Source organism: Myxocyprinus asiaticus, chromosome 2 (genome assembly GCF_019703515.2).
Source record: "Myxocyprinus asiaticus isolate MX2 ecotype Aquarium Trade chromosome 2, UBuf_Myxa_2, whole genome shotgun sequence".
NCBI classification, from domain to species: Eukaryota; Metazoa; Chordata; class Actinopteri; order Cypriniformes; family Catostomidae; genus Myxocyprinus; species Myxocyprinus asiaticus.
The window spans coordinates 46,135,317-46,207,405 of NC_059345.1; the positions used below are offsets into that span (position 1 = coordinate 46,135,317).

The following is a 72,089-nucleotide window of genomic DNA, read 5'->3' on the forward strand; positions in this document are numbered from 1 at the left end:
TCCGCAGAGTGGCAGCAGGTGTGGGGGCGTTCCCTGGTTGCTCGGCTGATGGACTCAAGGATAAAGATTGGTTCCTGCCAGTGCTGTGGCTCCCCCCTTGCTTCCAGTACTTCTTGGGGGCTCATTTGAGTATTATTTTGATGCTTTTAAACCTTATTTTCTTTTTTTATGCTAATTTGAGTATTGCCTCTTTTTCATGTTGCCCGCCAAGAGCCAGGCATGTGTAACATATGGGGGCTCATCCGGGATTTTGAGTTTGAAGTGCTGGGAGTGAGGGGAAGCATTGATTGTCTCTGCGTTTTGGGCAGACGAATACAACGTAGAAATCCAGTGGTAAGCGTGGTGGTGCTGAGTGCGTTTTTTTTTTTTAATCAGTTAGATGCAGGGAAGCTCCTTTGATAAGATCTTTCTCCCTTTGCATAATGCAACACAAATAGCCTTACTGCGATTGATTGATTGCTGGATGTGCGTAGGTGAATGTAGTTACTGGGGCCATTCGTTTTGTTTGTTTTGGCTCGCGTTGGTGTTGTTTGGTAAGTTTCGGAAAATTTTATTAATTTGTAACAGAGAAGTATAATTCTGGCTTTTGTTTTCTCAAAATGGACTCACTGAGTGAATTTTTTCGGCTCCATCGGAAGAATTAATAGGTGGCTTAACGAAAGACCAATTACGTAAAGTTGTTGAACTTTAAAATTGAGATCCCAAAAGGTTTGAAGCTGGCACAGCATAGACAAAGGGTTAAATAGCACCTCACTGAATTGGAAATGATTTCTTTAAATCCTTTAGCTGCGTCTACGCCTTGTGGGCTCACTGTTATGTCTCCAACAACTAATGTCGGCTTAACTTTTGAACAAATAAAAGAACTGCTGGAAATGCAAATGCAGCAACAGCATTTGGAGGTTAAAGAGCGAGAGAATGAACGGCACTTAGAGTTTGAAAAATTAAAGCAACATGAACGAGAGAACGAATTGGAGGCAGAAAAACTTGCCAAAGAAAAATAATGTTTAAAACTGCTGTTTGAAGGTAGAGTTCAGAGTGGGGATTTTTTAGATCCGGTTGTTATGGGTGTGATAAAAATGTTGCCAAAATTCAATGAAAGGGACTCAGATGTGTTTTTTTCATTATTTGAAAACATTGCAGGTAATTGGCACTGGGGTGACTCTAAGCGCACTTTGTTACTACAGAGTGTGATTACTTGGAAAGCCCAGGAAGCATTTATTTAGTTATTCGCGACTGATAGGAAAAATTACAAGGTGGTAAAAGAAGCGGTTTTAAAAGTGTACGAATTAGTCCATGAAGCTTATAGACCGGTTCAGGAGTTGGAAGAAGGGAGACAAGCAAATGCATGTAGATGTGGCCAGGGAGTTGAATGTTTTTTACATTTACATTTACATTTACATTTATTCATTTGGCAGACGCTTTTATCCAAAGCGACTTACAAAAGAGGAAAACATAAGCAAATCATCTTAGGAGACAGTGGTATGAAAAGTGCTGTATTACAAAGTATCACTAGCATCATAATAGTATTCAAAACAGAATAAAGTGCAACAGGAATTTATTTATTTATTTATTTTTTAATGACTGGTTAAGTGCTTATGGAACAGATGTGTTTTTAGTCGTTTTTTGAAGACAGAGAGTGAGTCAGCTTCACGGATGGAGTTGGGAAGGCTGTTCCACCAACATGGTACGATGAAGCTGAAAGTCCGGGAAAGTGTTTTGGTGCCTCTTTGTGTTGGTACAACAAGGCGACGTTCCTTAGCCGACCGCAGGCTTCTAGTGGGTGCGTAGCTCTGCATAAATGATTTTAGGTATGCTGGAGCAGACCCAGTGACTGTTCTGTATGCCAGCATCAGAGCCTTGAATTTGATACGTGCATCAACCGGCAGCCAGTGGAGAGAGACAAGGAGTGGTGTAACATGTGCTGTCTTTGGTTCATTAAAAACCAGACATGCTGCTGCATTCTGGATCATTTGTAGGGGTCTAATTGCACATGCCGGGAGGCCTGCACTAAGAGCATTACAGTAATCCAGTCTGGTTATGACAAGTGACTGGACAAGCAGTTGTGTGGCATGTTCAGAAAGGAAGGGTCTTATCTTCCTGATATTGTAGAGTGTAAATCTACATGATCTTGCGGTCTTTGAGATGTGGTCTGTGAAATTTAGTCTGTTGTCGATGGTTACCCCTAGATTTCTGACCGATTTGGAAGGCGTTACTGTAGTTGCACCGGTTTTTTTAACCATTGCTGTAGTCCTTTGAGGTGAAAATGTTTGAGGATTTGTGTGATATTGGAACAATTTAAAAACATCGGCATTAAGAGGATCTACCAATATCCCTTTGTTAAATCCAGTGTTGAATAAAAGCGAGCCGCGTAGTTCGTCAATACAAGGCATTGCAAATGAATCAAATTTTGACACCGCGTTGACTTTCTTATAATCCACACAGAACCGGACCGAGCCATCGCTCTTAGGCACCAGATCCACCATGCTGGCACAATCACTCAATCTTTTATTACCCCCATATCAAGCATGGCTTTTAATTCTTCCAGTACTATCTGTCTCTTGTGTTCGGGTAGACGGTAGGGACGACTACGTACCACTACCTCGGTAGTTGTCGCGATGTGATGTTCTATGAGATTAGTGTGGCTGGGGAGAGGCGAGAACACATTCGAAAAATCCTTTTGCAACCGGGCAACCTCCGTACATTGTGACGGCGAGAGGCTTTTAGATTCACCTCCAGTCTGAGCTCCTCCCTCTCCGGAACTACCATCGTCAAGGATACGGGGACCGGCTCTCTCCATGGTTTTAGTAGGTTGAGGTGGTAAATCTGACGTGCCCTGCCCCTATCCATATGCACTACCTCATAGTCGACTTCCCCAACTCGCCGTGTGACCTCAAAGGGCCCTTGCCACTATGCAAGTAATTTCGAGCTCGATGTGGGCAGCAATACAAGTACTTATCTCCCTGTGCAAACTCCTGTAGCCAAGTTCCCCAGTTATACAGCCGGAACTGACGTCCTTGCGGCTGTAGCAAATTCTCCTGTAATAGTCGCCCCAGTGTGTGAAGTTTTGCTCTCAGGTCAAGAACCTATTGAATTTCATTGTTGCTCTGTGTAGGTCTCTCCTCCCAGTTTTCCTTCATGATGTCTAACACACCACAGGGTTTACACCCATATAAAAATTCAAGGCTTGCGGGTTCGAGCCACTTATCCCAGTTCCGAGTATCTTCGTGCACAAACTTACGAATCATAATCTTTAAGGTCCTGTTAAATCAATCGACCAAGCCGTTCATTTGTGGATAGTACACCCTTGTCCGAATCAATTTAATACCCAATAATTCATACAGCTTGCATAGTGTACGTGACATAAAAGTAGTGCCCTGATCAGTGAGGTTTTCTTTCGGAATCCCAACTTGGGAGATAATTCTGAAGAGTGCCTCCGCAACACTATGTGCAGAGATGTTGCGCAGAGGCACTGCTTCTGGATATCGCATTGCATAATCCACCAGGACTAATGCAAAGCGATGCCTGCATGCTGTCCATTCTAATGGCCCGATGAGGTCCATGCCAATTCGTTCGAAGTGGACCTCAATCAACGGGAGGGGGCGCAATGACGCTTTTGGAGCAGCCGGCGGATTCACCAGCTTGATCATACCCTCGCCTCCACAGTTACTTTTCAAAAAAGTAGTGGGTGGAGTGTTGTTTCCAGTGGTGGTCTATTCTGATCACAACCCCCTCACCTTTTTTCATTGTACAACATGCATCAAATGGCTACTGATATACATAAATGAATATGACCAAAACGATAAGCGTTAACAATTAGCTGTATTTAGAAAAATGAATAAAACATGTCATTCACTACAGAAACCGTACACTCCTCTGCCATGTTAAAAGTTTAGGACTCCTCCCATCTTGGAAACTCTGGTATCAAAATTATCTCAGAGTTTCCCAGTCATAATTACGACTTGAGGGGTCATTCATGTGCAACTTCCAAGTGGGAAACTCGTATTTACGATAATTCCGATGGAAATTGAAGGCAGCATAAGCGCGAGAGAGCGCTTTTACCAAACTTTACCAGACTTGTCAGTCATCTATGAAGTTAAAAAAAGCAGCAAAACTCGAGAGCATGTAGATTTGAATTTGAGAACTTGTACGATAAATATTTGTATGTATAAGTTGAAATTTACACTCACAGCCTCAATGTGAAAACTTGTAATGTAAAAATCTGAAGTTGAATGTTGCCATATTCACTCACAGACAATAATTGTCACAAATGTGTAAAATGACACTGTGATGAGGAGAAGGGCATGTCTGGGTCGTGATGGAGCACGGCCGGTGCTGAATCAGCTGATCAGTGGGAGAGCGAGATAAGGGGTAGCTGGAGACGCCGGTTCGAGAGAGTGAGACGTACGTGGCCGCATTGCATGTGTGTCTGTGTCCTTATTTTTTATGTTGTTCTAAGTTAATTTATACATTAAATGTTTATGTTGATTGTTCAGCTGGTTCCCGCCCATCCTTTAACTGTCACAGTGGTGCCAAAACCTGGGAAGGAGGAGGGATGCGCTGTCGCGGAGTCCTCGCCGCTACCATCCGCCAGGGGCTCACCCCGCCTCCTGTGAACCTGGCCGGGCCGTGATGGAGCATGGCCGGCACTGAATCAGCTGATCAGCGGGAGAGAGAGATGCACGCGGCCTTGCATGTGTGTCTGTGTCCTTATCTTTTATGTTGTTTTAAGTTCATTTATATGATTAAAGTTTATGTTTACTGTTTTAGCCGGTTCCTGCCTCCTCCTTGCCCGTCCGTATACTGTTACAGACACTGACATTAATACAATGACAGACACAAACTTGTATTAGATATTTACTTTTATACTTAAATTCAGTTTCACAGTACAACCATAAGTCTGCACTTACAACCTCTCAAATCTGGCACTGCAACTTAAAATTTTCATGCCTTGACTTCTGCAACAACTTCTGCAATAAACCTGTAGCAAAACTCACTTGTGCACTTGTAAATCTAAATGCAAGAGAGCAGATAGCTGGGGTTGGGTGGGGCCAATGAAGTCTTGACCAATCACAAGAGATGGTCCAATTTTCTGCCGGACCAATTTCGGACCAGTAGTCATCCATGATTTTATTAAACAGAAAATTCCAAATGTTGTCAGTTATTTAAAACTAGCAACATTAATCCATCTTAATATATATGCACCTTCTCTCTCTCTGTGTACACTTGCGGCTTAGAAAGAGAGCAAGTGAGCTCTTTTCACCATACTTGCGTCAGAAGTTGGCTGTTGTCCTAAATACCGCGACTCCAAAAATTATATATGTGTTATGTAGAAAATGCTGGAAAAGGGGATGGCAGTTACTGTCACTTTTAATTATAGCATAACAACAACACAAGATAAAGTCTCTTTATTTACTCTTTATTCTCTCTCCATCAGAAGACATCAGCAGCTTTTTATGTTAACTCTTCAACAACTACCAGCCCATTGAGCCCAAGAGGCAGCAGAGAAATATCACAAAAGGCAGGAGGCAAAGTAATTTTAAAAATGAGAGTTTATAGAATAATTTTAGTTGCGTGTTTGTAAATGCTCATTCTGACTTCTTCTGACCAACACTAGTTTGACAAGTGTTAATATACCAAGCAAAGACCTTGAAATGGAGACAGTTCTTTACTTGTGAAGACAATAAAGTACACAACATTAGATTAAACATAAATAATAATGGATAGCAAGCGCAAGAAGCAATATAAAAGGAAAGTAATAAGTTAAATTGAATATATAAAATGAACACAAAGAAATAGTAAATTTATGAATAATATGACATAATTAAAGAAACAAATGAAGTACAACAAAGATGCATGTTTGCTCTCTTGAAGTCACACACACTCAGGATGGCATTAAAAAACTCAGATTAGATCATTAGATCCATCAACCATCACTGCCGCATTGCGTATGAATGTGCACAACAATATGTATAAATTAACGCCATTAACGCATGCATAATGTATCATACATGTTTGCTGGGTTACTTTCAAAGGTAAGCGACTTCCTGGTAAAAAGGTCATGAGTTAAAATTTTTAATTACTGAAAACGCTATTGGCTATATCAAGATATCAAATGTACATAGACAAATGGAATTCATATGTGCACACACACCTGGTATTGGAAGATACTGTAAGTCTAGACTAGTAAGACTAGTACTTGGTACGTGTAACTCTTAAAAAATTGGTATCAGTGCACCTCTAGAAAATGCTGAAATCGAATTCTCACTGAACTCTAACCAGATATGGATCTAGTTATGATAACAATCCTTCCTTCCTGTTTTACAGAAGGAAACTAATAAAAAGAAATCAGACATGACAAAGTAATCAGTAGAAAGAATGGCATGAATGCAGCAAGAGGAAAAGCTTATTAGGTTCTTTTAAGAGCAAAGATTCCATGAAACCTGGGGGTTGTTCCAATACTGTATATCACTGTGATATAAAGTATTGGAACAACCCCCATAGCCAGGGCTTTCAGCTCTTTGCTGAGATATGACCCTGTCAATATGTTGGTTTATATGGATCACCTAATTTTTTTATGTACTGTCTTTCCTATCTGTGCATAAATTTTCTGTCCACTGTTCCTCACCCCCAGAACAACAGGCCACACCACTTACCTGTGGAATTCTCAGTCTCTCTGTGCTCATCAACACCTCATTGTTGAGCCTGTCAGTTTTAGAAAAATAGAAAGAGGGACGAATCTCCTTCTGTGAAGCCCATTGCAGCTAAACTCACTGTTTCCTCAAGGATGTGCCATTGATTATTAGAATGGATTCCATGGATGGCTGGAATTGGTGAGAATTTTTTTTTTTGTTATCAAATTTGGCAACTGACAATGACTACCCAGGTTGTAGACTATTAAAGTAAAAGCAAGAGGCCCCACTTCAGAAGGGAGGGAGAGAGAGACAATGATTGAGAATTTGTAATATCAAGGGTCAGCTCTCCTCTCTCCAGCCCCTCACTCTTTATCCCAACTGGGCAGACTCTCCCCCATCTCTAGCTCTTGTTTTCCCAGCACGGCCTCCAGAAAGTTTCCACCCAGTGGGGCGGTGCGTCCTGCAGCGTGGGTCACAGGGTTTGCACTTTGGACTTTTCCCCAACCCTCTCAATTTACACACTCACAAACACTGCTCTCAGCCTCAAGGATGAAATAAAGACAACTTCACTATCAGCACATGAATTCTAAATTATAAATGATGAATTCACATTCATGTAGCTCAACTGGTAGAGCATGGCACCAAGGTCATGGGTTTGATACTCAAGGAGCACACATACTGGTAATTTGATAAAATGGTCTGCAAAATGCATACATTTAAATGTAATTCCACCAACATGTTTGAGTAACCGGAAATATGTGACTAAGCCCAGGTATGTGTATGTGTGCCTTTGATGTAAGAGAGATAACAGTGATGGCAGAGGAAGGGAATGCAAAAAAGGGGGATGTCAGTAATAAGAATGGCAGCCAGAGAATGCATCTGCTGCAGAGCATGTTTGCAGGTTTTGCATGCATACACGACACTTGTCGTGTATTTACACACATGCCTAAATGTACGTACATTCACATACTGTACATACATAATAATTTTACATATTACATAAATATGTAGTGTTCAGAACAATATATGGAGCCCCAACTTCTTCCTTGTGTTTAGAGATTTGACCAGTAAGATCCAAAGTCCAGGAGAGGGCTGGAAAATACAGCCTGTTCCGAGTATACATTAAACTGTGTATGAGGAACTTAAAGGAGCACAATGTGTACATTACACCAACAGGAAATGGGCCTCTCACACCTAACGTAATGGCAGATCTGTACCTCACTGTAAAACTGTGCAAGAAATGGCAATAAAAAAGATAACAAGATTAGAAACCAAGAATATTATTTTACTGTGTAAATGGATTTTGTATATTACCTAACTGTTGCTGTAATGTTATTCTGTGGTAACTGTCTTTTATCATACTATTAAAATAAATAGTTGCATAGCAAATACAGTATTGTAAATTGTAAGTGGTATTTTTTGTATTAAAATTTTGAGCTATCGCTGTTCCACTTTCAAAGCTTGCCTCTGGGAAGATAAATATTGCCATTCCGATAACATCTATTGAAAAATGAGGGTCTTTTAGTGATGCTGAGGGTTTCTCAACAATCTGATTTCTGTTACAGTCTAGCTGTGCTTTGATTTGAGGGGTTACAGCATGACTGCTCTGATGCCATTGTTCAGATTAAATGAACACGGCGTGCTGGTGGCCAGTTATGGGTGGGTTACAAGTTGGGCTCAGTGTGAGCTGGAGTTTGTGTGTGTGTGTGTGTGTGTGAGAGAGAGTGAGAATAGTGTAACAGGACACACTAGAGTAGAGTACTATTGCACTGAGTTGGGGCCACTTGCTGCCCTGCTGAGGGGTTGAAAGAGGGGAAGTATCAGGGAGCTGCCTGGCTGAGGAGAGGGTCCTCACGTGTATAAAAGAGAGAGAGAGAGAGAGAGAGAGAGAGAGAGAGAGAGAGAGAGAGAGAGAGAGAGAGAGAGAAACAGAATGAGTAAGAGAGAGCAAGAGAGCTCTAAAATGAATTAATATGGATGAGAGAGCTAAAAGAAAGAAGCTAGCTAAAAGAAACAGAAATGGAGAAAATAAATAAAATGTTACTTCAGCACACTGAAATAAGTGATTGCCTGCAATTGTTACCTCAAGGATCTATTTTTACTTAATCTAACCCATAAGGATTAGTTCCTTTGGTGTAACCTGATTTGTCAGGTTGATTTAGTTGATTAATGGCTAGTTAATAAAGATGTTACCACATGAAGCACATTTGTTAGGTTACCTGACAAGACACCTTTTTACAGTGCATATACACAAGTGTAATGATGTGTGAAAATCTTGGTACAAATCACTACAGTCATATAAAGACAGGAGAATGCAAAATAAACACAACATACAGTACACAAAATACACACTATGCACACTATAAACATACTGTATTACACAATATATACAGTATGTCCAATATAAACATAATATGGAATGTTAATATAATGCACAATATACATAATGTACACATCCTACAGTGTTTTCAAAATATACATGCGCTTTAAACAATTTAAATAGGAGGAAGCTTTTCTGTATATTCTGTACTTTCCCTAAGAGACTTTAAAAGAGATAGGAAAATGGATGATGGTTAAACAGGGCCACATTCATTGAAGCCTCTTCCAAAGGACACACAGGAGACTTATTTGTCTGACAAAGGGTCCTAATCAAAGTCACTATAAAAATGGTTGAAAAAAACATCTCTCCCTCTCAGATTTATAACATTAATTTTGGCATCATCCATCAGCAAATTCAAGGACAGTCTGTCCAGGCTAGCACTGACCCCATCCCATTGTGTAAAAAAGCTTCATAAATCCTGCAGCAGCAAACCAGCAGCAGGTGATTACTTTATTAGATATTGGGATTCTAATAGCACTACAGCTGATGTATCTCTCAGCATACTAGTACTAAAAACATGTGACTTTGTGAACAACCTAATGGTTACTGTGATCCTATTGTCCTGTTTGAATCTCCAGGACTTGATCTAAATTTGGGCCTCCCCACCTCTGACCCTGAGCAAAGTGCTGAGACTGCGGCTGTTTTACATAAACACAACATAAACTAGTCTGTCTGTCATGGGTGGGCCTGAAGTCCTCATCACGAGCACCATGGAGCTTTACTCTGTCCTTAAATACTACCCTTTTACAAGCCTGACTAATTGCCAGTGCAGTCTGAAAGCTAACTCTTATGACACTATAGGCTGTTTCATGCTTCCTACTGCACATGTTCTTCAAAATTCAGTCTTTACATTATATAAGTCCAAGTCCACACTAAAGGCTAATTTATACTTACTGGGCAAACAAGCTTCTTTTAGTTCACTGAAAAATTATGATGAAATCACATGATGTTCTTCATTTAGAATTGTGCATGCCAGCTTTATAATTTAAATGTATAATAAAAAATGTATACCTTTAAAATACACCTTTTTAAATTATGCTCAACACAAACATGGCCACGACAAATGCATAGAAAAATTTAGCGTTTATGGAATCAGATCAGGTAACCTGTTGCCAAAAGTGGAAAGTGCCCTGTGAGACATTCAATAAGGAAAAGAAGTGAACAAATTTTATAACGATGCTGCATGTAGTACAAATGCAGGATTCGTTCTCCTAGGGTACTTAAGTTCGTTTAGCAGAAAAAAGTTTGGCTTCTTCCATGGAAGGCCACTTCCACACTTATATGTTTTCCTTTGAAACACACTTTTTCGCATCTCATCTACTCTAGAATTCTGTTTTCCTCCACCAAACATGGAGCATTTCAAAAAAACTCTTCATTACAGCATACTTTGGACAATGATGACGTTAGGAATCTGAAAACTGAGTTTCAAATGACAATGGATTATTAGAGTTGTGGCTTAAATTAGGTGTAATAAGTTTACGGTTGAAAAATTGGGCCTAGTCCACACTAATAAATTTTTGTTCAAAAATGCATTCATTTTGCTATGTTTACACCTCTCACCCACACTAGAATGCCGTTTTCCTACACTGAAAACAAAGTGTTTCAAAAACAGTTTCCATTGTGGCATTATTGCATAAAATTATTTAACTGAAAATGCCGTTTTCAAACGAAAGTGGATTTGGCCTCATTTTTCCATTTTCTATCATCGTTTTCCAAAAAAACATGGTACTAAAGAGCTTTTTCTATTAAGAAAATTGCAATTCATGTGTGAATAAGAGGCGTAAACATATCAAAATGTGTTTTTTCAACTGAAAACATATTAGTGGACGTGGCGTAAGAGTCTGTGTAGAATTCTCATTGACCCTTGAACGACTCTTATTTTAACATAAATCCTCACGGAGCTCACTAACGAAACAGTACCAAAAGGTACCATTGTATTATCCTAAGTTTTTTTGGACATGTTCCGTGGTAATTCCATGGTTTTCTTTGAAGTATCTTAGATTACCATATAAACACCATGGTATATGAAAACCAAATATCAAAGTACCATGGTATTATCATCTAAGACCATCACTTTGTTGCTGTAGTACTGCCACAGGATTTTTTATAAGGGCCCCAGCATGTTTAGGGACATTTTGCTCATACTGCACTGGATTAATCCATCCCAGCCTCACCAGACCCCAGGAGAGATGGAGAGACATAGCGCAGCATTGGCAGTTGGCCAAGCAAATATCCAAAATACCAGCAATCTCCCCACCCTCCTCCAGTGCAATACCCCTAACTCTCTCCTTTGCTTTTCTCTTTATGTGTGCATGTTTATAGACATACTGTACTTATGTAGTATATATCAATATTAATATATGGATAGACATGTTGATTCATTTGAGCTTTTATTGAATGCCATGGAAAAATGGGTTCACAGAAAATGGATAGAACAAAAAAATCACTTGTGCTGTGTCAGTGCTCAAAATTGGCCCATTGATTTTCACATAACAAGGCTGACCACACAAACATGGCCACCTCATCTATTGTTCACCCCTCCTCCTGTGAGTCAGATAATGCACCAAAATCCCACTCACATGGCAGATAAGACACCGGAGAATGAATGTAGTATGCATGTGAATAAATGCAGTGATAGTATAGCAGGGCGTTTATGAGAGGCTCTGTGTCGCCTCTGAATGGTTCTGGGCTTCTGTCATCCATATCAATGATGAAGTGCTGCCCTGTTCATCAGTTCGGCCAGAATCCAAAGGAAATGGATTCTTGACATGGATATCTAGGTTCGGGACAGCTTCATGTGAGGATGTAAAGTACTTTCAGGTAACTACCTGAAGAACATTATGCAAAGCCTGTGGAGATCTCGGTGGAAATGAATAATGCATAGTAATATAAAGACAGTAATAGACTACATGTAATCTGGGTTACATAATAAGATTACAAATCCAGGTACTTAGATTACATTACATTAAAAGAGTTTAAACTGGCACTTAAATACTCTTAAAATTAGATTTTCATAAATTTTTTTTATCATAATAGACAACCTAAAAGCGTAACCTTAAGGACTATGTTACTGAATACAATTTTTGTTGTGCAATTTGTAATCAGTACCAGATTACATTTTGGAAGTAATCTACCCAAAACTGAACATGCGTAGATGTCAACCTGTTGTGTCTTAAAGCATAGCACATTATAGTTCATAGATGTTCTCAGGGATATTCCAAATTGTTCATTTCTATTAATTCATTTGCCAGACACTTTTATCCAAAGCGACTTATAGCGCATTCAAGTTATAAAGTTTATGGGTATATGTGTTCCCTAGAAATCAAACCTTGAAGTTGCTACCGCAATGCACTACCAGTTGAAAAACAGGAACATTTAGACAGTGTTGTTAAGATAATAATTGCACAAAGAACGTGAGTGGCAGCCTTTTAAATAGTATGCACAGTGAGGGAAAGAGCATTAGGTGGGGAACTGTTGCAAAGATAACGCATTAATCTAATTGAAACCACATTGACATGTTTGTAATGGTTTGCTCCACTTGACGCTTTGGCCATGTTGATACAGCTGCATGGCACACTGGACTCCAGGACTGAACTTCCTTCTCCTCTTCACATTTTGGATCTATGGCTCTCTGGTGTTCCTTATCTTCTTCCACCCCAAAGGAAAATCCTATTGTTCAGAGGTTGTCATTTTTAGCTCAGGAGACCTAATGGAGCTCTTACATGTAGCTCTCAATGTCTCATTTAAGCATCAATATTGTCTCAAGAAACAAATCGGTCAATCACTGACATATAGAAAATATAGAGTAAAATATAGAGCTATTCAGTTGCAGTGGATAGCATTAGTTAAATTAGTCTTGGAAGAATTTAGAGAGAAATGTCTAAGTCTAAACGTCTAAGAAAAGAGAGACTTGAGCAAAACTAACTGGAAAAAAAAAAGATGCTAAAGAGTTTATGATTTTTTTGTACCTATATGTTTACAGCTGCTACTGAGGGACAAAGATTCAGTCCATTTTAATGTTCATCCATATTACAGCAGGCTTTATGTTGTGGAAAAAGGCAATCCTATAAAAAACACATAACCATGTGAAACTGAACTTCCGTATGTTTATTAGTCTAGCAGAACCAGCAAGCTGAGCCAATATTGGTGAGGTGGTAAAAGTGAATTTCCTATTTACAGCAGGTAATAAGCCTGACTAAAAATCTAATTTAGCTACTGAGAGAACCAAGGTCATGAACTTTTACAAAAACAGTCATTGCGGTACAAAGGGAACAATGAATATGGATACCAAACAGGTAAGTTGTATTGCAAAAAGAGGCTTCGGTTCGATTTGCTAGATGAATAGGGAAAGACTTGATATACTTTCAATGTCACATTCGGTCCAGAATGGGTAAATCTCCTTTGGGCAATTTCCATTCGGTTTAAAAAGCTGCTGGCAGAACACAACAATCCTTCAGCATTCATAAACACGGCCTAGATAGAGAGGACTATCCTCACGTGTCACAGAAAAGTTTCATAACTCGTCATCTATTTATAAGTTAGTGAGATGAGAATGTTATTAACATTTTAAAGAATCAGCTTCTGTGAAAACAATGAAGTAGTAACTGATCAAAATGGACTGGTTCCTTATTAACATTGTCCTGCTTGACAGATCAATTTAAAGAGAGCCTGCAGCTATGAATTATTCACTCTTCGATGGAATGTGCATGCAAACAAAAAATTAAGGGGATGGGTGCCCTCCACTGGATTTGGGCTTTAAAACACACATGAATGTACAGAGAGGAGTGGTATTCCTGGATAAACTAAGAGGGCTTTCAAAGAGGATACAAGATTTAAGGATGGTTGAAAATAGAACAAGTTTATGTGCTACTTATTGTGTCTTTTCCTCCGTCTAGACTCCCCATGAGGAAAACCTAGCTATTCTCTTCAAACCACAGAATGCACTCTGCTTTTAGACAGGCCATAGAAACACAGCACTCCACCCTACAGCAGGAAATAACTCTGTAATCTACTCAAACAAACAACAGCAGCTCACCACAGAAAGACCTTAGGACAGCAGGGACACGTATAGTAAAAATGATATGACATAAACAGTAGTTCTCCAGCTACTATGTAAAAATGTCACACAGTTATATCATACTACAATGTAAGCTGGGCACATCATCTGATTACTGGCAGAGGGAACGACCCAAAAAGAAAACCATATAACAGCTAAATTGCTGGTGCGGACATTTATGAATTGTTTTGCCAGGCTGCGTTTATTTTTATTCAGGCAGCTGACTGCCAAAACTGGTCATGCTATGTGCCTAAATGTAACATTTAGCCGGGCTGCACAGATGAGCCTTGTCACCATAGTTCATGACCGTGACTTCATAACAACAGACTTGTTTTACATTATAATACTTAAACCACTGCACTGGTGACACAAGGGAGACATTCAATCTGCTGTTTAACCATATTCATCCATGTGAGCAGAGTACTCAAACCCCACACAAAAGCTTTGAAGATACACAGTTTATTCAGTATGCAGCATCAGTTCTGGTGTGATCTAAGTGCAACACCATCAATCAATATAAGTATAAACAAACTTGAGCACCCCTTTGATGCAAAAATTGAACTGAAATACGTTTTGTGGCTTCAGCAGGGCAACACTTTGATAAAGGAATGAAAAAACAGATGGGGAAGATTGCTCTACAGCTGAAAAGTAGCAGAGGTCTGTGACATGGCGTTATAGATGAATGTGTTGTTGAAAGGTACAAACTGGTGTGTGATGATTTTAATGGCTTCTTGAGCTGCTGATCCTACAACAAGAGGGGACAATTAAGAGCTCAATTTGCATAGATTCGTATGATTTGTTTTTATACTATAAAATCCACAAAGTATAGATGGTCATTATATTCACCTCCTGTATAACCATGTTATCACTCACCTCCCATAAAAGCTGCGATTGTGTGTGGCTCAGCAGCTCCATAACGGCAGCTGGAAGATATGACAATAACATTTACACTTTTACCATATAATTATAAACTGGGGACCCTGTGTTTTTTTATTGTCAATATCATTAAAAAATATTTAGCACAAATATTAAACAAATACATATTGCTTCAAACCAAAAAGGCCTAAATGTGGGCTTAAACTTACAACTCATAGATGTAGTCATCTTTCACATTGACACTTAGACTGTACTCCTGTAGAAGACTGTTTACACACTGCTTGAGTTTATTAATGTCTTCTTCCACCTGGTAATTATAGACACCTGGGAAAAACAGCAAAAGTACAGTTTACAATAATATAGTACAGTGACAGATTTACTGTACTACACTACATACTGTCGATTTAATGCGTTAATTTCTTGCGATTAATTATATAAAAATTAATAGGTAAAACATTTTTTATCCGCAATTAATCATGCCCTCGATGTGTATGTAAATTCTATAATTAGCAATGTTCCAACCACCTTGATGTGGCAGTAGGGGGCAGTCAGCTCCAGCTGTGCAGGCAGCACAGCCTTCCACAGGCGCGCTTTTACACTTTTACATTACAGGGATCTCAAGACACATTTTTCAACATTTCAAACATTAATCTTAACACAGCATTGTAAAACATAGTGCTTATGACTAGAGACACTAAAAACTGGTGAAACCAAAAGCGAGCCGCATCAAAAGCGTCTGTCTGACGCATGAGTACATAACCCGACAATTAAACATAGCTCAGACAGAAGTAGGCCAATATTAGGGTTATGTTTAATGAAATGGAAATAAAATAAACAATATTTTGAATTTTAAGCCACTTTTTTGTAGATATTCTTAATTTATCTGCTGCCACAATATATGTATATGTTGTAATGTGTTTGAATGATGTGAATTAAGTGTATGTAAGGGATAATCCATGGCTAGGTGTGTGTTCAATTATTTTAAATGCACGACGTGGAGGTGAAGAACCACCCGACGCAAAGTGCAGTTAAAACCGTTTAACGCTCACCTAGCCGTGGATTATCCTGCTTATACCATGGTCATTTGCCAGAATTGATTAGTTACAGCTGACATACATTTTTTGCAGTGCAAATTTTGACAGGAAGAACACAAAATAACAGTTAATTTGATCTAAGGGCCGTTAGATCTGCAGCTCCGCCTGTTCTTAATCCGACGTAGAGAAAAAGTAGGGCGACCACACAATTGGCCAAAACTGTGAATTTAAATGCACAATCCAAAAATAGTAATATCCACAAAATGTAGAGGGATTGGCACTCCAGAGAAAATGTACTATTTCATTTTTATTCATTGTCATTTCCACATAAATGTGGAAAAACTGACGTTATAAATGTGGTATTGACAGTAAAAGTAGCACTTATGGTATGGGAGGGAGCTCTTAGTGGCTATAGGTGGCACTTCAGCACATAACATACACAACACATTACAGTTTAAATTGTCTTGCATCGCCTTGCCGGAAAGCGAAAGATGCATTTAATAAGTCCGGATTTCCTTCTCTCACCCTCCATGCAAAACAAGCTGAATTCCATTATATTAGCTATGTTGATGAAAGTGGTTAGGAAATGTTTTCAGCTGCTATAGCTCACTCTGCTTGCTCTGTAATGTTATATTGCTAAGGTTACAAACAGCGCATTAATATCAAACGGTGATTAAAACTGACTGGAACTACCTGTGCATTCAACGATTTGAACGGCATGCATTCCAGCCAATCAGAATCAAGTTGCTGTTTTTCAATAATTCAATGGGCCGGAGTCAATTATTCCGCTTATACCACGATTACCATATCTTAAGACATTGTTCAGGGTTTTATATAAAGACATTTTCTGGTTTTCGTCTGTAAAACACTCTTGTGAGTGGAACTACTTTCTTCCACCACGGATTCCGCGTTATTGTTTTGATACAGCACAAGCCTCCGTTGCTAGTTCGAAGACGTCACTTTAGAACTAGCAACAAAGGATTGCGCTGCTTTACTGGAGCACTTACTGGAGTAACAAGGTAGTGCGTTTGTGTGTGTGCGTGCATGAGCGAAAGCGAGAGGAAGAAAACAGAGAGATTGCGTGTTGGATTACCTGTATTTGGGCTCTCGTCAGCAGAAACACTGCTTCAAATCGCCAAGATGTAAAGGTAAGTATCCTTCTCAGTGTCACCATTCTTGTATATATCTTTTCTGTTGCTACAAACTGTTTTATTAAGTCGCGGTGCTCCGTTGGCATCAAGGCTCTGTGCCCGGCTTGCAAGAATGCGTATTTATGTATGTGTGTGTCCGTGTGTGTGTGTATCTGTGTGGGTAAGAGGAGGAGCGCAATAGTGTGTTCCACATATATTAAAAGTTGTTTTGGATTATATAGAAATTGTTGTATTGACAGTTTACACCAAGGCTCTGTTTGTTGGTCGCAACTCGAGTCTCTATAAGTGTGTGTGTGTGTCAGCGTATGTGAGTGTGGGTGAGACGAGAGAGAGCTCTGTTAGTTGGTTGCGACTGGAGTCTCTATGTGTGTGTGTGTGTGTTCGTATGCATGCGTGTCATTGTGTGTGTGAGAGTCACTAAGAGACGAGAGCGAAAGAGAGCGCAAGGGCGCTGTTCAACTGAAATTGAAATAAATTTAGGATATTATAGGCATTGTTTGTCATTCTTATCCAGTGTTCATAGCCAGTGTCTTTGTTTTATGTGGTTATTTTGCTGTGGTAGCCTGTACAGCTATTTGAAATATGCGGTCAAGACCTGGAACTTCTTAATGGCCATTGGTATACAAAATAATAACTGCACACCTTAGAACGTTCGTCAACTAATCAGAATCAAGCATTCAACAGCCCCGTGGTATAAACTGTATTATATAATTATTTTATATATTTTTGAGAAACTTAATTTCATTAATTAATCGGCAAATGCAATTGAATTAAAAATTGTAATCGATTGACAGCCCTATTATTTTATATATATATATATATATATATATATATATATATATATATAATAATAATAGGGCTGTCAATCGATTAATATTTTTAATTCAATTGGAATTGCATATATATATATATATACACACACACACACTCACCAGACACTTATTAGGTACATCTGTACATCTACATATTCATGAGATTATCTAATCAGCCAATCATGTGGCAGCAGTATAATGTATAAAATCAAGCAGATATGGGTCAGGAGCTTCATTTAATGTTCACATCAAACATCAGAATGGGGAAAAATGTGATCTCAGTGATTTGGACTGTGGCATGAGTGTTGGTGCCAGAGGGGTGGGTTTGAGTATTTTCACATGCAACAGTCTCTAGAGTGTATAGAGAATGGTGCGGAAAAAAACAAAACCAGTGAGCGGCTGTTCGGTGGACGAAAATGCCTTGTTGATAAGAGAGGTCAACAGAGAATGGCCAGACTGGTTCGAGCTGACGGGAAAGGCTACGGTAACTCAGATAACCACTGTATACAACTGTAGTGAGCAGAATAGCATTTTTGAATGCACAACATGTCTAACCTTGAGGCGGATGGGCTACAACAGCAGAAAACACGTTGGGTTCCACTTCTTTCAGCCAAGAACAGAAAACTGAGGCTGGGCCTACCATTTGTGTACATCAGCAGAAATCCAGATTTGTCAGACCAGGCAATGTTTTTCCAATCGTCTACTGTCCAGTTTGGTGAGCCTGTGCCCACTACAGCCTCAGTTTCCTGTTCTAAGCTGACAGTAGTGAGACCCTGAGATTTTTTTTGCTGCTATAGCCCATCCGCCTCAATGTTCGATGTGTTGTGTGTTCAGAAATGCTTTTCTGCATAGCACTGTTGTAACGCATTTTTATTTGGGTTCCTGTCACCTTCCTGTCAGCTTGGACCCGTCTGGTCATTAACAAGCTTCTTTTGCCCACAGAACTGTGGTCGCTGGATGTTTTTCGCACCATTCTCTTTACACTCTAGAGACTGTTGTGCATGAAAATCCGAGGAGATCAGCAGTTACAGAAATACTCATACCAGCCCGTCTGGCACCAACAATCAGATCACATTTTTTACCCATTCTGATGGTTGATGTGAACATTAACTGAGCTCCTGACCCATATCTGCATGATTTGATCCATTATACTGCTGCCACACGATTGGTTGATTAGATAATCAGCATGAATAAGTAGATGTACAGGTGTACCTAATAAATTGGCTGGTGAGTGTATATATACACTGATCAACCACAACATTAAAACCACTTACAGGTGAAGTGAATAACATTTATTAACTCATTACAATGGCACCTGTCAAGGGGTGGGATATATTAGGCAGCAAGTGAACAGTCAGTTCTTGAATTTCATGTGTTGGAAGCAGGAAAAATGGGCAAGCGTAAGGATCTGAGCGACTTTGACAAGGGCCAAATTGTGATGGCTAGACGACTGGGTCAGAGCATTTTAAAAACAGCAGGTCTTGTGGGGTGTTCCCAGAATGCAGTGGTTAGAACCTACCAAAAGTGGTCCAAGGAAGGACAACCAGTGAACCGGTGACAGGGTCATGGGCACCCAAGGCTCATTGATGCGCGTGGGGTGCGAAGGCTAGCCCATCTGGTCTGATCCCACAGAAGAGCTACTGTAGCACAAATTGCTGAAAAACGAAATTCTGGCCATGATAGAAAGGTGTCAGAACACACGGTGCATCGCAGCTTGCTGCGTAGCCGCAGACCTGTCAGAGTGCCCATGCTGACCCCTGTCCACTGCTGAAAGCACCTACAATGTGCATGTAAGCGTCAGAACTGGACCAATGGAAGAAGGTGGCCTGGTCTGATGAATCACGTATTCTTTAAGATCATGTGGATGGCCAGGTGCGTCATTTACCTTGGGAAGTGACGGCAGCAGGATGCACTATGGGAAGAAGGCAGGCCAGCAGAGGCAGTGTGATGCTCTGGGCAATGTTCTGCTGGGAAACCTTGGGTCCTGGCATTCATGTGGATGTTACTTTGACATGTACCACCTACCCAAGATTGTTGCAGACCACGTACATCCCTTCATGGCAACAGTATTCCCTGATGGGCAGTGGCCTCTTTCAGCAGGATAATGCGCCCTGCCACACTCCAAAAATTGTTCGGGAATGGTTTGAGGAACATGACAAAGAATCCAAGGTGTTGGCTTGGCCTCCAAATTCCCCAGATCTCAATCTGATTGAGCATCTATGGGATGTGCTGGACCAACAAGTCCGATCCATGGAGGCCCCACCTTGCAACTTACAGGACTTAAAGGATCTGCTGCTAACATCTTGGTGCCAGACACCACAGGACACCTTCAGAGGTCTTGTGGAGTCCATGCCTTGACAGGTCAGAGCTGTTTTGGCGGCACGAGGGGGACCTACACGATATTAGGCAGGTGGTTTGAATGTTGTGGCTGATTAGTGTTTGTGTATACATATATATACACAGTGCATCCGGAAAGTATTCACAGCGATTCACTTTTTCCACATTTTGTTATGTTATAGCCTTATTCCAAAATGGATTAAATTCATTATTTTCCTCAAAATTCTACAAACAATACCCCATAATGAAAACGTGAAAGAAGTTTGTTTGAAATCTTTGCAAATTTACCAAATCTCTGGAGAGATCATTTTCAGATCTCTCCAGAGATGTTCAATCGGGTTCAAGTCTGGGCTCTGGCTGGGCAACTCAAGGACATTCACAGAGTTGTCCCGGAGCCACTCCTTTGTTATCTTGGCTGTGTGCTTAGGGTCGTTGTCCTGTTGGAAGATGAACCTTCACCCGAGTCTGAGGTCCAGAGTGCTCTGAAGCAGGTTTTCATCAAGGATGTCTCTGTACATTGCTGCATTCATCTTTCCCTCGATCCTGACTAGTCTCCCAGTTCCTGCCGCTGAAAAACATCCCCACAGCATGATGCTGCCACCACCATGCTTCACTGTAGGGATGGTATTGGCGAGGTGATGAGTGGTGCCTGGTTTCCTCCAGACATGATGCTTGCTATTCAGGCCAAAGAGTTCAATCTCTGTTTCTCATGGCCTTTTACTGAGGAGTGGCTTCCGTCTGGCCACTCTACCATACAGGCCTGATTGGTGGAGTGCTGCAGAGATGGTTGTTCTTCTGGAAGGTTCTCCTCTCTCCACAGAGAAATGCTGGAGCTCTGTCAGAGTGACCATCAGGTTCTTGGTCACCTCTCTGACTAAGGGCCTTCTCCCCCGATTGCTCAGTTTGGCCAGGCGGCCAGCTCTAGGGAGAGTTCTGGTGGTTCCAAACTTCTTCCATTTACGGATGATGGAGGCCACTGTGCTCATTGGGACCTTCAATGCTGCAGACATTTTTCTGTACCCTTCCCCAGATCTGTGCCTCGATACAATCCTGTCTCGGAGGTCTACAGACAATTCCATGGACTTCATGGCTTGGTTTGTGCTCTGACATACACTGTTAACTGTGGGACCTTATATAGACAGGTGTGTGCCTTTCCAAATCATGTCCAATGAACTGAATTTACCACAGTTGGGCTCCAAGTTGTAGAAACATCTCAAGGATGATCAGTGGAAACAGGATGCACCTGAGCTCAATTTTGAGTGTCATGGCAAAGGCTGTGAATACTTCTGTACACGTGATTTTTTTTTTTTTCGTTTTTTATTTTTAATAAATTTGCAAAGATTTCAAACAAACTTCTTTCACGTTGTCATTATGGGGTATTGTTTGTAGAATTTTGAGGAAAATAATGAATTTAATCCATTTTGGAATAAGGCTGTAACATAACAAAATGTGGAAAAAGTGAAGCGCTGTGTGTATATATATATATATATATATATATATATATATATATATATATATATTAGTTACATCATAGTACATTAACAAAGGAATGGTCTTGTGATGGTATGAGAGGGTAATACCATAGTACTAAATGATTACCATATAACTGTACCACAGAATATTATTGAATTACCATAGTAATGTGGTAGTCCCATGGAACAATTTCATTAGTACAGTGATAAATCTATGAAAAAAGGCTTGAAGATGTTTTTCAAATTCAGACAAAAAATGTGAAGAGAAAGGACATTCTTTGACAAATTGAAGGATTTTTTTTAAAACACTGTCTATGCCTGTCCATTTTGCTAACTCTTCTGACCTGGGTAACGGGAGTGTTGCTTATAGAAATGGTCGACTGAGCGGAGCATGAGATAGAGCACCATCTCACTGTCAGGGCTGTCCATACAGGATGCTGTGGAGGCAGAATCAACTACTTAAAACACACATAATAGGGAAGCATGGATGTTCACAATATGGACTGAACAATCAGATTCATTATTGGTTAATCCATCTACACAATTTGGCGCAGTGAGCATTACATTTGCAAACTGAGACAGAAACCACAGGCCACCAAAGAGAGCTGCAGTAACATTTTTCAGTACAAAAAGGTTCTATTTGTTCTATTTCTATTAGGTGCTATAAGAATTTCAACAATAATGTTTTACAAGATTTATAAATATTTGTTAATGTATATTTTTAAATTAAACAACTGCCTAAATAGTTGCCTAAATATTGCATAATCTTTTAAAGTGTTACCAGAGCTACAGATAGGGAAATTTAAGCCTTACTGATTTCATCTTTATTGAAAGTGTCTACGCAGTACTCCTCTGCCAGAGACCTGCACCGCACCACTCTAAGAAATGCTGCGTTCTTACCTGTGGGACACAAAACACCAACACTTAAATTGAATTGCAGTAGGGCAATTTATTTTCAAAAATGGTTGGGTCCATGAACGCTATCATGAATTAATCCAGACATCTTGATATAGTAGAATAATAAATAACAGATTGTGGGATTTTGCCAAAATGTGGCTCATCTAGTTTCATGAAAACTCCCAGGCTTAAACAGATAAAACAGAACCAAGTAGAGTTTATCGGAGTAGTGTGTAGTGTGCATGCTGAACAAGCAGTACTCACAAAAGAGCTTTATTTCCTGTTCGGAGATGCTCTCTGGAGGCTTTGAAATAAACAGATAGTAATCATAAGTAGCAGCATGTAGCCAATATACACTATATTGCCAAAAGTATTTGCTCATCTGCCTTTAGACGCATATGAACTTAAGTGACATCCCATTCTTAATCCATAGGGTTTAATATGACGTCGGCCCACCCTTTGCAGCTATAACAGCTTCAACTCTTCTGGGAAGGCTTTCCACAAGGTTTAGGAGTGTGTTTATGGGAATTTTTGACCATTCTTCCAGAAGCGCATTTGTGAGGTCAGACACTGATGTTGGACGAGAAGGCCTGGCTCGCAGTCTTCGCTCTAATTCATCCCAAAGGTGCTCTGGTCGGGTTGAGGTCAGGACTCTGCGCAGGCCAGTCAAGTTCTTCCACACCAAACTCACTCATCCATGTTTTTATGGACCTTGCTTTGTGCACTGGTGCACAGTCATGTTGGAACAGGAAGGGGCCATCCCCAAATTGTTCCCACAAAGTTGGGAGCATGGAATTGTCCAAAATCTCTTGGTATGCTGAAGCATTCAGAGTTCCTTTCACTGGAACTAAGGGGCCAAGCCCAGCTCCTGAAAAACAACCCCACACCATAATCCCCCCTCCACCAAACTTCACAGTTGGCACAATGCAGTCAGACAAGTACCGTTTTCCTGGCAACCACCAAACCCAGACTCGTCCATCAGATTGCCAGATGGAGAAGCGTGATTCGTCACTCCAGAGAACGCGTCTCCACTGCTCTAGAGTCCAGTGGCGGCGTGCTTTACACCACTGCATCCGACGCTTTGCATTGCACTTGGTGATGTATGGCTTGGATGCAGCTGCTCGGCCATGGAAACCCATTCCATGAAGCTCTCTATGCACTGTTCTTGAGCTAATCTGAAGGCCACATGACTTTGGAGGTCTGTAGCGATTGACTCTGCAGAAAGTTGGTGACCTCTGCGCACAATGCGCCTCAGCATCCGCTGACCCCGCTCTGTCATTTTACGTGGCCTACCACTTTGTGGCTGAGTTGCTGTCATTCCCAATCGCTTCCACTTTGTTATAATACCACTGACAGTTGACTGTGGAATATTTAGTAGCGAGGAAATTTCACGACTGGACTTGTTGCACAGGTGGCATCCTATCACAGTACCACACTGGAATTCACTGAGCTCCTGAGAGCAGCCCATTCTTTCACAAATGTTTGTAGAAGAAGTCTGCATGCCTAGGTGCTTCATTTTATACACCTGTGGCCATGGAAGTGATTGGAACACCTGAATTCAATTATTTGGATGGGTGAGCGAATACTTTTGGCAATATAGTGTACCTTAAACTAACAACTTTAATCTCACGTATTAATGTGCAATTAAAACAAATAAAATGCTGTTCTTACAAATAAGCTGATTATTTAAATACCTTTCCAACTGATTGTAGAAAAGATTCAACATGTTTGGACACTCTTGCTGCGTCCGTCATTGCTTTCTCTCTATAGCTGAAATTGAAGTGTGAAGTGTGAAACAAATTGCTTATAATTTTATCAAGCAGTCAGCTGAATGTCTCATGTAGGAGTGCTTGAGTTCTGAAATCATTCGAAGTAAACAGAGGCATATGCAGTCACTGTATGTGTCTAAGCACAAAGGGCTCTATTTTTGTGACTGCGCTAGGTGCAGCGTCTTATTAAATTTTTGTGAGAGCGCTAATTCTAAGTGCAATTTTTGTGCCAGTGCAAAGCACAAATGGGCGTGGGTGGGAGTGTTTGCGCTATCTGTGGGCATATTTGTGCAAATTGTGGGTGTATTGTATGTTAATGTAAAGAGGCACAAAGCGTAATTTGCTATTTTCCTGAGAAATAGGTCATTGTGCTAAGATGTCTGAGAACCATGTCTAATCACAGCGCAAAGTCTAAACTCAGTTCTTGTATTTGCAGTTTGGGGATTCCACAAGCAGATGATATCAAAGAGCTATCGATCACTCAATACTAGCCTGGATTTGTGTACCAGTAGATTAATATGATTAATAATAATAATAATAATACGTTTATTTTGTTTAGCGCCTTTCCAAAGCTCAAGGACGTTGTACAGAAATTCAACATAAAACAGAGTAACACAGTAACTATTAGCTATACATTACAAAACAATGAACAATGAGAGCAGCAAAGTATAAGCGATTTTCCGTTATCAAGCCGAATGGTTCTGAGCATGGTGAGGAATGGTTCCAGTAGCATTTCCACTTGAGCATGGTTTGGCATGGTACGATTACAAACCGTTCTTGGCCCAGATTTCTCGCCACGGTTAGCTAACCTTGCTTAACCGTACTCAACCATGCTAGTTGAATGGTTTCAGTACGTGGCGACTCACGATTGTCAATTTTCCATCGCCTTTTTTGCACATTAATACTCATATTATTATATTACTCAGACATTATTTTGTCAATCAATGTTTCTTTTAGCTAGTCTGGGGACTTTACCTTTCTGTCTGTTCGTTTCCAGTGGCATGAACAGCCCCTCAGCAAATGATGATTAACCTCTCGCCTTTTTCTCTTTTCTTTCCTTTTTGCGACATGGGACATGTCTTAAAACCAGCGGCAAAAGCAGTCCTAAAAACTGGAATATGCAATCATTCTCCACAGCACACTTGCTCCAATGTTCACCTCTCATGCCGTCACCAACTGACATACGTATTTGTTGCGTACATTCAAGCACCACAGTGGAAAAAGAAACCATAACCACACAAAATGGCACGGTTTCGCAGCAAGAACTGTTCGTCCCGATAGTGAAAAAGCGGCTTATGTTTCAAGTGTTCCCTTAACGGACGAGCAGAACAAGAGCTAAGAGTCCCAGAGAGGCCGATAGAGAACACGTACAACGTTGTGGTCTGGAGCAGCGCAGCCGACAATATGGTGACAGAGCAGGGGATGCCTTGAGGCAGGACGAAACACAAACATCCTCGGTAGTATATTTTACAGCAAAACACCATAGAACTTGAACGATGGCAGTCAAAATGTTAGAGAGTTCACAGCAAGGGCACAGTTATTACGCAAAAGAACATAAGACACAAATGGTCCATATTTCCTTACTTCTAATGTATTGCATACCGTCCTTTTACTACCAAATTCTTATGAATAGGCTATTTCGATGTTGCTTGACAGGCAATAGCATATATAGAACGCAGACCAGCAATAACCAGAGAAGAACCTTCAAAACAATTGCACTTGACCCAGCCCATTAGAGCTTTGTGTGCAGGATTTCACCTACCCACTTGAGCCTAGACTTAGCGCATGCTTGCACGAAAATACCAAAACTTCATGACCATGCCCACTGACTTTGCATGTATGACGCATCACATAGTGCTACGCTTAAGACGTTGCGCTCTTAAAATAGGGCCCATAATGTTTTTCCATTATGAGTGGTCATCATGTCAATATTTTTTATTTTTTTATTTCCCCATCCTTCAATAACATCCTCTGCAAAGGCTGCATCACATTGTGACGTTTACAAAACGGTACGCGCCGAAATGTGCTACTCAAAGTGTTAAGATCAGACTGAAATGATTAGGGACGTTGTTAAAATAAATGTTAGCCACTCGTTTTTTAACGCTGGGATTCATAGTGGCAGGTGATATACACAACCAAAGAACAGCACAAAGTTTGAATGAGTTTTCTATATTTTAGTCTTATCTTTATTTTTCTGGTGTTAGGAGGTGTTACAGTAATAGCATATATCATGCTTCCTTCATTTCACGTGACTTGATGGGCCAAATTTCTAAACATAGAACAGGGTTTGTTGATGTTTAAATGTGGATGGCACGCATTAATGAATTTGGGTTTCTGATGTCAGACACCTAAGGATTTCAGAAAAAAACATTTTTGGAGCTTAGTTTCCATAAACTGTCTGTTTGGAGTGGGGAAGTCGTCGAGTTAATACAGTCTAAAACTTATGGTATATTTTCATAGCATAATGGACATAATGGAAAATTTGTTTCCTCATCATGATATGGCCCATTTAACATTCAGTAAACAAAGTCACCTAACTAGAAACAACTGCTTGTCATGATCCATAGTTCTTTGGTTGTTAAGTGCATGCCAATTAATAATCACAATACCAAAAAATGAATACTTACATGTTTTGTAAATTGATGAATTTGTCAGAATCAGCAATCATGTCTGGGATGGTTCCTCGTACAGGGAGGTTTCCATTCCCCTCATTTCGCACAAAGTCCCTCACCCCACGAGCCATAACCCAGAAGGATGGGCTCTGTGTAAACACATGTACAAATATAATATACCTATTTTAGGGTAAAAAGAAATAACTAAACAACATGAAAGCTACTGCCAATGTTTAAATTGATATTATTGAAATGACCACATATGTAACAGATCAGTTGATGTTTTTCACATATGATAAATAAGGCTAACCTGTGAGGTAATGTTTTCACACTGCTCAGCATTAAATATGTCCTCCACTGCACTAGAGACCTACATCACAGTGAGACACAAAAGTCAATACAAATGAGATGTACAGCACGCAGACCACAGCTCTCCAAAGATGAAATCTACTGTACCTTGGTGGGGTTCAGAGCCGTGTTCACATTCTTGATTGCTTCCTCAAAGTTCTGTTCCTCCTCAGGCGTTCCATTCTCATTCTTAAGAGTTCCTGAGAAAACAGAAATGACGGGAAACTCACAAAAAAAAAAAAAAAAAAAAAGCCCAGAAGTGAGCAGAAAAAATTACTGGAAATATGACAATATAACAAACATTCTACTGACAACTACTCAACCGCATTACCTTCTCTGATGAGTTGTCTGAAAGCTTCCTTTTCCTTATAATTCTTCGGTAACTGAGAGTTGTGCTGGATCAGAGAATATAATTTGAGAAAACTTAGGAGGACTTATACACAAAGCTTATGAGAGTTTGTCAAGAATTACCTCACTACACCACTTTTCCAAGTATTTAGCAACCACAATGATCCATGGTGTATGACTGTGATTCTAAAAACAAAAATACAAAATTGGACTCCAATCAATTTACATGTAAATGCAAATACAGGCACATTCATATTAAGTTAGGTAAGATTTGTCTTGGTTATCATGACCATCTTTAATCTCACCTTCTTCTCCATGTTGTCCAGGTCATAGGACTCTACATGGTTTTTGAGCTCTGAGAATGGATAGTCTAGTCTCAGGTCCTCTAAAGCATTATCTGGGTGAGACTCAACCACTATGATGGAAGACACAGACAGACTGCTTTATCATTTTAACCTAAGTATCCATGTATATAAATGTTAAGGATGTGCAAGTCTACAGTCGACTAGTTTATGGGTTGTCTGAAAAATCACCAGACACTGATTAGAGTGTTTCTTATGGATATATGCATCTAAGTGCCTTCAATGAAGCAACTGAAAAATACTGCTCTATTTAATCACTATTAATGTATTTCTCAACATTTTAACGATTTTAGAACCACAAAATATTTTGGTTTATTCCTTTACCTGTGTGTTCTTTCACAATCAGCCTCATGTAACCAATAAGTCCATATGTCCTACACACAAGGAATGGCACACCAGCCTCCCATAACACAGCGCCCAGCCTCAAACATGTGCTGTGAAGATGAAGACAAAATTCATTAACATATGCCAGCTTTGATGAACCAGCATCTACAAACCATCAAACAATTATCTTATGTCTCTTTTACTTATAATTTTTTTTTTAACAATGAGCTTAAAGGAATAGTTCACCCCAAAAAACAGGGTTTAATCCATGTCTTCTGAAGCGACCCAATTGTCTTTGGGTGAGTACATACCAAAATGTAACCCAGTTTCTACTGTACATCTTGCCACTACAGTCTCTATAGGCACGAGCGTGATTTTAAACTCGAGTACACTTCCTAGTGCTTGACGCATGCACAGAGCGCTAGATGGCGTTAGGAAGTGTAATCACGCTTGAAATCATGATGATGTCTAGATACATAGTAAAAATTGAGTTACAATGTTGTCTGTTCTCATCCAAAACCAAACGTATCGTTACAGAAGACATGGGTTAAACCACTGGAGTTATATGGATTACTTTTATGCTGCCTTAATGTGCTTTTTGGCACTTCAAAGTTTTGGTCACCATTCACTTGCATTGTATGGACCTAAAGAGTAGAAATATTCATCTCAAAATATTAATTTGTGTTCAGCAGAAGAAAGAAAGGCATACACATCTGGGATGGCATGAGGGTGAGAAAATGATGAGATTATTTTCATTTTTGGGTGAACTATCCCTTTAATAGGTGCCCATGAAAATAATAGGAACAATATAGGCTATACAGATTTGTATAAGGTGTTTTAAGAGTCACGGAAATAATACCTTTCTGGAAGCTGGACACCAATTACCAGACTAAATCTGTTAAAAAACTCCCTGTCATTGTCCAAAAGTTTATCAGGATTCTGAGGATTCAAAATAGAAATTAGTCTTTTAAAAAGATGAATGAACATGATGACATATACGTAGCAGACACAAACAAACACTCTGGTTTAAAAGACTGACCTCCTCCACAAAGTTTCCAGACACATCTCTGTTGAGCTCCTGCAGCAGTTCAGTAGCAGCCTGAGCTCTGTTCTGAAATATAACCACAACATGATTCAGTCACAACATACAGAATGTCACTATGTGGAAATATGTCACAGGTAGGTTTAGACAATATTTTGTATGGAGCCTCTGCACACAAGCTCTGCTTACCTTTCCAATACTGCTGTTACTGAGAAAAAAGCTGCAAAAGAAAATTCAAAGCATGATCAGGTATAAATAATGAGCAATTTCTATCCATATTATGAGAGTGTATTCTATTATCTGTAGATGTATCTGTGTACTGCTCTACATTTGTTAAAATAATAATTTTAGTATAATTGGAAAAGTATGGGAATGGTTTGGAATGATTGGTAATAAATGTACTTGTTCCCAACATCCTCCCCTGACACTTTGTGTCCATCAACTATGGTAAAAGCTCCAATGCCTAAGAAAGACAGCAGAAAAATATAATGTTAAACCATCAACCCATATTGATGCAACTCTGTGTCATGATTTGAGGTGTACAGTGAGAAACACTGGTACCTGGCAGCACAAGGTTCTTGAGTATTTCAGTGCCAGATGCAGTGGCATTGATGAGGCAAACATGGGCATTTTCAAGTGCTTCTTGTCCATGATCCCCCCACAACCTGAAACAAATACATAACATTGCCACTCAAAGATTAGAATGTAAGTATTCCTATAATATAACATAATCTGAGACATACAGGTAAGACATCCAGTGGTTTCCAATCAGGGACAGTTTGCCAGTCTAAACACAAATTAGATGCATTATATTGCTGTCAACAGAACTAAAGCATGATGAATTATCCAGTACATCTATCTGATGTAAATCTGTAATTGTCAAAGCTAGTTTTACCGCTGGGCCCTTGCGTATTCTAGTGTTAATGTAATAGGAAAGATTAAAACTAACGCTGAAGGATAACCGTTGTGCATGCATACTGCAGCTATCTGCGTCTTGAAACCCCGACTTATGTGTACCTGAGCTGTCGATCATATTTTTGCTCTTTGATCGTTTTGAGGTCTGTCATGGTCCCCTGTCACTGTGGTGGCTCGATCACACCGGCACCCCGCTGTTTCACTATTTTGAGATTGACAATCGCAGATTCGATACTTGCAGGCGTTCATGTTCTGTTTGGCCACAAGATAGAGCCATTGAACCTCGCAGCTTCTTTGACATCTTGGGAGCGCTTCTTACGTCTAAAAATGCTAGACGGAGAGCAACGATTGCAACAGGACGTATGTGTCTTGGGAAGCGTTTTTCATTTTTGTTTTTATTTTTATTTTTTTTTTAATTTTAAGTTTCAAGCCTCACACACAGAACACGACTAATGATTTTAAAGCAATAAAAGTACTGAAAAAAAAAAAAAAAAAAAAAAAAAAAATATATATATATATATATATATATATATATATATATATAAAACCTAAAAGGTGAACTTCTCCTAACCCATCCTCATTCAATAAAGAGAAATCATTAAAAGTATGTAAGCCCTGGCCCTGGTCCTCCTCACTGAATAAAAAGAAATGCTTTGAATTTACATGATTTAATCATGTACCACGTTCCACGTGAATCAATTAAGTTACATCAACATATTTTTTCCTCTTGGTTTAGTTAATTAATCCTTTGTCAGACACATAATTTGTTCACGTAATTTCAGCATAATGGAATAAAGTTATTTTTAAATGACCCAGTTAAGAAGCACTGTTCTGTTGTTGTATTGTTGTTCTTGTGCAGAAAACGAAAATGCATTCTACAAACAAAGTCATTCTGAGGTATCAATCAGCATTTTACTTTGCCTATCAACATTTGATAGAACACACCAGGTTACAGACCATTAGACAGATTAATATAAGTCCCCCCCACCCCCCCACCCCTTTCATTAGTTCTAAAACTAAAAGCTTCAGTTTCACACAAAAAGGACCAAGCAGCAATTTGTGTGCTATTGATTTAGGAAATTATTGTTATTGAGTTGACCAAGTTAAGCCTCCCAGACAGCAGCTCTGACACAAACTTGTTATTTGTAATGCGTCACACCCATGTGTCATGTGTCATAGTAACAGCATGCTGTTAGAGCAATGGATAAATGTCTTGTAATAAAGCACATTTTGCTGGCTTTACATTTTTTTTTTTTTTTTTTTTTTTTATTGCTGTCACAGCTGTTTGTTTTGATCATGTGGCTAATTTACTATTTTGACTTCTGCCCTCATCTTACACTAGAATCAGATTTTTAACTGTGGAAAATATCTTGTTGCAGCATAACAAGAAGCAATACACACTGACTGCAAGTCAGAAGTTAATTATATATACATATATACATCGATCAGCCACAACATTAAAACCACATGTCTTATATTGTGTTGGTCCCCCTCGTGCCGCCAAAACAGCACCAACCTGCATCTCAGAATAGCATTATGAGATGATATTCTTCTCACCACAATTGTACAGAGTGGTTATCTGAGTTACCATAGACTTTATTAGTTCTAACCAGTCTGGCCATTCTCCACTGACCTCTCTCATCAACAAGGCATTTCCGTCCACAGAACTGCTGCTCACTGGATGTTTTTTGTTTTTGGCACAATTCTGAGTAAATACTAGAGACTGTTGTCACAGGAGATCAGCAGTTACAGAAAAACTCAAACAAGCCCATCTGTGTGCCCATAAATGCTTAAAACTATAACCATATCAATGAAAATAATTCACAGAATGGTTAAGGTTATTTAAGTGATATAGTCAAGTGTTACCTTTAAATTAAATATTCACAAATTCACAGAAAGTAAGAGTATTCAGAATGTCTATTTATCGGGCACTTTATCACAATTATTAGCCTTCAGACAGACCATGTAAATTAAAAAGCACGATAAATGTAGTTTTAGGTTCAATATTTGCTCTCTCAGGGAACAGAAATCTTACAAAGATATTATTAGCACAATTAAGTTAAAGAATATATAACCATACTAAGGGACTGTCTGAAAATTCCAACAACTGCGCTAAAACATCGGCGGTGTCCAAGCATTCAATCAAATGACTTAAGCCTACTATATTGAAGTTATACATAAATACAGCAAAAAAAAAAAAAAAAAAAAAAAAAAAACATTTTAAGATTCTGAATGTTGTAGTAGGCTCCCAGTGGGACGACTTACTACAGGTGAACTCTCCAACATCTCACTAAAAATGAAAATTCTCTCATCATTTACTCACCATTAATTTACTTTCTTTCTACTCCTGAACACAAACGAAGATTTTTAGAATAATATTTCAGCTCTGTAGGTCTTTACAATGCAAGTTAATAGTGACCAGACCTTTCAAGCTCCAAAAATCACATATAAGGCAGCATAAAAGTAATCTGTATGACTCCAGTGGTTAAATTGATGTTTATAGAAGTGATATGATAGGTGTGGATGAGAAACAATCAATATTTAATCCTTTTTTACTATAAACCTCCACTTTCACTTTCACATTCTGAAAGTGAAAGTGGAGATTTATAGTAAAAACGATTGAAATATTGATCTGTTTCTCACCCAAAGTGATTAACATAAATTTAACAACTGGAGTCATATGGATTAATTTTATGCTGCCTTTATGTGATTTTTGGAGCTTCAATGGTCTCGCCACCATTCACTTGCATTATCTGCACCTACAGAGATGAAATATTATTCTAAAAATCTTAATCTGTGTTCAGGAGTAGAATGAAAATCATACACATATGGGATGGCATGAAAGTGAGTTAATGATGAGAGAGTTCACATTTTTGGGTGAACTGTACGTTAAAGTAAAACAAAAAACAAAAATAAAATAAAATAACAAATGTGTGTGTATGTGACTGCTTTGGTGGCTTTTTCCAAAAAAGACTGACTATAGCATGAGCCAATAGCACTGGAGTGCGGGCTGTGAAGGAGCGTATCATTGGCTTGACCCACTGAAGGAATACACCCCATTCCCCCATTCAATTCATGAACAAGCGAGGTTCAGCATCTGTTGACTGACAGAAGGATACATGCCATTTTATTTTAGTTTGGTAATCTCGTAAACAAGGAGAGAAAAGGCCTGGATGAATTAAGAGTAAAAGTGATTAATGACATTACAATAACATCAGGACATAATTAAAACTTGTAATTATTTTCACATTTTTTAAGTTGCAAAATTATTGATTCATGTTTTACAATTTGTGTCAACATTTTTGAATGAATTTTAGCTTGCTAACTTATATTCTGTAAACTATCTATGCAACAGAGTGTAATACATTAAATGTGCACATCTTATGTTTTCATTAGGGGCTGAGCCCCCCAACTATTGAAATCCTAGAATTGCCCCTGCTTTGGGAGCCTATACTACAACATTTAGAATGTAAAAATACCATTAAGGTGAATTTTAGTAATTCTTTCTAAAATACTGTAGTTTATTTTACATCAGTAAAAGAAGAGCTGTTGGCAAACTCTCAAATGTAGTAAGTCAGTAAACCCACTGAGAACCTACAACAACCTTAAGAATGTAAAAACAATCTTGGTTAATTTAAGTATATATATATATATATATATATACATATATATATATCTATATATATATATATATATATATATATATATATATATATATAATATTAATAACTGAATAGTGTATATGTATAATTGTACATATTGGAAAAAAATATGACCTGTAGTAATTCAGTCTATCCACTGGGAATCTACTACAACCTTCAGAATGTGAAAGTAACATTTTGGTGAGTTTTAGTCTTTTTTTTATTTATTTATTTATTTATTTATTTTTTTTACTTTCTAAAATAATTGAATACTGTATCTGTATAATTGGACATACTAGAAAAATATGAACTGTAGTAAGTCAGTCTATCAACTAGGAACCTACTAAAAATTTTGAAATGTGAAAACATCTTGGTTAATAACAATAATAATAATAATAATATATGAATACTGTTTCCGTATAACTGGACAAGCTGGCAAAATCTCATTTTGCCAGCTTGTCCAGCAGATATCACACTTGCAGCCTACTACAACCTTTAAAATATGTTTTTCTTTCTTTCTTTTAATATCAGTGTTTATTATGTTAGAAACTGCAAACCAATTGAGTGAACGCGTGAACGCCAACGACGTTTCAGAGCAGGCTGTGGACTTTTCAGACGGTCACTTGGAACCAAACACTAACCTTCAGAATATCCTGAACGAATATCGAACTAATTTCACCCCGCTCAGTGAAAATGACAATAGCTCATAGCTCTCCTTCTGCTGCTTGTTCAGCAGAATCAAACAAGAAAAGTGATTAAAACCCCTCGATCATTATAAAACGTCAGTACTTTTTTAAAACTAGTGGAGAATAATTCTCGTCTTAACAACAGATCGATAGGATTTTCTTCAACATTTGATTGTTTGCTAGAAAAATCGCTGCTTACTCAAATGAACAGTTGAACTCGGCTCAAGTAATTGACACGGAGTCAAAGTAGAATGTATTAAATACATTCATAAAATACATGTATTAAATTATTCAACATGTCAACACAGAAGTCCTCTCGTAGCCTACATCTCGTGTCCTCTCTGTTGAATGTGTACGGTCAGTTCAATCGGCTTTAGAGGAGGCGTGGAATAAGCGGATTAGCTCCCATGTCAATCAATCACAACGCTATTCATTCACCTGTTACCGCTGCACAAGTGTCCATACACACAAACTGCAACAGCAGACTCAAAGCACTTAACATTCTGCCCTCTTTCCAACATCTTCTTACCACCTGATAAAAGAAAAGGGGAACAATGACCGGGCATCACTGGGGGTATGGGGAGGACGACGGTAAGTTATGGGATCATTGTTGATCAAGACTCTCCTTCCTAGGTGCCTCTTCTGTGTTTTGTGTCCATTCATTCAGCCATTTAATGTCCAGTCATCAGTCGTTAGATTTAATGTCCCACATTTGCCTGCCAAATTAAATGTTAGGATATCTGTTAATGGCATTAATGTGAGATTAGTCCTGTTATCTTTTAAAGGGATTGTTGTTGCTTAAATGTAAGATTGAGAATGTAATGTCAACATTGACATCCTGCTGTTACAGTCAACTGGAAAGAACATGGGAAGACTATTGTTATACCAGCTAGCCTACTTTGTGAGCTCAGTTGTACAAAGAAACCATTTATCCAACAAGAGTCCAGTGTTACAGATCTAAGCCTCATAACTGTTTAATAGGCTTAAACCCAACCAATACAATGAGTGGCATGTCTTCATCCGATTTAAAAAGATAAAATGTTTATTGTTTTCATGTTCATGAATTTCTGTTGTTGGCGGTTGTTAAAATGTGTTCTTCTAGGTCCATCTGCATGGCACAAAGACTATCCCATTGCTGAGGGTAACCGGCAATCGCCCATTGATATAACACCTTCCCAAGCAGTATATGATGCCAGACTGTCTCCTATCTGGCTGTCTTACGATAACTGCACCTCTGTCAGCATATCAAACAATGGCCACTCTGTGGTAGTGGAGTTTGTTGACACAGATGAGAGATCAGGTTGGTAACTTTTTGGCTGATTTTAATACTGTTATTGTGAAGGAATGACAGTAGACCTCATGTTTGCAATAGAAGATTTTGTCAGTCAATTTGAGTAGGCAGCTTTTACTTTTGTTTCTGCAAAAATCCCTGTTATAGTCTTACACACGACTAGTATCTGGTTCCTCTTGCCAGAACTCCCATATTGTGTGTTCTCTGGGGTTTTCACACTTGAAAAAATTACCACTATTGTCAGTGGTAGTGATGAAAATAACTCACAACGTATCTTCAATAATTTAAGTAAGCTATAATTTCTAAAAGTGTTTGATATTTTAAAAGTATGTAATATAAAGTGTTTTTCTACTCTGGTTTCTCTCATATAAACAATCAAAAATCAGTTTATGTCCAATAAGTAAATGCATTTAGTAGAGAACACAATAATTTGCAACTGTGATGTTATTTGCTATTGAAAGATACATTTTCTTCAGACGCTGGTCTTAAGGAACAGTTCACCTAAAAATGACAATGGTCTCATCATTTACTCACCCTCATGCCGTCTAAAACCTGTATGACTTTCTTTCTTCTGCGGAACACAAACAAAGATATTTTATAAACTCTTATATCCCTTAAAATGTTTTCATATGTTGAATCAAAACAAGAATTGCAGACTTGGGACACCGAACAGATATAGTGTTTATTAGAAAAAATGTCTCCTTTTTTTTCACATTTTATGACACCGTAATTTCCGTTCTTATCCCATCTCACCACTTGAGAAGAAAGTGTGCTCTGTACTGTAATTATTGTTATATGAAATGGCACACATGAAACATAGTTATTACTCAGTCAGACTACAGTCAGCAAAAATGAAACTCTTAAATAAATGACTGTTGTCAGCAAGTGTGGTTTCTGAGCTCTTGTTCCCAGCCCTCTGCAAAGCAAACCAATTCTGAAGCTGTCCCCTATTTTGAAATTGTTGAAAGTTTCAAATGTTACGAATTGTCCCTTTCTCTGTGAAAGAAAACTAGGGAATAAGCAAAACAAGGGGAGATAGAGAGTGGGGGAAAAAAGAGAGGGGGAAACAAAGTCTTGGCTCCACTGGTATCAGACAGAATGGCAAGACAGAAAGACTGTTGCACCCTTTCACCAACTGTGCCATCAATAAGATCCTGGTTGTGCAAAATGCCAACCACCTACCATTTCATATACACTGATGAGCCAAAACATTATGACCACCTGCCAAATATGCTGTTGGTCCTCTGCATGCCGCCAAAACAGCGCAGACCCACCGAAGCATGGACTCTACAAGACCCCTGAAGGTGTTTTGTGGCATCTGGCACCAAGACATTAGTAGTAGATCCTTCAAATCCTTTAAGTTGCAAGGTGGAGCTGCCGTGGATCGGACTTGTTGATCCAGCACATCCCATAGATGCTCTTTGGAGGCCAGGGCATCACCTTGAACTCGTCATCATGTTCCTCAATCCATTCCCGAACAATGTGTGCAGTGTGGCAGGGCGCATTATCCTGCTGAAAAAGTCCACTGCCATCAGGGAATACCATTGCCATGAAGGGGTGTACCTGGTCTGCAACAATGTTTAGGTAGGTGTCAGGTGTCAAATTGATGTCCACATGAATGGCTGGACCCAGGGTTTCCCAGCAGAACATTGCCCAGAGCATCACACCGGCTTGTCATCTTCCCACAGTGCATCCTGGTGTCATCACTTCCCCAGGAAAACGGCACACACGAGCACGCTGTCCACGTGATGAAAAAGAAAACGGGACTCATCGGACAAGGCGACCTTCTTCCACTGCTGCAAGGTCCAGTTCCAATGCTCGCGTGCCCATTGTAGTTGCTTTCGCCAGTGGACAGGGGTCAACATGGGCACTCTGACCGGTCTGCGGCTACACCACCCCATACACAGCAGGGTGCGATGCACTGTGCGTTGTGACAAATTCCTCCCGTAACCATCATTAAAATTTTCTGTGACTTGTGCCACAGTAAACCTTCTGCCGGTTTGGACCGGATGGGATAACCTTCTTTGCCCTTGAGCATCGATGAGCCTTGGGTGCCCAACACCCTGTCGCCGGTTTGTGGTTTGTCCCTCCTCAGACCACTGTTGTTAGGTACTCACCACTGCTGACCAGGAGCACCCCACAAGCCTTGCTGTTTCAGAGATGCTCTGACCCAGTCGTCTGGCCATAACAATTTGGCCCTTGTCAGAGTTGCTCAGGTCTTTACTCCTGCCCATTTCTCCTGCATTTAACATGTTGACTACAAGAACTGATTGTTCGCTTACCATCTATTCTACCCAGGCCTTGACATGTGGTCTTGTTAGAGATGATCAACGTTATTTGCTTCACCTGTGAGTGGTCATAATATTTTGGCTCATCAGTGTATGTACATGCAGTATGTGTAAAATTTAAGTTATGCCCATAGTGTCTTTAGACATTCGGGAGCTATTTGAGAACATTAGTGAATAAACCGATCTTTTCTTATGGCAGTGATCCAGGGAGGTCCCCTGGGCAATGTGTACAGACTTAAACAGTTTCACTTCCACTGGGGAGGCAAGGGTTGCAGTGGCTCTGAGCATACAGTTGGTGGGAAGACCTACGCTTCAGAGGTGAGGGTACAGAAAAGGGACAATGACTGATTCTCTCTCTCTCCTCTTGAGTATATAATACAGGTGTATGTGTGCAGGACCATATAGGCAGGAATTTGGGGCCACCTAGGCCCCTTACATAATATTACTGGAAGTGTTGTGGGCCCTTAGAATCATTCCCAACGTTCACCCCAGTTGCTATGGCCCTGTATACATGTACACACAGTTTCTGTCATTCTCTCTACACGTAGTTGTGTTTCATTATGAAAATCTATTGCTGTGAACTCTTGTCTCCCTCCAGCTTCATCTTGTTCATTGGAATGCTGTAAAGTACAAGTCGTTTGCTGAGGCCGCAGAAGCCCCTGACGGCCTGGTTGTCCTTGGCATCTTTCTGGAAGTTTGTGTCTACTTCAATCGCTCCTTTTAAAGCTTTAATGTGCTCAGCCTAAACCAACTCAGTGTGATTCTAAGACAAAGAACTAAGATAATAGTATGACGTTTGACTTTCTTCTGTAGAACACAAAAGGAGATTAATGTTAGGGAGTGACAACCTCAGTAACTCTTTACTTTCATTGTACAGAAAAAAAGATGCAATGAATATGAATAGTCACTGAGGCTAGCATTCTGCCTTACATCTCCTTATGCGTTATACAGAAGACATTTTATTAGTATTAGAAGATTTGTATTTAAGATCTGTATTAGAATCATTTAAAATTATTCAGTTTAGGATGGAAATGTTATAAAATATCAAATGTTCACATAAATAAATAAACATAAATAAACATATCTATAGATGGATTACTTGCTAATTCCTAAGAAAGTCACAAAACTCCAGCAACATCCAAAAGTACACAATGACAATGCAAATAGTGCATCGTGCAAGTCTTTACACAAAGGGCATGCTTACAACTAAAACAAATTATTTAAATACTAAAACAAACTACATGTAATATAACCAACATACTATAACCAACAGTTCTGATATTGATTGTACGCATTATAAGAAAATGTTTTGATTTGTTTGTCTTCCATTTGAAATGTTTTTTTCAGATAGGTGATGAGCACAATGGTCTTCATAAGATAACCGATTCCTTGTATATGGTTAAATTCAAGGTATGTGTATTTATATTGTTAATGTATGAAAACTGGGAAAATATACAAGTTTCTTAAGGATACTTGGGAGGGAAGGTATGAACTATGAATTAAAACGGTAAAGGTTATCAGGTAGTTTGCCAGAAATGGGCAAATGGCGGTGGTCCTTATTTCGCTTTTTGCATCTGATTGAATTTGAAAGCACACAAGTGGTGGCTCTTTGCATGTCATTTTAATAGAAAATATTGTCTTAAAATATGTTAATCAGGTTTGTAGGGATTCAAATTAGCACCTCTCAGAGTACCTGTGGCACCATCAACCCTGGCACAACACAAAAGAATAGTGGTTTTGACCTTGCTTTTCATGTATTTGGTGTGACTTAATCATCTGGTTATTCAATTAGTGTATTAGCTTATGCATTTCTATCTTGGACATGAATGAATCACAAATTCTTACATATTTATTTTCTTTCATTGTTCATATTTAGTTAGATTTAGAATTAATTTAGATTTAATCAATTAAACGCTGATGAATCCAACTATTTTTGATTTGTTTAGTGCAGTCCATCTTATAATCACAGCCTATGTAAAAGGCATGTAAGTGGGAACTTGGGGGTAGGACATTGTATGGTTTAGAGACAAGGTTGTAATAAAATATTCAGTATTGGGGATGACCAAATGTATATTTAGAATCGGCCATTGAAAAACCCATATTCTCTCATGTTCAAATGTCTGTAATAATTACTATAGACCCCCTCAATACTGTGGTTACCATAGCTATTGCTTAATGGACCTTATTCATTAAACATTAAACATGAGCATAAGGAATTTTGTGTACATTTTTTTTAAACACCATTCTTAGGCAAATAGTCCCATTAAACTGTCAATTTACATATAAATGGTTAAGTATAGTTATTTAAAAAAAAAAAACTGAATGAAAAAAGTACTCCACTATGTTACTTTCTAAAACAATTTTTCACTAAAGTTTTTGTTGTTTTTCACTTAACGAATTCAAAGTAATGTCTACATGTCTCCTTGTTCATTTTCACATGCAAGTTATACACTCAAAACAACATACACTCATCAACCCCCCCCCCCCCCCCAAACAATGACCATGTTTACAAGAAAACGGTTTATTCCAGGGTTTTTGCAAAAAGTGACGTTCTGAAACAAGTCATGTAAATGAGAACGCTGATTTTCTTTACGCCGTTTAAGGGATTAAGAGAAAGTAGTTTAACACATTCTGGGTTTCTCCGGGAGAACACGGTTTATGTGGCCATTTAAATGCATTAGCAGCGTTCTTACAGGTTTTTGAGGAGTGGACATGTGCATGAACATGCCAGATAACAAACATCATGGGACTGACCCCAACAACGAGTCAACACAGCATAAAGAATTCAATATTTCTCGGAGTACAGTTGGAAAATCACATACACAATAAATTATACCCATTTATACACACCAATGTAAAATATCGACTCTCATATATGTGCTGGTATTTAGGGGAATCCCAGAGTTTTAAATAAGAGGGAAGCCCCACTATTGCAGCTTGTCAAGGGAACAAACACAGAGCTCTATTTTCGTGAGTGCGCAAAGTGCAGTGTTACGTGCTACGACCGAGTGCAATGTCTTATCCAATTTTCATGCAAGCACAAAGCGCAAATTGAGTGTTTGCGCTAATGTGGGTGTAAGTGCACAAACTGTGTGTGTATTGTATGCAAATTAAGTGGCGCAACTTGCTATTTTTCTAAGAATGTGGTCGTTGGGCTAAGACGTTTCAATACCACGTCTTAACTCAGCGCAAATTCCAAATTCAGTTTCTGCATTTGCAGTTTGGTTATTCCAGATGAAGTCCCTGACAATCACTGTTGTAGCCGTTTTGAGAATAATAATTATGAGATTGTTAAACTATCTAAAGGTAATGGCTTATTTTTCAATTATTATCATTTAATTTATATTATCAATTGTATTTATGATCTAATTTATATTGTTTTTTTTTTTTTGTAATTGATTTTTAAGTCACTGCAAAAAGGTGGAATAAGTTGGAATGAAATGTTTGGATTCGGTCCGATATTTTTTTTTTTTTTGACCACTTCGTTATTTTGATTATGTTTGCATTTCATTTGAAGTATAATTTGAATTTAGAAATATAATTTTTAGAAATTTATTTTTTCAAAATCAATATCGACCAGTAGAAGTGAAGTTCGTTCTGATACAATCACTGTTAATACTAGCCATGATTTGTGTGTCAGTAGATGACAATGATTAATAATACTTACATTCTGTATACTTTAAAGGAGCATTCATTCAAATTCTGACGATAACCACATTTTACAAAGGAAAATGAGCGTTGGTTACTGTCATAGAAATTTTCCTGCCATTCATCAAGGATGCAGTTAATGCACAAAATAACTCATTTCCAATTTTTCTAATTCATTGCATACAGTCCATTTACACTAACAACTTCTTATGCTGGCTTTGTTTATATAATTTGGTGCTTGAGGGAATGGACTATCTAATAGGATGCAGATGCTGGAATAACCGGAGAAGAACCTCAGAATTAAATTGCACTTGGTCCAGCCTTTTGTGCGTTGCGTGCATGATTTTGCCAAACCCACTTGCACCTAGATTTAGCACATGCTTGCACAAAAATACCAAAACTTCATGGCCATGCCCACTGACTTTGCGCATAAGACTTAAGGCATTGCATTGTGCATAACGCTTGCTTTCTTAAAATAGGGCCCGCAGTAACAACTCTACACAAGCTTCGTGGGGAAATTACGTTGCTGTAGAGAAAGATGCTTACTGACCGTGCCGCATGTGCAGTACTGTGCAAAAGTTTTAGGCACTTGTGAAAAATGTTGCATAATGAGGATGTCTTCAAAAATAATGCCATAAATAGTTGTCATTTATCACTTAATGTCATACAAATTCCAGTAAACATAAAAAAGCTAAATCAATATTCGGTGTGACAACCTTTGCCTTTAAAACAGCACCAATTCTCCTAGGTACACCTGGACACAGTTTTTCTTGGTTGTTGGCAGACAGGATGTTCCAAGCTTCTTGGAGAATTCACCACATTTCTTCTATCCATTTAGGCTGTCTCAATTGCTTCTGTCTCTTTATGTAATCTCAGACTGACATGATGTTCAGTGGGAGGGGGGGAGGGGTCTGGTGCAGGGCTCCCTGTTCTTCTATTCTAATCTTTTCTATTTGCAAAAGGAATGTTTGGGAGTCTAACATTTATAGTTCCTATTGATACACAAAAGCTGAAGATATAAATAACCATCTTAAGACAAATGCTTTTGTGAAACACCTTATGTGCCTAGGACTTTTGCACAGTACTGTATATGGTAGTAAAGACTACACATCACTAATACAGTGCATGTAAATGGGAACATCACTTTCTCGCAATTCGCAGATTTATCGCAATAAGCCACTTTTTGATGTTCATGTAAACAATGACTCGTTAGGGGGCATACACCCTTCAGCTGTCACAAAAACACAAACAGACATACATATTAATATAATTCATGTTTTGAATGTATTATGCATAATATCATTTTAGAAATACACGTGACCCAAGTAATTTACTCAATTGAAAGTCGGTAACTGTATTCTGATTACAAGAATTTGTAATCTAATGTGTTACACTACTTTTTGTCTAAAAAAGTTATTTGATTATAGTAACTGATTACTTTGCGATCAAATTACACCCAAAATGGTAATAATGCCTATTATTCATGGTGGTTACAGCCCTGTTCGGAGCATCTTTTTTTCTCCTCCACAGAACTAAAGCTCTGTGGCACCACAAATACAGTGTCAGAAATTGTAATTCTTGTTTGTTTGTTTTACCTTGTAGGGAAGTGTTGCTGATTTTAAGGGCTACAACCCAAAGTGCCTCCTGCCTAGTAGTTTGGACTTCTGGACATACCCAGGCTCTCTCACCACTCCTCCACTAAATGAGAGTGTAACATGGATTGTACTGAAGGAACCTATTTTTGTGTCTGAGAAACAGGTGGGTTGCTTTTGTGACTGATGTTTTCTTTAATTTGGTCATGCAATAAACTTGTAAAAACTATATCAAGATTTATAAAGTCTTACTAGTGTTTCTTATAGCATCAACTGGTCAGTTGATAAATGTCATTTTATGAAAATTAATTGTTGTGGAGAGAGATGGATGTGGGAATCTCTCCAGCTGAATCAAAATCATTGGTAGTGATGTAAATTAGGGACAATCCACAATATTCCAATATGCTGCAGATGTTAGACAATCTGGTCAGAAATGATCTCATCTTTTCTGATGCCTGGGTTGAATTTCACTAATCCCTTAAACAAAGGATATGCAGTTCATGTGTTTGTGCTGTTCATGTGTGGATAAACAGGGGTGTGTCTCAGTGACTAAATAAGGCCAGTGACTCTTTTTGGTATGCTGGTGTCCCCACATCACTTCTTAAATAGCCTGACCAGTGAGACTACCTTGGTCAACCACCTTTATGAGAAAGACCATGCTGGTTGACTAGCATTTCATTGCTGGTGAATCGCATGGCTATGCTGATCCACCAGCTAATCTGTCACCAAACCAGCTTGGACCAGCATGGTTTGTTTTAACTGGTCTTTATCAGGGATGTTTATAATAAGGCCCTACTTTACCAAAACAATATATTAAAATGTTTAACAGCATTAAAGGTTTTTTACAGCTGTGTATTCTGTTATTTGTGGATGTGAATGGTCTAAGCATACTTGTGTATAGTACTGTGAAAAAGTTTTAGGCAGTTGTGAAAAATGTTGTATAGTCAGGATGTTTTCAAAAATTATGCCATTAATAATTTTTATTCATCAATAAACTTCATACAAAGTGCAGTAAACATAAAAAACTAAATCTATATTTGGTGTGACCACCATGTGCCTTTAAAACAGCACCAATTCTCTTAGGTACACTTCTGCACAGTTTTTCCAAAGTTGTTGACAGACAGATTGTTGCAATCATCTTGGAGAACTTGCCAAAGTTCTGTGTATTTTTTTTGTTGTTGTAATTTTGTAATTTATTTTTTCTGTGTCTTAATTGTTTCTGTTTCTTTATGTAATCCTAGACTGACTCAATGTTGAGATCAGGGCTCTGTTGGGGCCACACCATCTGTTGCAGGACTACTTGTTCTACTTTTTTTCTATTTGCAAAAGGAATGTTTGGAAATCTAAAATTGATATTTCCTATTGACACACTAAAGCAGAAGATAAAAAAATAACCATCTTAAGACAAATGCTTTTGTGAAACATTTAATGTGCCTAAGACTTTTGCACAGTACTGTAAATTCCAAAAGAGTCTGAGTAAGTGAGCACAGAAAATGTTTTGTATTACCCTGAAATAATTATTTGTGATTGGAGGGGTTCAGGTCAGAGTTAAATGGTATTGTTCATCAAAAAATTTAAATTCTGTCATATCAAAAACCTCTATTTGTCTTTAAAACACAAAGGGAGATGTTAGGTAGAATGTTAGCCTCAGTCATCATTAACTTTAATTTAGTCTTTTTTCAGTACAATGAAAGTGAATGGTGACTGAGGTTGTCATTCTGCCTAACATCTCTGTTTGTGTTCCATGGAAGAAAGAAACTTGTACAGGTTTGGAAAAACAAGAGGGGAGTAAATCTTGACAGAATTTTTATTTTGGGGTAAACAATGCCTTTCAGCTTCATTCAGAAAGGAAATGCACCTTTTGCCAAAACGTGGCGCAGTTCAAAGCCTACAGCTGATTCAACACATTTGTTACGTTATGTGCAGTTTTATCCCCAGAAATCTCTGTGGTTGACTTGTATGTCCAGCAGTCTGTTTGCTGTGAAGTAACCAACCTGGTCTCATAGAATCATGTTACTATACTTGCAAAATGATTTTTAGGTGGCTCATTGGACATATTGCAGCAGTTTTCTGGTGAAATAAACACTCAAGCTGCTATAACAATAATGACTATTTCACACACATCCTGAGTAAAACTGCAGATTATCAGTTCATAAACACTTTTCGCCCTGTTCCTCACAAAATGTTGTGTCATCTAAACACTTTTACTAGCATATGACTTGTAAGGCGATACATTTTAACATTTGCATTACATAACCAACTACATTTGCAAGCTTGTTCGTGTGAGATCAAATTGCGTGAGGTGACCCTAGTGTAACACTTGTGATGCAATGGACAGGGGTACGAGTCCTGAAAAGTACGCGAGTTGATACACTACGTGAGCTGAAAGTGTAATGGTTGTTTAGAAATGGCATTTTTTCATGTCACACATGCTTTTATGTCAGTTAAATTAGGTCTAAGGTTTAGGGTAAGGAGGTAGGTTTTGTTGATTTATTACTGAATAGAGTATTTCCTTTAAAGGAATATTCAGGGTTCAGTAAAAGTTAAAGGAATAGTTCACCCAAAAATGAAAATTTGCTAATAATTTATTCACCCTCAGGCCATCCAAGATGTATCTGAGTTTCTTTCTTCATCAAAACAGAATTTAAGACTTTTAGGATTTCATTTCAGGCCTCCTCCTCTAAACAATGCAAATAAATGTACCCCATTTTCTGACAGTCCAAAATGCATATTTAGTGTGCATCAAAATAATCCACACGACTCCAGTCGACAAATAAAGTTCTTCTGAACCCAAACAATTGATTATTTTGAGAAACAGTTAGGAAGCGCGTCATTGTTTACATTTTTTTTATTATTATTTGGAAATTATGTTTTTATTTTATATTGTTTTGAAATTGTTTTGGACTGTTTTGGTTTGTGAACAGCGCTTGGTCTGTGCAAGTTTCTCTTGTAAATAATGACGCGCTTCCTGACTCCTCCTCCACGTAACGCGTGATCTTACCAACGAGCTTATGTCACAGAGATGTATGGAAGCGAACATTTGTAGTTAAAAAGTATAAGTATTGTTTTGTTTCTCAAAATAATCAATCGTTTGGGTGCAGAAGAACTTTATTTGTCGGCTGGAGTCGTGTGGATTATTTTGATGCACACTAAATGTGCATTTTGGACCATCAAATAATGGAGGACATTCTCTTGCATTGTTTAGAGGAGGAGGAATGAAATGAAATCCTAAAAATCTTAAATTCTGTTTTGATGAAGAAAGAAACTCTGATACATCTTGGATGGCCTGAGGGTGAGTAAATTATCAGCAAATTTTCATTTTTGGGTGAACTATTCCTTTAAGCTCAATCGATAGATTTGTGGCATAATATTGATTACAACAAAAATTAATTCTGACTTGTCCCTCCTTTTCTTTAAAAAAAAAAAAAAAAAAAAAAAAAAAGCAAATATTTGGGTTAAAGTGAGGCACTTTCAATGTAAGTGAATTGGGCAAATCCATAAACAACAAAATACTCACTATTTCAAAAGTATAGCTACAAGATTTATAAAATATGCATGCTAACATGATTTTAGTTTGATAAAATCACTTGCTAACCTTTTTTTGTGTAAAGTTGTAGCCAGATTTACAACTTTGTTACCATGACAATTTAATGTCAGCATACCCTAAAACTACTGTAAGTAACAATTTTAAAGATCAAATAATACATGAGTTTAAACAGGCGAATTAATTTAAGTGCTTCAATAATTTATAAGCTTCTCATTTCTGCATTTAAATCCTCCAAAACTTGGCCCCATTCACTTCTATTGTAAGTGCCTCACTGTAACCTTGATTTGTTTTTAATTTTTTTTTTTTAAGAGAACGGCCTGATGAGTCTAAATTATTTTTGGTGGTAATCAACATTATGCCACAAATGCTGCCAATCGAGCTTAAGTTGTATTGAACCCGGAATATTCCTTTAAAAATATCATCTGTGTGGAGGAACATCTACTTCTACAGCTTTTAGTGGCACACAGTCAACATTTCCAGCCTGATCTCATGAAGATTACATGACTGTGGCAACATTTTAGAAAAAAAGAAATCACATGCTTAGTTTTTTACGTTTTGCTGTAGTTTCCCAGTGCAATGTCCATCGGGGGGCACCAAAAGCGACTGAAATGGTGTCGTAATCAGACAAGGTTTTAAGGTGAATGTTAGATGGAGCTGTTAATGAGTAAAATATACCTTCCTAACCTAAAACTTAGGAAGAAAGTTTACTAAAGTAGGTGTAAAAAACCACACCTAACCGATTAGTGTCCTAATAGCAAATGAGAGGTAAACAAAACAGACATCCTTACCCTAAACCATCACCTTAACCTAACCGATAGTGTCCTATAAGCAAATGCGTCATGAAAAGCAAATTTTCTGCCACATCATTTTGTGTTGCTTCTATGCCACTTTCGGCTCACATGTCAGCTTAAGTGCTTTAGCTGAGTTCAAAGTCCAACACTCTATCATGTGAGCTACTGTGCAAGCTAATCACATTGGAATAAGTGTGTAAATATAGGTGGGTCTGTCATACAAGTGTTAAAAATCTTTTTTCAAATGATGCATTACAGTAAACGTGTCTTGATATCATAACATGGCAGTGTGTGAGCATTAGAGCAAAAAATTACATCTTTAAAGAAGTTATAATCCGTAGTTGTACTCATTCTTTTAGACAAAAATCACAAAACGCACAGTTGTTGTAGCGCTTCTGTTAATTGCAAAAATGTAATTATAGTAACGTTCATTCTGAGACAGGTTGAACATTTCAGCTTGGAACTACCTTGACACGTGTAAGAACCACATAATACAATTTTGCAAAAATGTCACTAGTCACTTCATTTTCATGAGATCAGGCTGGAAGTTTCATAGATTCATATACTAGACTATTATTTACATTTATTAGTACATAAGTCTTTGTTCATCTGAAAGACTGTGGATTTTATCTCTGGCTCCTGTCTAGTCCCTCAAAATGAGTATTAGGAAATTTCATAAAGCACAAGTAGTTTGGCACATTGACTGCATAGCTGTCGCAGGGGCCTCGTTGCATCTGGCATGAGGCCACAAGACTTTGATCTTGTACAGCTTATTAATAAGATTGATGAGCTTTAAGTGAAAAAAGCTCAGGAGGTTCACAGAATGGAGAAACAACCCTGAAACATAATACATTGTACCAGAGTTGTATTTTTGTTGTTGTTGTTGCAGTGCAGCTTTGCCAAGTTCTGTCTCACACTCTGTTTTTCATGCTATCTGGACTTAGTTGGGAAAATTCCGAACACTGCTTTGTAATGAAGAAGAAGAAGAGGATCGGAAACGCATGGAGAACAATTTTCGACCACCACAACCATTGAAAGGCAGGAAAGTGCGGGCCTCCTTTAAATAGCTTGGTTGCTTATTGGTAACTTGGACCCTTCCAGATCTACAACTCTGATCAAATGTTTTTCCAGAAACTGCTCAAGAATCAGCTCTGACATGACTGATTGTCACACTACAATCTATGACTCCTTGAATGTGCAAAACAAAAATCCTTCTGCATACTTTCAAATTCAGGTACTGTTCATTAACAAAGCTGTAATAAAAATAGAAATACTGGAAATACTGAATTGAATCAAAGTGATTGCATTCATGTGCTTGTTAATTAGAAGAATGTCAGACACAACAGAGAATTGTAAAGATTAGGTGCAAACTCTTGTTAATTTTTTATAGTAGCCTATGTAGAATGAATACTCCTTGTAAATTCAGTTTGGTATGTTTTTGAAGTTCTTTATACTACACAGCTAAGAGATGGGTGATGAGATGACCTCAAACAAAGTGTAGTTTGACTTTGACGCTGAGCTCTTTGAATCCAAGTCTCTTCATGTTTAGATCCCTTCTCATCCACATTGATTAGGCTTCTGAAAACAGATTCTAGTTGCAAGTGTCTCCAACAAAGTCTTTTGTTAACTATATCTGGTGTCCTGTATGCCTCGACCTGACGATAAAAGGATGGCATCCTATTAACACTGAAAATTTAATGAATACACTCGAATGTCTGTCTAATATAGAGAGTTGATATTACTGTTGATCCTAATTTTAGGCTGTATGTTGGTTCAGTTGTTCAGACTCTATGGAGGAACTCATTGTAGGCATTTTTATAAGGACTGCACTGCAGTCACTATAGTGAAATAATATTCCTGTGTGTTTTCTGTGAAGCCTTAACAATGCTTTTACAGTAATGTGGGGGTTATGTAGGAAGGTCAAAATGACTGATGGATTACACTGGTCACACTTCACAGAGAGAAGAAGAACAGAAATAGTTCCTAATATTAATTCCTAGTGGTGTCTCTGGCATTGATGTAGGAGAGTTACTGAAGTTCTGTTAAAGGTCTGCTCCTTATTTACTTGGACAACATCTAGCGAACACTGCAGGGATTTTCTTTCAGTTGCATTTGGTGGCAGGGAGCATTTTGCATATTTAATATTATATTTTTGTTTTATGTCAATATGTACTAAATGAAAGTATTTTAATAATCTAATGGTCACTGATGGACTCTGTCCTTGATCATAGTGCAACAAAAGTGTGTAAGCCCCCCAAGGCAACATTGATGCTTCACAGGATGTGTAAAATCTTGGTCTTACAGATATTTGAAGACTTTTGAACCCATCTGGTAGGGACTATACATTTTTTTTCATCAGTCCATAAGATTTACTCTAGAATATATATATATTTTTTATATCTAAGTACCTCATTTCATCTGTTGTTGATTGCTCAATTGGAAACATTTTAGTTTCAGATCACATCCTGGTGTGTTTAGAGGTGTTGCCACATATGGAGAAAAGGAAATCATATAGTTGGTGCTTTAATGTATCCCTTTTGCAAAATCCTGAATTCCAACAAATGCTATAAAATGTTTATGTGGTGACCAACTGGTCCTCAGTATCCTCTGTGGGTGTGGCTTGGGAGGCACTTAAGGCAGTTCTTAGGGGCCGGCTCATACAGTATGCCTGAAGTGCCAAATGTCATCTGATGGCCTTCTCTATGCTAGAGAACTGACCTGATTGAAATACAGATATAATACTATTTTGTCATGGAAGTTGGAGTTTTGGCTACTTTGAGTCGGGGGACAAGGCAGGAAAACTTTTGGCTAGATATATAAAACAGAGAGAGTTTTTCTACCATTCCCTCAGTGAAATCTGCTGGTGGTGAAATATTTACCTCAGCCACTGATATTAATAATGGCTTTAAAGAATTCTACCTTGATCTTCATAGTTCCACGTTTTCGTCTACAGATGAGGATATTAGAAACTTTGTGGAACCATTAAAACTTCCTAAACTTACGACTGAGCAAATAAATTCTACAGGCAAGGCTCTGGGGCCAGATGGTTTTACTGCTGAGTTTTTTAGATCTAATGCTACAGAACTGGCTCCACTTTTGCTAGAAGTTTATACGGAATCATTAAAGAATGGAAAGCTTCCACCAATCATGATGCAAGCCCAGATCAGTCTGATTCTTAAAACGAACAAAGATCCAAGCGAGTGTAAACGTTACCGTCCAATTTTCCTGAACCAGCTAGACGTTTGTCAAAAATTTTCAAACATTTTGGCTAACTGATTAAGTAAAGTTATGACAACTCTTATACATATAGATCAGGTGGTGTTTATTCGGGGTTATCTTCTGATAACAGACGTTTCATCAATATCATGTGGTCTGTGGCGAATGATCAGACTCCGGTTGCTGCCATCTCACTTGACGCTGGAAAGGCATTTGATATGGTAGAGTGGGATTATCTTTTTAAGATTTTGGAAATGTATGGGTTCAGGGAATACTTTTATTGGTTGGATTAAGTTACTTTATAGACACCCGGCAGCGGCAGTATAAACTAATGGATTAATTTCAGATTATTTTACTCTGGATAGGGGCACCCGGCAGGGTTGCCCTCTTTCCCCATTATTGTTCTGTCTTGCCTTGGAACCATTAGCAGCTGCGATGAGAAAGGAGGATGATTTTCCAGGGGTGGTGGCGGGAGGTGTGGCGCATAAGCTTTTGCTTTACGCAGATGATATTTTGTTATATGTCTCCGACCCTACTAGATCTATGCCTTGCCTCCACAGAATTATTAAATCCTTTTCTAAGTTCTCGGGATACAGAGTTAATTGGTCTAAATCGAAGCTTTGGCTCTGACAGCGTACTACCCGGTAACGGCTTTTCAGCCGGGCACCTTCCAGTGGCCCAAACAGGGCATTAAGTATTTGGGCATTTTATTCCTGGCAAATTTGTCTGATTTAATTAGTTAATTTTGACCCTTTAATAAAAGGTTTTCGAGCGATGTGGGCAGGTGGGCTTCATTACATTTATCTCTGATTTGGAAGGTTGATGTTATTAAAATGAATTGTATTCTAAAATGTAACTACCTGCTACAGTCTCTCCTTATAGATGTCCCCCTTTCTTACAACCCCAGTTTTGTAAAAGTTGGGACAATATGAAAAATGCTAATAAAAACAAAAAGTGGTTTGGAGTGATTTGTAAATTATATTCACCCTTTGCTATATTGAAAGCACCACAACTACACATTATATGCTGTTTTACCATGTGAATTTTATTTTTTTAATGTACAGTAATTTTAAATCAGATGATCGCAACACGGTCCAAAAATGTTGAGACAGGGACAATTTAAGACTAAAACAATTTGACGAGTTGAAATAACAAGGCAATGTGAAACAGGAGATGTTAAACAGGTGAGGCAATTGTGTCATAGTATATAAAGAGCCTCCAAAAACAGCCTAGTCCTTCAAGAGAAGGATCATTCAAGACTTGTCAATTTGCCAACAGATGATTCAGCAAATAATCTAGCACTTTGAGAACAATGTTCCCCAAAGACAAATTGGAAGGATTTTGGGCATTTCACCTTCTACAGTGCACAATCTAGTTAAAAGATTCAAGGAATCTGGTCAAATCTCAGTGTGTAAAGGGCAAGAAGAAAACCATTTCTGAATGCATGTGATCTCTGATCCCTCATAAATCACTGTCTTAAAAAACAACCTTTGTTAGTCAACACCATTCACCGCTGCATCCACAGATGCAAGTTAAGACTTTACTATGCAAAGCAGAAGCCAAACATCAACACTGTCCAGAGGCGCTGCTGACTTCTCTGGTCTCGGTCTCATCTTAGATAGCAAGTAGAACAGTGGAACTGTGTTTTTTGGTCTGATGAGTCCACATTTAAAAAAAAAAAAGAGCCATTGTGTTATCCGGGCCAAAGAGTAAAAGGACCATCCAAGTTGTTATCAGCATCAGGTCCAAAAGCTAGTGTCTGTATGGGCCAGGGGTGTGTCAGTTGGTAACACGCACATCTGTGAGAACACCATGAATGCAGACAGTAATGTACAAATTTTGGAGCAGCATATCCTGCCATCTAGCACTGTTTTTTCAGGGACGTCCCTGCATTTTCCAGCAGGACAGCTTCAAACCACATACTGCCCTGATAACAAGTGCATGGCTGTGTGAGCAGAGAGTGTGGGTGCTAGACTGGACTGCCTGCAGTCCTGACCTGTCTCCAATTGAGAATGTGTGGTGCATTATTAAGCACACCATCTGGCAACGAAGACCCCGTACAATTGTGCAGCTAAAGACCTACATATTGGATGAATGGGGGAAAATTCCACTTTCTAAACTTAAACTTGTGTCTTCAGTGCCCAAATGCTTAATAAGTGTTATTAAAAGAAATAGTGATGTTTCACAGTGGTAAACACTCGACTTTCCCAACTTTTTGGAGTGTGTTGCAATCATCTGATTTGAAATTACTGTACAAAAAAAATAAAATAAATAAAATTCACATAGTAAAACATCATATAATGTGTAGTTGTAGAGCTTTCAATATAGCAAAGGGTGATTATAATTTACAAATCATTAATTTTTGTTTTTATTAGCATTTTTCATACTGACCCAAATGTTTCGGAAATGGATTTGTATTTCAAGCAATTTGATAGCATAGCGAAGTCCTTCATTTGGAATGGTAAACGTCCTTGATTACATATCAGTAAGTTGCATAGGCCGATTGACAAAGGTGGGCTAGTCCTACCCAAGATTTTGTTTTATTATTATGCATTCAGTCTTAGACATTTTGCTCATTGGTCGCTTTCACCTGAGAGAGCCCCTCCTTGGTTTTGTATTGGTTTCTATTTTGACATTGCAAACCCTTTCTATTTCTAAGGTCATGAGGCATCAGTGTATTACTCCATGCTAAAATGAAGAGTCTGGGGGACGGAACTTTAACTTCTGTCAAGAGATTATGGGAGAAAGATTTAAACTTGGTATTGGTGGAGGGAGTGTGGGGTAGGATTCTAAAAAACGTCAAGTCTGCATCTAGAGATGCAATGGTGTGCCTTATGCAATTCAAGATTTTAAATTGATTCTATTGGACCCCCTCTAGATTGTATAGGCTTGGTCTTAAAGACACACCCACCAGCTGGTGATGCCAATCAGAAGATGGAGACACAACCCATGTTTTTTGGTGGTGTGTTAAGATCCAAGAATTTTGGTTGAAGGTTCAGAGTTTTATGTGTGATGTATTGGGCACTCAATTTTCAATTGTAGGGGTTAAATGTTGATTCTGTGAATATATGTTTTGCTTTTCTTTGTTAATTGTATGAATCAATAAAATCTGTTAATCAGAAATAATCTAATGGTCATTGTTGGCTTTATTTCAAGTATGAAATGGTACAGTAGCATGTTTTGCACTTCTAAAAAGAAGTGATCATCATATGCACACATAATATTTGTACAAACCAGAAATAAAATATTTTGATGAAGCATATCTATTGTATATAATTACATAGTGATCTTATATATTAAATTCTTTAAAGTAGTCATCCTTGCCTAGATTACAGCTCTGCACACTAGTATGGGATTCTTTCAAAGAGCATTGGAGTTCCCATAAGTGCTGGACAATTGACTGCTTTTCCTTCTCCAGTCCAACTTATCCATTAAAAATCAAGTTTTATAGCGAAATTAACCGTTTCGCCCGTACGATCAAACTGGTGTGATTTGTAATCGTGCTGCTGTTTACCAGCAAAAGAGGGACTGACACGGTTGTCATAATGAACCAGCTGCTCAAATTGTCTTTTCAACATCACAATATCTTTATTTTTATGTTGCAAACATTCAAACAATCACTAAATAAAAATGTAAAGCCGATACGATCGGTTTTGATGCAACGATGCGGCCATGTCTTCTGACGTCAAACAAAGAATATACAAACTAGTCAATCCACTCAAGCCTTCTTCCATTCCATCCATCACTCATTCTAACCACTTCCGATGCTGAAAAGTGTAAGGGCTCGGCTTTAACAAACTTCTATGTTTCTATCAAAATCTCAGAATCCCATGTTGCATTGCATGTAAACAACATGGCAGCATGCATAGCCAGTGTTACAGTTCAACTGGTTTTCATGTTAACTAGAAACCTTCTTCTGTTTTACACCAGATGTGAACGACCAGCTGCAGATTCATCAATTCCGAAAATCATGCTTCTGACTCAATATTTTGCTCTCCATTAAATGTAAACTTACTACATGATGCTGGCATCATTGTACAGATTAAAATAAGTGGTATTATTAGATCAAACAGCAGAAGTACGCAAGATTAAAAAAATAATAATAACAGAGGTAGGAGATTCGAACTCGGCCATCAGTAATATGATCAGTACGGCACTGTAGCGCCCTATCCATTTGAGCTTCTAGTGATGTAATCTGTCTTTCAGTGCATCTGCTGTGATATAATCTGTCCTTCAGTGCATCTGCTGTGATATAATCTGTCCTTCTGCTGTGATATAATCTGTCCTTCAGTGCATCTGCTGTGATATAATCTGTCCTTCGGTGCATCTGCTGTGATATAATCTGACATTCAGTGCATCTGCTGTGATATAATCTGTTTTTCGGTGCATCTGCTGTGATATAATCTGTCCTTCGGTGCATCTGCTGTGATATAATCTGACATTCAGTGCATCTGCTGTGATATAATCTGTTTTTCGGTGCATCTGCTGTGATATAATCTGTCCATCAGTGCATCTGCTGGGGGGTCCGTCAGTACAGGAGAAACTTGCATGTGAAAAGGTTAATATATATAGGCATTATTTATATTTGTTTACAAAATGAATTTTAAGCATATATGCATACGCCTTTTAGTTTTAAAATCTTTTGAAGATCATGAAAGATTCTAGTGTGTTCAAACTTTTGACTATCAATTTATCATCAGAATGTCATTTAGTGTTATAGTTTGTATTATAAGTACATTGTACCACAGGGTTGTTTCAATTTTCATGGGAATTTACTTTATAAAAAAAAAAAAAAAAAAAAAAGTGTTTTTTGGACACTTAGGCAAAGCAGGAGTCTTTACTGGATGCAACTGGACTATTACCTCTCCAGAAGTGTGATTGGTCCCTCACATTCTCCCTATTTTTGCATGATCACAAAACCCTGCTACACATGAGCAGGGCAGTCACCCTACTCGACCTTTTGGTCCTTCTGTTTGTGTCCACATCAAAGCAATGGAAAAAAGAAAGCAAGGAGTGGCTTGAGTCTTTAAGAATTTTTGCATTTGTCTGCACGGTACTTGAGTAAGTTACTACAACCTGCGTGAAATGCACAGACATCTCAAATCAATTTAAAATTTGCATCCTATGAGAAAATATAATGTTAAACTGTTGCCAAAACACAGCTGTTTCCACTAAAGATCCATCATTTTATTTTACTCTGTAAATAGTCACATTTTAGCTATTTATTATTCTTATTTTTAAAAGGAATATTGAACCTCTTCTTTCTGGTTAGTCTGGCGCCTGCTTGTGGTGTTAAATGAATCAACAACAATTTCTATCCAGTTCTGATCAAGTAGCATATTGAAGGTCAGTGGACCAACTTCACCAGTTTAGGAGTTTATTTTAAAAACATCCTCTGAATTGTAGTGAAAATTAAATGTCAAATCATTGTATTTTATTTTTATTATTGGCACATATTTAGTGGATAAATTTTAATAATGAAATGATTAACTAGGTTTTCATTTTTATTTTTATCATTTTATTAATTTATTTAAAATTGGCAGAATCTGCCTTCCATATACATGCAGACACAAACCTAACATTAAACCTCATGTATCCTGCAAATTTCTGTTATTGTAGGCTTAATAAGTCTTTTATCTGTAAAGTCATCGGCAAATCAAAAAATAAGAGATTTTTGTTTCATTTTAGCTTTTATGCTGAAAACTAGCTCTAACCCAACAACCACCCCCCCCCCCCCACACACTTTTTTCTTCCAGTTATTACCTGTCCATGTGTGATTTTTAATGAATAATATTAACCTTAGCCTATTGCTTTGACATTGCATTTTGTGACTCACCATTCAGATATTATTTATGTTTGAACAGCTATTAATCAGCACACACACACACATATATTGTTATATAGACACCGATCAACCACAGCATTAAAACCACCTGCCTTATATTGTGTAGGTCCCCCTCGTGCCGCCAAAACAGCGCCAACCCACATCTCAGAATAGCATTCGGAGATGATATTCTTCTCACCACAGCTGTACAGAGTGGTTATCTGAGTTACCATAGACTTTGTCAGTTTGAACCAGTCTGGCCATTCTCCACTGATCTCTCTCATCAGCAAGGCATTTCCGTCTACAGAACTGTCCCTCACTGGATGTTTTTGTTTTTGGAAACATTCTGAGTATACTCTAGAGACTGTTGTGTGTAAAAATCCCAGATCAGCAGTTACAGAAATACCAAAACCAGCCTGTCTGGCACCAACAATCATCCATGCGATTATCTAATCAGCCAATCGTGTGGCAGCAGTGCAGTGCATAAAATCATGCATATATGGGTCAGGAGCTTCAGTTAATGTTCACATCAACCATCATAATGGGAAAAAATTTGATCTCAGTGATTTGGACCGTGGCATGATTGTTGGTGCCAGATGGGCTGGTTTGAGTATTTCTGTAACTGCTGATCTCCTGGGATTTTCATACATTTCTCACACACTTACTGATAAGTACAGTATATATAATGATTATTCTGTAGTTTAAAATTTCAAAGTTTCACTGCCAGCATGAACAAAGGACATTAGCATTTTTCCAGAAAAAGTATTGCTGTAGAGTAAGCATTGTTTGTCTTGTCCTTGTGCATTTGGCTTAGTAATCAGTTAAATGTCACATTTCACAGAGCATTTAAAAAGATCTCTTGTCATAAATGACCAGAAAGTGTTCTAACTATTGAAAAGGGCTATTGAAACAAACTCTCCATATTTATATATATATATATATATATATATATATATATATATATACACACACACACACACACACACACACACACACACACACACACACACACACACAGAGTACCGGTCAAAGGTTTTGAAACACTCGACTGAAATGTTGAAATTAGTTTTGTAGACAAAAATATAATTGTGCCACCATATTAATTTATTTCATTATAAAACTACAATTTTATAAAAAAAACTTTTTTGAAATGGATGACTTGGACCAAATAATAAAGAAAAGCAGCCAATAAGTGCCCAACATAGATGGGAACTCCTTCAATACTGTTTAAAAAGCATCCCAGGGTGATACCTCAAGAAGTTTGTTGAGAAAATGTCAAGAGTACATGTCTGCAAATACTAGGCAAAGGGTGACTACTTTGAAGATGCTAAAATATAACACAGTTTTTATTTATTTTGGATTTTGTTTAGTCACAACATAATTCCCACAGTTCCATTGATGTTATTCCATAATTTTGATGACTTTACTATTATACTAAAATATGAAGAAAAAAAAAATATAATAAAGAATGAGTGTTTCAAAACTTTTGACCGGTAGTGTGTGTGTGTGTGTGTGTGTGTGTGTGTGTATATATATATATATATATATATATATATATATATATATATATATATATATATAATTGAACTTGTGTTTGCAGCCTGAGAGTTGACAGAGGCTGGTAAATGTTTAACCTTGTTGATCTATGAGTCACTTTCTTCCCACTGAAAACAGTCTCTGACCGTGAGCTGAAGATAGTGTTGAGTGTGGAATATTCAATAGCACAGACTTGTTCCGTCAGATAATCAGGCTAAAGCTAATTTTACTGGGAAAGAAAGGATAATATGGAGTACTTAGGGGTGTTTACTTGCTCAAGTCATGTACTGTTGTGATCCCACAGCAGATATGTGTGCAAATATTACTATTACTGAGAAAGACCCATTAGAATGGAACACACCGTTTAATGCTGTTAATTAGTTGATCTTGACATTTGCTCAGTGTCTTTCCTTAAGGACATTTTGTATGTTATAGGACACCGCAAAACGGTCACTTATGAAAGCAGCTTCTGTTGCAATTCCAGATCGCTCAAAGGAAAAATATAATGGCAATGTCATCTTATGCCATGTATTTAGCTTCAGCAGTTTTAAGCTGACAGCAGGCTTTAAAATGTGTTGTGTTTAAAGTTCACTTTTCAGTTTAAAATTTGGACAAGCATATTCTCACAGAAATAATACTTTATTAAAGGTGCTGCAAGCGATTTTCTTAATGGAAAGGTATGTAAAAAATAATCCTACTCCCTGAAAGATATCACTGAAATAACTGCCCTGTCCGACCACTGTGACAGTTACAATCTCTGTAAAAAGCAAAATCAAGAGTGTCCGAGGACATATTTATTCTGTAGCCAATCAGACGGCGTCTGAGGCACTTTCTGCCTGTCAATCATTTTGGGCGTTCTCATCGAGGGGGCGTGGCTAAATCAACAGCTCAGTCTCTTGGAAGTTAGAACGGCTAAAATCACTGCTCCTTTAAGAACTGTCAACTAAAAGAACATAAATCGTACTGCAACTACAACTAAAAAATACCGCATAACTTTTGAAAAAACCTTTTACTTTAAAACCACACACATTTTGCACAATCCTATTTTAGTTTACCCAGAAGATGGCAGCATATACATAGTGGATATGTTTTAGCCAAGCGTTCGGCAAAGCCCTCAGTGTGCATGTTTTTTTTTTTTTTTTTTTTTTTTTGCTCTTAAAGCAAGCAAATACATTGGTAATTTATTTTTATTAAACTGTTATGCAACAGTTAAAACATTATATGTTTTATTACTTTAACCTACTATATTCCATTTTTTTTAAATTTTTTTTTAATTTTTTATTTTTTAACAAATAGCTCATGGTTTAAAATACAGTTTGGTGCCACTTAATTCAAATTAATTTGCTCCAATAAAAAAAAAAAAAAAAAAAAAAAAAAAAAACACCTGAATCATAAATTCTATTTATATCATCAATAACATGCTCAGTATCATACACACATCCTTCGTCCAAGGTCATGCATTTTCTGATGGCATCGTAGTATTTGATTCTTTACATGAACTGATGAGGTCATGCATTAGTTGCTAAGTAATCCCTGGTGGAGTCATATTGTGTGTTATCTGTCATTTGAGCAGTGTGATTGGTGGACATTTGTCGGTTTGCCTCTTCATTAACAATGAATGAGGCTGAGAGTCTATATTCAACACATTGACAGAAAAAGGCTTCCCAGAATAGCTGCTGAGCCGCTGCGTAAAGATTAAAGATACCTGAGCAAGCACAAAATATATGACTGCAATCAATGTGGCATGTAATGTAAACTGCATCTGGCTGTCATAAAAATAGCAGCAAGCTGATATTTTTGGCAGCACGGATATCAGCAATATCAACTGCTGTCTCAATCTGAAAAAAATAAAAAAATAAAAAATAAATATCGCCTGAGGGAGCGCAAAGCAGATACAATCACAAACCACTGCTACTGCGCTTCCGTCTATAAATAAATGACAGACACAAAAATAAATGTAATGAAATGTTATGCTGTTTTATATGCGGGCTCGTGCTCCTGTTTCCTGTTTAGCTCATAGCCTATACATCATCTAAGACAGCAGTGACCTTTTAGTTAGTTAGCAGATTTTCTACTATATTTATTTATTTATTTATTTATTTTTATGAAGGGTCAAGTGCTTTATTTAATAGTGATTACAACACAATGATTAAGATGGACTGTGATATCAATAACTGTGTTGTTATTTAGTCATCTCCAATTGAGATTTAACCTGCAATAGTTGTTTTAAAGGGGTAGTTCAGCCAAAAATGAACATTCTGTCATTTACTTCGCCTACCCTCATGTCGTTCCAAACCGATATGATTTTCTTCTGTGGAACAAGGTGCTCTTGTTTACTGTCCAATGAAAGTGAATGGTGACTAAGGCTGTCAGTCCCTTACTTTGGTCTAACATTTTGTATGACATTCTCTCTAATAAAAGGAAATGTTAGGCAAAATTTTGGGAGTTGCAACCTTAGACACCATTCACTTTCATTGTACAGAAAAAAAAAATGTCACACTCTAATTCTTCAGAATTTCTCCTCTTGTGCTCCACGAAAGAAAGAATGTCATATGGGTTTGGAATGACTTGAGGGGGTGTAAATGATAACAGAATTTTCATGTTTGGCTGAACTGTCCCTTTAACAGTTTAAATCCTTAACCATTAGATTATCATCATCCTGTATGACATGAAGCAGATATTGCCAGTTTTTCATTATTGTGAGCATATTTAAAGGAATAGTTCACCTGAAAATAAAAATTCTCTCATCATTTACTCACCCTCATGCCATCCCAGATCTGAATGAATTTCTTTCCTCTGCTGAACACAAACAAAGGTCTTTAGAAGAATATCTCAGCTCTGTTGGTCCATACAATGCAAGTGAATGGAGACCAGAACTTTGAAGCTCCAAAAAGCACATAAAGGCAGCAGAAAATGAATCCATAAGACTCCAGTGATTAAGACCATATCTTCAGAAGCCATATGATAGGTGTGGGGGAGAAACAGATCAATATTTAAGTCCTTTTTTACTAAATTCTCCTCCATGAAAAGTAGGTGGCGATATGCACAACAAATGTGAATCGCCAGAAACAAACGAAGAAGAATGTGAAAGTGGAGATTGATAGTAAAAAATTAGATTTTTCTAAAAATCTTAATTTGTGTTCTGCAGAAGAACATCTGAGATGACATATGGGTGAGTGAATAATGAGAGAATTTTCATTTTTGGGTGACCTATTCTTTAAAGCTCTTGTTTAAAAGGACATTTTCTGAAAAAAAAAAAAAAAAAAAAAAAAAACCTGCATTTTTGGAAATGAACAGAATCTGCTATAGGCTTGGACCTCCTGAAGAGTACAATAAATAAATAAAAATGTATGTGACAAGGTGATTCACTTATTTTACATTCAGCTTTTTTGCAGCCAAGCAAGGAGAGGGTAAGTTTGTCTCTCTCAACTCCAGGGGGCAGTCAATGCAGAAGAGGATACACATGCACTATATAACTCATTTCTTCATAGTAGTATGTTACCATGGTTACAAACGAACAATCCTGCCACTTCACATCTACCTTTTTATCTCTGAACAAATCTGTTGCCGTCACCCATCAAAAATACAATATACCAATATAAAGTGTGTTTCTACACCTGTGACGTGATCGTACTGTATGTGTATCTATTTTGAGCATTACTACATTGGAGAAATTGTAGCAAATATCTCCATTCACAAAGCAGCTTTTTTTCTCAACCTTGAGCTCAAATCAGGGTACACGAATAAAAGATTTTCACCAAGAAGCACTGATAAGTGATCTCTTTCTCAATATGTCTGGTTGACTTGAATCATCAAGGCCATTACATCTTCCAATAAGGGGGTCAGGGATGGTCACACTGCCATATTTCCAATCTTACATGACTGAGTGGGTCTGTTACCAGCAGGGTTCAGTTACAGACTTGGCTAGTTCGTATGAGCCTGTCCTGCTAAAATAGCATAGATGAGAAGTCTGAATCACAGCAGAACCACAGGCATGCCTGTTTCACACATGTGCCAGTAATATTGGCAGGGGTGCTAATAATCTAAGAGGGATTGCTGATTCCTACACACAATTTTCATTGAGGGGAATGAGTTCATAACTGCTCTGAATGCTATTACTGATCATGAGACTGTGCCAGTCTGGGGTTTTTCCCGGCCGTTACTGGTGAAGATGGTGAGGTCAGATGGTTGACGTGGCCCGAATGTGCTCTGCTGGCACATAGACCAAATGTTACTGATTCCCTAATTCATAGTGGTGTCATTTGATTCAGAATTGTCATAATAACCATACAACAAAGCCAGTTACACAGTGTGTCAGGACAAAAACTGAACAACTGAACTCATATCCCTGTACTGTGGTATCAGTATTACTGGCAAGGTGTAAAGTATATTCAAGGCTTTACCCTCATGTCTTGTTGCAATATTTTGGAAATTATTTCCATGTGTTTTTACCTTAGAGGGAAATTAACAAAGAGTGTAGAACCATTCTAGATTGTAACTGTGCATTACATTACATCTTGGATTAATATCTAATAGCAGCACAGAAATTATTCATAGACTTCTCACCATCCACTCAACTCTGTTTATTAGGTAGGCAGCTGACCATATTAATACATGATTTCCTTTCCAAGAAAAATTTGAGAATCGCTTTATACACACGTTATATTGAAAAAGCCAACATACTGTTCTACACTTAATGGGGTTATTCTAAATTCCCTAAGTAAAGACCAAAATTTTAAATGTAACTTCACCTAAATCTTTCAACCTAAATACACCAAACTCTGCTCAGACCTACAGACTGTTCTGCCTCAGTGTGCTGTCTATGATAAGACCTACTCTATCTGTCTGTCTGTCCGTCCCTCCATCTGTCCGTCCATCTATCTACAGTATTTGACAGTCTTTCTGACTTTCTATCTGAAACAGAAACAAACTACCTATCTAGTTCATTTCTGTAAATTCTGTAACTGTTGAATTCACTCAGGAAAATCCTGATCCATTGATGGGAAGAACAAAGTGGCCACCATGCCTGTTTTCTGTCACATGAAAAGCAGCCCTCTTGAACATGCCATCACTTTAACCTTTCATCCAAAGAACAACACTTAAATGTGTCAGAATCATCAGTCTCCCATCGCATGGGTCACTTGTCTTTTACAATCTGTGCTCACATTCTTAACTGCTAATTAAAAAATGGTTTGGTGTTCCAAAGGTCGTTAAGAGTTTCAGTTTATGTATCATACTCAATAGCAGAAGCTAATATTGTAGTTGATTGTAAAATATTGTAAGTTCTTGGAGTATTTTTTCCCCTCAACCAATATATATATATATATATTTATTTTACATTTTATTTATTATTTTAGAGCTTTAGAACTCCCTGCACAAGAGCAACAGTAGTTAGTTTCTGCACATGCAAGATGGGGTATTCAAGCGAGAACTCGTTTAGTTTCACTTCAACAAGACCACCAGCTATATTAACAACAGAAAACACAACATAGCTGCACACAAACCAGAAAACAGAACTTACAAAACATGTCTGAAGAGTTTATAATAAAAAAATAGATGCAATTCTATGCCCAGAACTGGAGAGAAAGGCAGAGGGAGCGGGAATGTCTGTCACCTCTTCTCTATTCTAAATCGGGTGAGTATGTGTTTTAACTGACTTCTGTCTAAACAGACCTCTGCGAAAACAGTCAGTAGGTGTAACATTCTTGGCCAAAATCAAATAGTTTAACTGGCAAGTGAGATGCTGGCTTCAATATAATGTTATCAGCATGATTTTGGACCACAGGTTTTCGCTTGAACACCCCACCTTGCGAGTGCTGCGTAACTACTGTAGGGCTTATGGGCAGAAGAATGAACAATTTCTACGCAGAATGACTTGAATTCAGGATTTACACTGATATTATATTCCAAGTTATAAAAACTAAGAAACAGAGGCCCACAGTCCGCACTGGAATTCCTCAGGGCAATAAATTTAAAGATTCTGCCAAGACGGCACCCAAAAGTCTGAATCACCCCTGTGGAAATGTGACGAAATGCATCTGTCTAAACTCAACTGTCTTAAGAACAAAGGGAAATTGTCCAGGATAGCACAAAACTTTCTTTTACACCCCCTTCTAGTTCCTGTGGTAATACTAGGGATGGGCAATATGTAAAAATTATTTTATCGATAATCGCCTTAAAAAATATTGTGATATACGATTATATCGTCAACCCCCCTGCCGAAGGTTGGTGAGTTTTTTTGCTTTATTGATTTTGCTTTAAAATTTTTATTCATTTATTGATACACGAAAAACATTAAAGTGCACCAATATGATTTTTAAACGTGCCTAATTTTGTTTTAAAGGTCTCATACAATAGATTTACATGCATCCAAGGTCAAAAAACACTTTAATTTGCTCATAATTTAAATTGCAGCATTACCTTTTTTTCCCAGTGTCTCAAACGACTCCTTCAATGATCCGTTCTAAAGGATTCATTCTAAACTCCTTTCAGAGAGCCTACTCTGCTCTAACTGGTCAGATGCCCCAGTCTGTTGTGATTGGTCTACCACTTAAAGCGCTTATCGGAAAGGAAACGGCCACATTTATACCAGAACATAAAGCCTAGTTTTGGATACTGTGCCACTCTTTGTAGCAGGAACATGTCAGTTGCAAGCACAATGCAACACCACAAGTATCGCACATCACTGGGGTCTTTAGCTTGCAATGTCTGCAATTTTTTCTTCCATTTGTGCTGTCTGTAGTTATGTACACTGGCATGTGGTGAATACCAGGAGATGGTGGAACATTCTCATCCTGAGAAACTTAGTACAAAGAGTCACAAGTTAATTATCTTGAGGAGAGGACACTTTGACCACAGGCCCTCTGAAAAGCTGCCTCTGATTGGCTTAGAGCCTCTTCGAGGTGTGACCAAACAGAAATGGTTAAAAGACCAGCCTGGACAACCTCTTTGCTTGCTGACTCTTCTTGCCTCTATGGCTTACACACACTTTGATCTCTGTCCCGGGAAGTCCCGAGTCTCCCTTGCGAGAGGCCTTGCTTCCGGGGCTCTACCTGGTCATTCCATCACCCATCCATCGAACCGAACAAAGGCTTCCTGGAACTGAACCAAATGGGAGTTTTCAAACTCCATCCTGTCTGACTTCTCCAAAGATGTCAAAGTCATCACTTCAAAGCCCCGCCTGATCATTCCAGCACGAACTATCCGGCATCCATGATCTTAAACAGAGATCTAAAACATAGACGGAGCACAACCAGAACTTTCTATGGACCCAGCCAAAGAACCAAAGCAACACAACAAAATACAACGAAACGCAACCTCCAGAGTTTTGCTAGAAACTGCTGGTGTTTTATTTAAATACTTCGGGTAACACGATTGCAAATCGAGGTATACTAAATGAAGTATCGATGGTTCTCAGGACATGGGCTATAGACTCCGTAAAGTTTAATGTTCTCTGTTACAGATCATTTCCATTCATCTTCTGTTACAGCTCACTCACCAACCTGTTTTATGTTTGTCTATGTGTGTTAGTTTAATTTTACATTGTAGAATAGCAATAAAGTCTTGTTTGTATTCAAAGAGAATTTGACTGTGTATTTTATTAAATCATATTGGTCCTTAGAAATCTGTTGATCCTAAAATTCTGCATTGCTCTTAAACCATATTTAAACCTATTTGTTATTTTATTTTCATTCACATTGAAAGTAGTATTACTGTATGAATGCACATTATGTTCAGATCAACTCATCGCTGGCCGAAGACTTTGATCTTACATAAAGATTTATTCTTATATAATTCACCAAATCAAGATTCCCTTTGAGCTAAATTCCATGCATTAGTGGTTGGAAAATGATGCTGGCATAAGCTTAAAGCCATAAGATAACCATTATGCAAATTCCCTACATATAATTGTTGATGAACGCTGGCAGTTGTTAATATTCCCTGTCGCAAATTCGCTAATTCCTAACATATAGTGGTGGTTGAACGCAGCCAAGATTCTTAAATGAATTATTTACATATAAAATCCTACATATAATGGTGGATATGCGGGCAGTTAAATCCAGACCGTGTGCATTTATACTACCAAAATTATTACAATTTTGGTGGATAAATGCGGGCATGTTTAAATCTGCCCATTATATTTAGCGTTCCATAATAAAATTCTTATACTACTGTTGCTCTCATGCAAAGAGCTCTAAAGCTCGCATACAGTCTCATGAAGGTGCACAAGAGATCAATGTCAGTGATCATTTTCACTAAATAATACATTAGATTTCAGTTTGTTTCGCACCATACCTTGACGTATGCTTTCATAGCAGTCATGAGTCTCATGTAAAAATGTATTAGACTTCTGAATTATACTTTTGTGTCCTTTTGAAGCTTGAAGTGGTGGTAACCATAAACTGCCATTTTATGACATCACTGAGCACAACATTTTTTCACAATTTCTCCCTTTGTGTTAAGAAAAAGAAAGTCATATGGGGATATAACAACACAGGGGTGAGTAAACAATGACTGAATTTTCATTTTTGGGTGAACTATCCCTTTAAACTTTCAAAAAGCAATAAAACACAATAAAAAAAAAGTTGAAAGTTTGAAGTTGGAGAGTTAAACAGAAATTACAGTAAGATAAACCACCGACTAGCTAGATAATCAGAAAAAACATCACATAGTCAGATAAACCATCAGATGGGAATCAGAAAGAGATTGAGAGAATGAGATATCTCACCGGTCTCTGTGACAGCTGTAGACTTTATAAACAGTAAACAAATATGTGTCAGCAGACCGCGGACATTGACGCTTTTCACCTGTCAATCATTTTGCTCATTCTTATTTCAAGCGGATCATTGAAGAAGGGTATAGCTGCAGGCATTGCTCCAAAAAGGGGCGTGATCTCCAAATCGCCATTGAAGATATAGGGAGCCCCTAACCCTTTCCCTAACCTTAACCATGAGTGGAAGTGATGCCCCCTTTTGGAGTTGACGTTACCCCCTTTTGGAGTAACCCTGCCCCTTTTTAGAGTAACCTGCCCTCTTTTGGAGATTCCACCCCTTTGGTGGTCTCCAGCCTGCAGCTATACCTACTTGGACTAGAGATGCACCGATACCACTTTTTCTCTTCCGATCTGATTCCAATATCGGAAATCTCAGTATAAGCCGATACCGATCCCGATCCGATACCAGTGTTGTTGTTTTTTTGCATAATCAATTTAGAATATCTTTACATTATTGTGTGGAACTAATTGGGAGTACTCTTTAATATGTAAAGAATCACAAACCTCTAACTGCACATTATTTCAATATAAATGTATAGCTTATTAAGAAAAACTTTATTATTAACTAGTATAGTGGATAATGTAGCAGCAAAATTAACAGTAATTCCAGTATAAGTCATCAGTAGAAAAGAAGCCTTTTTTTTTTTTTTTTTTTTTTTTAACTTGCATCTGGACTTTAAAGGATTCAGATCACTTTTTTTGTTCAATTTAGTTGTAAGATATCAGCTCACTTTTCACACAGTTATTTTTTGGAACCCATTCAACTTAAATATTATTATAATTTGTAAACAAATGATATTAATAATAATAAATTATAATAGTAATATATAGTAATATATCTCAATCATGCTCCTTTTGTCACGGATCCACCAGTCTCTCTCTCTCTTTCTTCCTCACTGCCATCACAGCGCTCACTCTCCCCTGAGTTCTGATTACACGCACCTGCATATCATTAGTGGCTAATCAAGCACTGCATATATACCCTGCTTTCACACACACTCTTTGTCTGTTCTCATCAATAGTATCTCTGAGACTCCGTACTTTTCTATTATGTCAAACCATACCTGTGTCTTCATTATTGCCTGCAAGTATCATAAGACTATTGTGAGTTATCTGTTCATCGTGTCTATACTCTGTCTGGATATTACTCACCTGCTGTGTGCCACTCTGCTCAACTGGATTTACTCACAATGTTTACATCACTGTTTCAATCATCTGTTCAATAAACTCTGCTACTGAGTTCATATCTCTGCCTCTGTGAGTCTCTGCATGACACCTTTAACTTTTAAACCCTCACGCTTTTATTTTGACATTTTGAACTCTCCAGGAAGTCCTGTATGTGTCTGTTTGTAGGAAAGTTCACAGTAGTTTAATTCGCTTCTTATTCAAATTCTGGTAAAATGCACCTCTGGTGTCATTCAAAATGCATATTATAAGTGAACCAAAGTATTGAGCATCTACATCTGAGATGTTGTTCGTGAGTAGCGCTCAAATATTGCGCACTGCTGTGAAGGCTAAAAATAGCCATGAGTGTGTGTAAACAGAGCAGCACCATTCAATATAAAAATTATATATTTATTATTAAACAGCCTTTTGTAATTCACAGAGTTATTGCACATCTTCAAGTGGCTTTGAATAAAATGAATCATATGAACTCCTTTAATTGTGTTTTAATGGTCCTTTTATGTCATTTTTGGAGCTTGACAGTAACGAACATGACTAACACACAGTATCGGATTTGGATCGGGCTTATTGGACCGATACCCGATCCCTTTAAAAACGTCAGTATTGGAGCTGATACCGATCCAGGTATCGAATCGGTGCATCCCTAATTGGACCATCGAGGCTATGATTCATAATGTTTGTCTGTTGAATTTGACAGCCACAGGAACAAACAATGCTGCTGTTTTGCTCAGTTTTTGTCTCAAAATTATCTTTGGGGGGTGGGGTTTTGGAAAGAGGGGGTGTGGCTAATTCAACGGCTCAGTCATGTGAAAGCTTCAGAATGCTAAAGCAAATCAAAGGCTTTCTGTGGGTTTGTTTATGTTTGAATTTCTTTACAGTTTGAGTTTGAATTAATGAGCATTCCGTTGGTCTGTTTGAACATTCCACCAATGTAAGTCTATGGGATTGTTACGTTTTCTCATCGTTCGCTGTGTGAAAACTGTAACACCCTGTCTACGCTGGATGCACGTGTTGCAATGGCAGTAAACGGGTGTCCCGTACCATTTTGCACTTTACGCGCTGGTGCGACTACTGACAACAACACAAATAAATGGTTTAGAACATTTGTGTCAATGCATCCAGTGTAGACCACCTCAAGCTGTTGTGTAGACAGGGTATAAGTCCAATCAGTTAGAAAAGACATATCACACAATTCCAGAACAATCTGAAGGTTTGTACGAGGTTTAGTGAAAGTAGCTCTAGGAGGCGTTAGTGTTAGAAATTTTGGTCTTGGTTTAGGAGTTTTGAAAAAACCCTGAAACAAGTTTGCAGAATAATAGTATGCTGGCTTTATCGAGCCAACATAAGTGTCCTGCCTTACAAGGGTTAAAACCATTCTGTACAATTAAAAGATATGTGTTGACTTTGCAATGTCAGTGCCTTGGTAACTTGAATGAGAACAGGGCTGTTTTTCCAACAAATTCAGTGGAAATAATACTGACACTTGTCAATGTCATCTGACTTAACATGCTGAGCACTTTTTCTTTGAGGAACTCCATAGCAGGAGTCCATTAGTGCAATAACATTTCTTCCTGAACGGCCTTCATTACACATACAGACTTTGGCTGCTGTGTCACTCACCCTACACTAAGCACTATCTCCCAACACACCAGCCACACTTAGGCCATGGGGGTCAGTATGTAACCATCAGAAGTTTCCATCAGAAGACCGGTCAGTCAAAAAATAGCCTCCCTCTGCCATTTTTATAAATCAAAGCATCCCTATAAAAAGCATAGCTGGTTGGTGGCGATGGTGGTGTGGCCCTATCTTTAGATTTATTTATGCACTGGTGTTGACAGTAGCACTTGCATGCTTTCCAGTCACCATTCAATAGGTCACATGTTGACCAGGGCTTTGTTGCTGGAAAGCACCACCTTAAAAGAAAAGCTTTTGCACGTGTGTTTCACCAACAGTAATAACTGTAACGGCACCATTTTTAACTTAAGGGCAATCAGCTGCCCAAATTCTTTCCGTTCAGTTGTTGATTTTTTTTTTCAAACAAGCAATGGTGATAAACAAATACTACTTGTTTAAATGGTTGCAAATATTAGTTGTGGAGCATCTGAATTAAGTGATTCTTTAGATTTGAATTAGGGCTGTTGATTTAATGCATTAATTCAGTGCAATTAATTATATAAAAATATTAAACACAATTAAATTAACACAATAATCATGTCCCCGGACCGTAATAAGAAATATTCTCCATCGGACCAATTCAAGCTTGAAGTACCACCTCTTTTCACCAGAGTGCAGTTAGAGAAACTCCAGCTGTATAGGCAACGAACAGCTGTACAGAGAACAAACCGCACACTCAGGCTCGACACTAGTGACAAGCACACTCAGGCTTGAGAAAGCATTCTTGTCTTAAAAAAAACAGCTGGACATGGTGCAATTCCGAATGCAGGGATCTCGAGACGTGTTTTCGAGAAATTTCAATTACGTTTAACGACACACCAACCCAAAACTCTGTGTTTATGACACGATGCAACAAAACAGAGATGCTCCAAATGCGTCTGTAATGTAATGCATTTAATGCATCTGAATTTGTATATTTATAATATATTTATTTAAATATAAAAATGGAGTATTTAATCATATGTTGAATTATTGTTATTTGAGGGCCTTTCTCAGCAAATATTTATATATGCGATTAATTAATCGGCATATCATGTAATTAATTTGATTAAAAGTTTTAATTGATTGACAGCCCTAATTTGAATATATAATGAAAAAAATATATTTTGATTGTCTTTGATAGTCATGTAAATAACCCCTTTAAAATGCATCTCAATACACAGAATAGTGCAGAATAAGGGAAGCTAAAAAAAATAAAAATGTGTATGTGAGGTGTATGTGAACTAATAAATGGAAGTGTAAGCTGTAGTTGTAGCAGGAAGACTTGTGGTCTTTACACGTTCATTCATTCAGGCATCTCACCCAATCACATTTCAGCCTCTGAAGCCTTTATAAGCTCACACAGCTACCTTTCATCGCTCGTAATGTCTCGTTGTTTTCACCCCCCACCACCCCATTATCACCAGTTTAGGTCATGTCCTGCCATAGGGGTAAGCGCCTCTCCCTTGCCGTCTTCGTCTTCCGGCAGGATCTGACAGTACGAGCTACTATATGAACTCTGAACCTTAGGACAGGGCTTACACCAAATGATTTAAATATCTCTACATTCGTATTAATTCCAATCATTCCGAGTCTTTCCTGATAGAACGGATTCTCACTGATCTTCATCCAGACTTGACACTCACAGCTCTGTCATAAACCCAGACACTTTAGGTGTGTAGGCCATGCAATCCATTTTTCAAGGTTCCAGGGAACGTGCTTGACTAAATTGCCACCGTATTCTCACCTGCTCATTTGGCAGCAAAGCTAACATCTTTTTACCAGGTTAAATCAAGGGGACAGAGTAGGGTTTCTCCTGGCTCTTATTCTGTTGTTCAACACCACTGTTCCCTTGGTAACAACTGAAATGAACAGGTGACCTGAGGTAGTCTAAAACCAATCTCTGCATAGGATGTAATATTGCCAGTCGAAGGTACCCTATCGAGGACTGTTTGATATAAAGCTAATCTCACAGAAGACAGGCACACACAGCCTATGGTTCAATGCAGTTTTAAAAGCAGTTGCTTCAAGCATTCAGTATGACAGATCAG

At 38.1% G+C, this 72,089-nt stretch overlaps 2 protein-coding genes across 3 annotated transcripts; one reads left to right on the top strand and one right to left on the bottom strand.

Annotated features, from left to right (window-relative positions):
- Positions 1 to 11,389: 11,389 nt before the first annotated feature.
- On the bottom strand, positions 11,390 to 30,589 carry LOC127409902 (NEDD8-activating enzyme E1 regulatory subunit-like). 2 transcript variants are annotated; one of them, XR_007892057.1, is made up of 21 exons: positions 30,470 to 30,589; positions 30,014 to 30,117; positions 29,855 to 29,915; positions 29,642 to 29,672; positions 29,450 to 29,521; positions 29,270 to 29,349; positions 28,411 to 28,520; positions 28,030 to 28,139; positions 27,848 to 27,910; positions 27,708 to 27,771; positions 27,485 to 27,576; positions 27,339 to 27,398; positions 27,044 to 27,177; positions 24,342 to 24,417; positions 22,912 to 22,951; positions 22,564 to 22,650; positions 22,095 to 22,187; positions 15,154 to 15,268; positions 14,942 to 14,991; positions 12,981 to 14,813; positions 11,390 to 12,681 (listed from the first exon to the last, which is right to left on the bottom strand). XR_007892057.1 is itself a non-coding variant. In XM_051644870.1 (20 exons), the coding sequence occupies exons 1-20, from the start codon at positions 30,517 to 30,519 to the stop codon at positions 14,704 to 14,706; spliced, it is 1,602 nt and encodes a 533-aa protein (XP_051500830.1). In that variant the 5' UTR covers positions 30,520 to 30,589; the 3' UTR covers positions 11,390 to 14,703. The 2 variants fall into 2 exon arrangements, 1 of the variants encoding a protein (XP_051500830.1); XM_051644870.1 differs by having other exon boundaries at positions 11,390 to 14,813.
- A 4,567-nt stretch (positions 30,590 to 35,156) lies between these two features.
- On the top strand, positions 35,157 to 49,649 carry LOC127410010 (carbonic anhydrase 7-like). The gene is made up of 7 exons (XM_051644989.1): positions 35,157 to 35,285; positions 35,797 to 35,994; positions 38,473 to 38,591; positions 38,872 to 38,967; positions 39,621 to 39,683; positions 43,524 to 43,679; positions 48,796 to 49,649. The coding sequence occupies exons 1-7, from the start codon at positions 35,249 to 35,251 to the stop codon at positions 48,916 to 48,918; spliced, it is 792 nt and encodes a 263-aa protein (XP_051500949.1). The 5' UTR covers positions 35,157 to 35,248; the 3' UTR covers positions 48,919 to 49,649.
- Positions 49,650 to 72,089: the final 22,440 nt, after the last annotated feature.

Excerpts from the sequence above, each read along its gene's own strand:
- LOC127409902 (XM_051644870.1), bottom strand. The coding sequence starts at position 30,519 with ATGACAGACCTCAAAACGATCAAAGAGCAAAAATATGATCGACAGCTC. Across the intron at positions 29,522-29,641 it reads GTAACAGCAGTATTGGAAAG|AACAGAGCTCAGGCTGCTAC; the intron begins GTAAGCAGAGCT and ends GTTATATTTCAG. Across the intron at positions 29,350-29,449 it reads CTGGAAACTTTGTGGAGGAG|AATCCTGATAAACTTTTGGA; the intron begins GTCAGTCTTTTA and ends TTGAATCCTCAG.
- LOC127410010 (XM_051644989.1), top strand. The coding sequence starts at position 35,249 with ATGACCGGGCATCACTGGGGGTATGGGGAGGACGACG. Across the intron at positions 35,995-38,472 it reads TGACACAGATGAGAGATCAG|TGATCCAGGGAGGTCCCCTG; the intron begins GTTGGTAACTTT and ends TTCTTATGGCAG. Across the intron at positions 39,684-43,523 it reads TGTATATGGTTAAATTCAAG|GGAAGTGTTGCTGATTTTAA; the intron begins GTATGTGTATTT and ends TTTACCTTGTAG.